The sequence below is a fragment of the Nymphaea colorata genome, chromosome 10, assembly GCF_008831285.2.
Source record: "Nymphaea colorata isolate Beijing-Zhang1983 chromosome 10, ASM883128v2, whole genome shotgun sequence".
Lineage (NCBI taxonomy): Eukaryota > Viridiplantae > Streptophyta > Magnoliopsida > Nymphaeales > Nymphaeaceae > Nymphaea > Nymphaea colorata.
In genome coordinates, this window is record NC_045147.1 from 11,586,111 (window position 1) to 11,657,030 (window position 70,920).

Below are 70,920 nucleotides of genomic sequence, written 5' to 3' on the forward strand. Positions count from 1 at the left end.
AAATAAAGCTGGTGTTGGTGATCACGGAGTCAGCATTGATGGTGTCATTAAAGAAATGTCGGCAAGGCACTGCCCATGAATCGAATGCTCGGGCAAGGATAATAAATTGTTGACATATATTCCGAAGGTAGACGTTGTGGCCAGTCGCCATTAATGAAAAAGAGGGGCCTTTGTGCGGCTAAGCGCTCTCACCAAGACCATTGTCTGAGTTGCAAGTCAATTTGGGGATTGTACCTCTATTAATTTCACGATCCCGTTATGAGCCTCCCGTTCAACAGTTTCATCGTCTGGTTTAGCTGCTGCTGCTTTTTTGCGTTCATTATCTGATTTAGCTGCCACTTTTCTGCTTTTGAGTGAGTCTTCAAATTGGCTGAGATGTTTTCGTAATTAATGAGATAGGTGGGTTGTCTTGGTCATATCGAATCATCCGATATGTGCCTCGATCTCTTTTGTCCAAAAGCCTTTATGGTCTACGGGGATTCGATTATCTTGCTTGCCGTAGAGATGCCGACGTAAGGCATCCTGATTGTCTGCAGGAGACGCGGGGGTCTGAATACTTGAAAGGACTGCTGAATGCTGAAGCAAAACCAGGCCAGCCTTGCTCCTGTAATTTCGCCCATCAAAATATGGGGAGCTTTTCCCCCTTTTTCAGCCTCCGGCTGCAGACCACCACGATTGATCTCTCCAATCTTTGTTAGGATGAGGAAAAGCCCATGCTTTGGTCAACTAAGAAGGAAAGCTGTCCTGCTGGTACCTGTATCCTGGGGCAGTCCACGCATCTTTCTGTACTCTGCGTTACGCTAGTAAAACACTGCAGCTGAACTTGTCTCATAAAACATGCATAAAAATATGAGAAGGGTTGGAAGCCTGGCCCAAGATTTCATCTCTTTTGGCAAAATCTTGTGGGTTCTGCCCAAACCCACCTTGCCTACAGAAGAAGGGGAAAAAGAAAAGTACAATGCAGAAGCGAATGTCATATACTTCTCGTATCATATTTTTGTACAAATTCAACCTTGGCAAACAACAGTTTTTCCAAGCATTTCTTCAATGAAAAAAGATAAAATTGGAGTGCTTACCAGTTTGAAGGAGAGGAAGACTTTCCTGTTGGCAAGAAAAAGAGTTCATGAAGTTTTTTGTCTGAAACAAGGCATGGCAAATCAACATCCAAAAACAAGAATGCCAACCTAAAGCACTGCTTTAATTTTGACGTCTCCCATCTAAGCAAGAGGTCTTGGACTATTCGCTGGCAACTAGCTTGCAAAACAATGGGGGCCATGACAGCAGGGATGGGTGGTCCCTCTCTCTTGATTTGCAGCCTCTTAAGCAGAAGAGGGGAAAGAACTGTGACAAATTAGGGCACACATATACATGGGGTGGTGGTGCTAACGGGCATTTGCTTCCCATGGTTAAAAGAAAAGATCAGAAAACAAAAAAGGTGCAGGCAGGAGGACAAAAGCAAGGCTGTTGCACTCAGTCGAGTCAACAGAGATGCTTAGACCCGAGTGAAGTTAACCAGAGAGACAGAACTCTTGTGCGATTGACCGACTCCCCAGGAGTGCAGAAATCAAGAGCCCGTCTTTGTTTCGCTTTTATGCCAAAAAGAAGGCTGCGTAACCCCAGAAGGGTTCGGGAGCTGAGGTGAGATGTATTTCTTCTTAGATTATTAAATTACTATCTAATCATAGTGTTTAGCAACCGTTTGGACATTGAAGGTCGAGTACTGTTCTTGGCTTGGATGTAAGCACGCTTTACTCCGATTTGTTGATGGTACAAGAATTTAAGGCTGAGGGTTCCTTCTTATTTGGGTCTAAACAAAAATGGTTGTGTGAATCGAGGAGGAGGGGGTTGCTGTGGGGGAAGGAGATTGAAGACCTCAAATATTTAATGAGCGGGGAAGGGAGAGTAAATGGTGGGAGAAGCCAGGTGGGGAGGAGGGAAGGGAGGGGGAGCACGTGCTTCTCACACACTGCCATTAATAAAATTACTTCACTGAAACGGCATTGTCTTCTCCTCTGAGCTCCATCTACTCTCTCTCTCTCTCTCTGTGCATTTCCTGGCTTCTGCAGCACGCTTTGGGATTCTCCGAGGCCCTTTCTCTCTTCTCTCTTCCCCTTTCTCTCTCTTTCTGTTGTCTCTCTGCGCGTAGGACTTACTGTTGAGAAAGAGGTAAGGAGGGAGGCTGGGAGAGAGGGAGAGGGGAAGACGCGTTTTTTCCTTCGTTTTCGTCTGCGCTGGACGGACACTATCTTGATTCCATCGAGGCAAAGAATTGTTGGGTTTTGGGAAGATTCCTGAGATAAGCAGCACAGTGTTTCTGGGGTAAGATCTTGGCGAGAAGAGCTCTTTGCGGGGGATCCCAAGGCGTGATCCTACGTGAACTCGGGCCCCAGGATTTTGTTCCGTTGCTCAGTGAGTGAGTGAGAGAGAGAGTGACAGAGGGAGGTTGGAGATAGCTCAACGGTGAAAAATTAGTTCCTACCGGTGTGATCTCGAGGACAAGAGGAGACGCCATGGTGGTGGAGTAACGTTTCCAACGGAAAAGATTCGAGAGATTCAAGCGAATTTCGTGGTTTGTTTCCTCCTTTTTCTTGCCTCTTGATTTCTTGAGGGGCTGCAAAAGTCGCCGGCTTTGTTTCTTCGTCGTTTGGATTTCCGGCGTCTCCACACGTCCGGATCAAGCGAAGCGAAGCTGCCCAACTCATTGTTTCTACCATTTGCTAAAGGAGAAACGGCGATTAGAGCTCAGAGAGTGTTGCCCACAAGCAGCGTCTTCTCATGGTAAGATATAAAGCTGTGTATTTCTATAAAACGGAGTGCTTCAATGGCGTTCCTAGTTTCTTTTTCTTTTTTGACTTCTGAGAGTGTGTATCCCATTGATCGTAGTGAGAATGCATGCTCTCTACCAGTATGGCATTTAGAGGAAGCATTTAAATGCTAAATTCTTCGAGTTCGAACGAATAGCGGAAGTAAATCAGAGTTCTGCTTTCTCAGAATATCTCAGACACTTTGTTCTACTCGATTTCTGAAACATTTCACGACATGAACGCGTGAGCTCTTTAATCCCTACAGGAAGAGTCGTCCAACTAGTTCGTTACAAGGTGGAAATCTAGTTTTGGAGTCTAACGAGGAACTTGTGATCTCCCTAGCTGTCGGGAGTGGAAGTGAAGGCATTCAACAGAAAAAAGGGCAAATCGAGGTTGACGGTGAAAGGATGGGAAAATCGAGTGGATTAAGTCGAATTCATGGATCATGAGGCTGAAATATGCTGGAAAATGCGGAAATTAAGAGGGATTCTGCTCCTCTTTCTGGTGAGCGGCCTCTTAAAGTTGACTTTTTCTCAAGCGGATTCCCTGTCGGAGAAGGAGATCCTTTTGGAGTTCAAAGGAAACATTTCCGATGATCCTCTGAACTCCTTGATTTCCTGGAATCCATCGGATCCGACCCCCTGCCAAAACTGGACTGGGATCATCTGTTCTGAAGGAACGGTTGAAAAGATCATACTGCAGAATTGTCGTCTCGACGGGGTCTTGTCGGTGAGTCTTATCGGATTGAAGTCGTTGAGAGTTCTAAGCCTCCCTGGCAATGCCTTCCATGGACAAATCCCGCAGGAGTACTCTCAGATGGTATCTCTGTGGAAGCTCAATGTCAGCCAGAATGTTCTCTCAGGGCCAATTCCCGACTTCCTCGGTGACCTTCCCAACATTCGAATGCTGGACCTGTCGAAGAACGCGTTCGGTGGGAGTATTCCCTCCTCCCTCTTCAGGAACTGCTTCAAGACGAGGTACATCTCCCTCTCACACAATAACCTCAATGGCTCGATCCCTGCATCCATTGCCAATTGTTCGAGGCTTGAAGGTTTCGACTTTTCCTATAATGATCTCAGTGGCAAAATACCAGAAGAGATTTGGTGGGGAATTCCGACTCTAAATCATGTTTCTCTGAGAAGCAATGCTTTTGCCGGACAACTTTCACCACTGATTGCTTCCTGCCGTAATTTGGAGTTTCTTGACCTTGGGACCAATCTTTTGTCTGGGTCCATCCCTTCTGGTTTGCTTGGTCTCCCAAACCTTACTCATCTGGCTTTCGGAGACAACTTCTTTACCTCTGTTCTTCTTCCGGATATCCTCGCTTCTCCTTCGCTCAATTATTTTAATGCGACCTTCAATCAGTTACGGGGTGACATCCCTGAGATCAGAAACTGCAGCAACCGGCTAGAGTTTCTCGACCTGTCTGATAATCATTTTACTGGAGATATTGGGACTACCAGCATTCAGAACTGCAGAAGCTTAAGACTTCTCAATATGGGGTCTAACAAGCTCAGTGGAAACATTCCACCTGAGATTGGAAAACTATTCAGGCTCTCTGTGTTGAGATTGGGGAATAATTTTATAAACGGATCGATCCCTTCTGAGGTTGGCAATATCGAGCTTCTTCAAGTATTGGATTTGCGCAACCTTCAGCTGGTTGGTGACATCCCCCTTGCTTTATGCAATTGCAGATTTCTGCTTGACCTGTGAGTTTTACCTCAAAATTATTCCTTTCATCTGTATGAATTTATCAATATCAACAAGAACAAATGTGGTTTTCGCTTGTTTCATGCAGGGATCTATCTGGCAATGGTTTGCAAGGTACAGTTCCTGAAGCCCTTTACAACATGACGTACTTAGAACTTCTAGATTTACACAGGAACAAACTGAATGGAAGCATTCCATCGACACTTGGCCAACTGGTTCAGCTCAAGTTGCTCGATCTGTCTGACAATGCGCTGGGCGGTGAAATACCATCCTCTATTGGGAACCTGACAAAATTGACCTATTTGAATGTGTCCTTCAACAATCTTACTGGGCCCATCCCGTCTAACCCCATCTTCCAGCAGTTTGGAGAGGCACCTTTCATTGGAAACAGGGGCCTTTGTGGCCCTCCTCTTGCTGTTTCTTGCTCAGGCAAGAGTACCGTATCTGGTGCAAAGAAGACCAAGTTGCTGAGTGTTTCTGTGATCATAGTCATTGTTGCTGCTGCGGCAATATTTACAGGAGTTTGCGTTATCACTTTTATGAACATCAGGGTTCTAAGAAGGGTGAGGCCTCCAGAGATTTTGGTCTCTGAAAGCACAGCAGCTTCTACAGAATCGAACATCATCATTGGAAAATTAGTCCTTTTCAGCAAGAGCCTGCCGTCCAGGTATGAAGATTGGGAAGCAGGAACCAAAGCTTTGTTAGATAAAGATTGTTTAATTGGAGGGGGAACGATAGGTACAGTCTACAAGACTACATTTGAAGGTGGAATCTCCATTGCAGTAAAGAAGCTAGAAACGCTTGGGCGGATCAGATCTCAGGAAGAATTTGAGCATGAGATTGGTCGGCTTGGAAACCTTCAACACCCAAATCTTGTCCCAATGCAAGGTTATTATTGGTCGTCCACGATGCAGCTTATCCTCTCCGAATTTGTTCCCAATAGTAATCTCTATCAACTTCTTCATGAATCCAGTCCTGGCACTAACAGGAGTAAACTTTCTTGGGACAGGAGATTCAAGATTGCAGTAGGAACAGCCAGAGCGCTTTCTTACCTTCACCATGACTGTCGTCCACAAGTGCTTCATCTAAACATCAAGTCTACAAACATTCTCTTAGATGAACAATATGAGTCCAAATTATCAGATTATGGACTCGGAAAACTTTTGCCAATGCTGGACAATTATGTCTTAACAAGGTTTCATACTGCAGCTGGATATGTTGCTCCCGAGTTGGCTCACCAAAATTTGAGAACGACTGACAAATGCGACGTTTACAGTTTTGGAGTGGTTCTGTTGGAGCTTGTGACAGGGCGAAAGCCAGTTGAGAGTCCAAGGGCAGCAGAGGTGGTAGTGCTATGTGACCATGTGAGGCGGCTTTTGGAGCATGGCAGAGCTTCTGCCTGCATAGATCCCAGTCTGCACGGGTTTGCAGAGAATGAGGTGACGCAAGTTCTGAAGTTGGGTTTAGTCTGTACGTTGGATAACCCTTCAAGGAGGCCAAGTATGGCTGAGGTTGTTCAGGTATTGGAATCCATAAGACCAAATTCAGATGGTTGAAAAGCTAAGGTACCTTGTATTTGTTATAAAAGGAAACAAAATCCATTCTTTTGTTGGTTTCTCCCCCTTCTTGATGTATTATTTTCACCATTCCCTTGTCATTATTATTGTTAATCCAGATTCATTGAATGAAATGTGATTTTTTCTTTAATTGATTTCGTCTTAGTTAAGAATTTTGCAACTTCCACGTTGCTTCAGCATTAAAATGTTGTTGAAAATCCCACCCTTCTGAAAAGTTTCTTTTGTGGTCGACATTGACCATTCGAGGAGATTTGGATAGAAAAGTTTCCTTGGTAGTCAACCTTGAACTACCAAGATGACAGTGTGGAGAAGGCAGAAATCATTTCAGATTGTTTTGTTAAGATATGCCAACCAACTCTCTTTCTCTCTCTCTCTCTCTCTATATATATATATATATATATATATCTCTGTGGTTTGGTAGTTGGGTGCATGATCAGGCAAGTACAAGTATCTCGACCCCTACTCCATTCCGGAAGGAGAGCAGTTGTTACCAAAACCTTCAGCTCCATATGGACAAAATTTTCCATCTTCTGCCTGATGTCCTCCTGTATATAGTTGACCATTGCTGCCATGGACATGAACATGGTAAGCCAAGGTATCAATGTCAATGAATAGCGAACGATCTAAACGTGGCCGTAGAGACCAAGTTCGTGAACCTGGTTCTATTCCCTTCCTATGGGAAGAGGCGCCGGGGCAGCCCAAGAAGGATTACATCATACAAGCGCTTATTTCTGATCCCTCTCCCTCTCCAGAGCAGCCAGGGCAGCTTGAGAAAGATCACATCATCCAAACGCCTGCAATTGATCGTTCTCCGCCTAAGCTGGTGATATCAGTTCCTTTCCAGTGGGAAGAAGAACCAGGAAAACCGAAGACTTCCTCTCCAGCTAGGCTGAATTCTGTTCTCCTTTTTAGCCCTATCACTTCTATCAGAGAAGATGGCGAAGAAGAAGAAGATGGTTTTGAAGATTGTGACGAGGATGATGATGATGAACTGTTCGAATTGGACTTCGAATCTTTTGCTTTTGATGAAAATGACCTCCCCATCAAGAGATTTTCCAGATCCACTCCCTCCATGCTTGCTAATTGCATGTCAACCTTGTCGGAACTGTCCAACGCAATCCCGATTGAGCACACAATCTCGATTACGGACTACCAATCATCAAGCAGTCTGAAACAAGAGAAAAACAACAGCGAAGATGAAAGTTCCTACATTGAGTTCCATTTCCCCATTGTAACTCCTCACACTGGCTTTCTCCAGAAGGTTTTTGCCGGTGAAAATCACTGCTCTGATGATAGCTCTCGGCAAGGATCGGCAAGGCAAAGCTGTTGCAGGATCAAGTGCATTAAGGTCAGAAGGGCGCCTCCTACTATCGGGGATCTGATCTTCACGAACTGTGCGAGAGGAAAGCCCAAGAAGAATTTGGCTGCCGTTCATAGCAAGAGCCACAATTCCTCGCAGGTAATCTTCTGTTCCTTTTGATTTCTCATCCGAAGGATGTCTTGCATAAATCAAATGGCCCCACTTGAACAATGATCTCACCTTTCTAACTTTGCTTTGCCTCTGTGGGAATAATACTTCAACCGTTGTCCTGTTTTGATGTACAAAGTTATAGAAATGGACGTCTGACTTTGTGGGCAACGCCGTGTTGATGCTCACGTTCAGAAGACGTCAGACATGATTTCAGTAGAAGTGTTGGTGCCATCATGTCTCCTTTTGCTATTCGCGTTGGTTTCGCCAAAGAAACGCATATTGGGCAGATGATTTTGTTTGCCTTTCTGCTGGTCATGATACTATTTGGATCTTGACTTGCTGATTGTCCCTGTGGTCCATATTTTACATCGTCGAACAGAGCCTACCATAATTCTCAAAGGCTGGTTACTCTCCAAATTTTACATGAGATGGGAGAAGTTTTTATGGTTCAAAGTTTCAGAACAAGATATGTTCTTAGTTCTTACCCTTCATTTGTTTCTCTTATTCTTAGGATTTTTAACTCCTGATCTCAGAATCGTTTGGTCTTGTACTCTCTACAAAAGTGACTATTCACCACTTCATGTCGGGTTTGACCGTGTCCCTGTAAAACCTTGGTCAGGCGATCCTTCCGCAGTGAAGGCATTAAACTGAGTAAACCCCATCCTGTCAAAAGAATTGAATAACCATTAAAGCAGTTTCCTCTTTACTACTCATGACAGGAAAATGATTTCCTGACAACCTTGTTGCCCACGCCCTCTGCCAAGCAAAAGCACTAGCAGTCCCTTCTTTCCTCGAACTTTTTTTTTCAAAAGAAAAAAATCAAAAACCTTCAGTAGAAGCTGTTAGCCAACAGTTGTGCCTATGTTTTCTCCATACATGTGAAACTATCTATTTCCTTTCTTCGCTTCTGCGTTTTTCTCTGTTAACCATTGTTCATGTACTTGGTGAAGGATAGAATGGTGTGTTGCGCATTTGGAACCGGATCTGGAAGGCTGCCACCGCTGAAGACTAAGCAGCCTTACGTAGGAGGCAAAAGCAGAGCAGACAGGCTTTCACTCAAAGCTGTATGTACGGGTTATTATCATGGTATACGATTATACCGTATATGACGGAAGAAATTAAAGAGAGTCAGAGAAATGAAGGCCACCACCAATTCTATTCTTGTAATATATTGAATTTAATTCTCTGCATTCTAGCTCCAGTGGTTCAAATTTTACGGGAAAGGGAAAACATGCACATTAACAAAAGAAGGAAAAATAAGAGCATTGATTGGAAGATAAAAATTACCATCTTTCTTTTATCTACGAAATTTACAGCTTTCAGAAACCTTTCGGATCCGTTTCATTACCACAGGCAAATCATCCTCAGTCAACATCGTAAAACAGCAACGAAACCACCCTGGTTCAATACAGTGACAAGCAGACCCAGGCGTGATATTAATCTTTCCTATGCTCAATAGCTTCTCCCATAGCTCGAGCTCCCCCTTTTCACTATAAGACCTCAGCAATCTGCTCATGTCAGCCCAGCAGTAGAAGCCGCCATTGCTCTTGGTGCACTCAATCCCCAACTCTCTCAATCCATTTGCGAATGCAGTATACATCCTTCTAAGCCTTTCACGATTCAGCCTTATGAACTTGTGAACGAAACTATCGTCTGAAAGCATGGCGATGAGCAATCGCTGGGTTGGTGCAGAAACAGAACAGAATCTAGTCAACTTTGTTGCAGCAGCTAGCACAGTTTCATTGTACGAGTAGAGCACCCCTACCCTGAAACCAGGAATACACAGATCTTTGGAAAGCCCGTAAACTATGTGAACCCTGCTCTTGTCAAAATCTCCTGAATCAACTATCTCTGCTACACTTACAAACTCATCTGCTCCATGCACGGATCCAGCAAATACCTCATCAGAAATCAGATGTATGTTTTTCTCCCTAGCAAAATCTAGCAAACTGTGTAGCGTGCTCCTGCTAAGCACATGACCAACTGGATTTGAAGGGTTTGAAATGAGAACTGCACGGACTTTCAAACCACGCTTTTTTGATTGATTGAATGCAAGCTCCAAAGAAGAGATGTTGATATTAAAATTGTCACTGCTTCGGCAGGGAACAGGTACCAATTCTATGCCAGTTCGCCACTTTATGTCCCTATCAAAACTGTCACCATATAATTTTGTCAGTAGCAATGAGAACCAACAGAAGGTAGGTTGGAAGGATTATCTAATAGAAGAATTTGGTGGTTACCCTGGGTAGTATGGGGCTGGCACAAGAAATGCATTCCCTGAATCAGCAAGGCAGAAGCTCAATATCTCAACTGCAGGTGTTGCGCCAGCCGTTAACACCATTTGAGATGGATTGAATGAAACATGGCCCCCCATGACCTTGGTCATAAACCCAGCCACAACCTAAAGGAACCCATGCAGGAAAAAAAAACAAAACAAAACAAAAATACGTCAAACCTGTAAAATAAATGACCTCATGTGCCTCCAAGCACAAGTTATAGAAGTATCAAGATATGCTTAAAGAAGAATAATCCTAATTAATGAAATCACCTTGAAAGCAGATGGGATTGATAAAAGTAGGTCCACAAGAGTAGAAGTTTCGTCATGGAGGCCTTTAAGTTATTGACACATCAAGGACAAGGTGGAATGTTTTTCTTGATAAATTAACAGATGAACAACTAAATACGCCTAGGTACTTCTAGATTCCGGATATCCTGTCTGATGTTCTAGTATTCCCAAGAACTTCATAAGCTCTAAGTTCATATGTAAAGGAAGAAAGAGATACTAAACTGACTGGTTTTATAAGAATTTGTAGAATGTAACTCTGGATTGTCTTCTGCATTGCCATTGCATCCGTTCTACCTCCGGGGTTTCTTAGGACTTGCAGCTTTTGAATGGTGTTCATAATCCTCTCATTGGAAACCTTGAGAGATGGACACACTATTTCTTTCATGAAGATTATCATGTTTCCGGAAGGTTCTTTTCCACATAGATGTTACTAGCCCCTAAAAGAACATTTTATCCACAACATAACCTTCAAAATTATTCTATCATGGATGGGAAACAGATCCATCTATCTGACGAATCGTGATGAATTATGCACTACCTTTGTCCTCACTGTCTTGTTTTCTTTAACAAACACTGCTTTTGAGTTTAAAGTTTAAACTTCAAATAGGCCACCGAAACTCTGACTTAATATTCCCCTGTCATCACAAGAGCTTACTTCACTCCAATATTGACAACCAAAACTCAATAACATGCTGCTCACCAAATGCACATAAGAAAAAACCTAAAAGCAATTGATAACTTTATATTGTTTAAGAACATTATTGCTTTGTTAACAAACAATTGTGTCGCAGGAATTAGAACTCTATTAAGATGGAGGCAGACATTCCAGAATATAATAAAAGTGGAGAGTGGGGACATCTTAGTTTGTAAAGAAATGCAACCAACAAGAACTAGCACAGTTGGTTATGTGGAATCCATGTATCCAGACATGCATGTCGCACTACTAAAGTCATAGATCATATGAATGTCAATCCACTCAAACATAAAAATTATCGATAGAAATCACAACCTCAAGCACACCAGGCATCTATCAGTTAAAAGTTAAAACCTATTATTGTCAAGAGGTGAAGTGCCCCTAGGTAATAGTGTTGTCACTGTCAAGCAGAGATACTAAAATACAAACTCATCAGCAAATAATTTAACTAATTAAAAAGAAACATCAGGTATTAAGTATAACCAATGCATAGAAGAAAACTGAAACATGGAACAACCACACGGATTTAACCAACTGAAAAGCAAGAATGGAATTAGAAGCCTATGTGCTTTTAATAAAAATAAAAAATTGACCTTTTGATTTTGCAAAGCCATAAAATGATAAAAGATTTTTTGGTAATTTTAGGACTTTCTTTTTGTGAAGATATGGTCTATTAAATATGAATTGCAAACATATGCATTCCTATATTTTAGTGGTCCACCATCATCACCAATGGGACAATCAGGAACATGGTGCCCACTTTAGCAGGAAGGTTTTTGATTCAACACTTAGAACCACGTCAGAGGACCAACAAGATACTCAACCCACAAGCATCCTGACACAAGTACATCAACATATAAGTAACGTTAACCACTTCCATTTATGGTGGTGATCATGCTATCTGTAAAAAAAATGTACCAACAACTTCCCAATCAAATAGAAGTCAAGAGATGGAGTCTATCAATCTATGACAAAGCAGGGAGAAGGGTCCATATAAGAACCAAATATGATATGTACGCTACAGAAGGGCAATACCCTCAAGGACAGCAAATGTTACAATTGGACCACATTAAGCATGCCTGCCGACATCAATGTCAAGTAACTATAGGATGCAAGGGAATGCCATCTGGATGAGTTTTGTCTTTTCAAGATAGCCGACACCTAAACCATTTTCTGTAAAGTAAATCATAATTTACTACAGATGGACAACACCACCAGCAAAAGAACAAAAGGAAGACATGGATGAGTAAGTACGTCTGCCTATAACCAGAACTTCAACTCCTGGTACAATTTGTTGGACGTAAATAAGGATTTCCCTTTCACATCAAGAAGGGAATCAGCGTACTGAATTATTTGAAAATAAAACAAGAACAGATGACAGTAAAATATATCAGCCATTAAGTTCAAGATGCCTACCACTATCATAGAAAGCTCAGAGAAACTCGATACATGTAAAACAGAGAGATCACTAAAGTAATTTGGATGAAACAAATGCTGCCTTAAATGGTAAAAACTAATTTAAAAACTGTGTCAATTTCTGTATTCTCACTTCGTATTATACTCGAGAGCATGCAAACATTGAAAGGGAGAAACTACAATTATGAGGAATCTTCCAACATATGAACCTATGACAAGAGAGAGAAAGAAGACCTAACACCAAGAATCAGTAAATGCTACTACAGAAACCAAACTTTTGTAAGGTCATAGACTCATACTGATAAAAAAAATTAATGAACTCTTAGAACCAAGAATTATATAAAATTGGAACAGGGTAAAACATTTCCTACGAAATGAAATAAATAACTTGTTCATACATTTTTCATCTCCTCAATGCCGTCAAACTTCTGGTAGCAGGCAATCCCGCTAATACTCAGCGGTGGCCCTTCGTCTGCACCGATCAGTGAGTTTACATTATCAGCAAGCCAATCTCGCACAAGATCTTGAGACAACTGTTCCACCAATAAATCAGTGAATAACCAAAGGAATGAACGGGTCCAATTTAGAGAGATAGCAAACCTAAAAAAAATCTATGCAATCCTCTCTACCGTATTGTCTGCCAAGCCGAGCTGAATTACACCGTCGGGATTCGTTCGCTGGTCGTACGGATCCATTGAATGTCTGTCGAGCCCAGCATAGTAAGGCGAATCTGCGGATTTATTGACGGCGATAGCCCGATATGAGACGTAGGCTGGGCCGGAGGAGCCGCGGGACGAAAGTCTCGAGGACGAAGCCGAGGTCTTCAGCGCCTCAGGCGGCCGGGGAGGCGGCGACGGAGGGCGGGAGCGGTGACGGCGGAGGTAGAGTTGCAGGAAGTAGAACAGGGCGCAAGGGATGACGGAGCCAAGGAAAAGTCCGCCCCGCCCCTGGACCACGCCCTGCAGCGGCACGATGAGCCTCATGGCCGTTCTTCCGGAGAGCTCTGGAACCTGCCGCTTGCGCTCGTCTCTCCGGAAGCCTTCCTGTGTCATCTAGGGGACCTCATGGGGGCCTATCGCCGGAATCCCTCGACAGTTCCCTCCGGTGGACGCTCGGCTTGTTTCGGAAGCCTCGCCGGCCGATCTTTTTTGTGAGGACGCAGCTCTTGTTCCGCCCGCAGCGAGGGTCCCACCTAGCTCAGGACAAAAATGGCGAACTCCGCCCTTCCGTTCCCTTCCCTCCCTGAATCACCGAGGCCACTTTTTTGGTTGCCGCGAGAAGGTCGTTACTTGTAGACCAAGCCAACCATATTCAAACGCTAATTCTGAGAACGGGAGCCACAGATTTACACGTGTCGAACGGATATCGAAAGGACTTGTTCCTCAAATTTTCTTTTGGTTGCAACTAATATTTATTGGCACCTTCCGATGGCCCTAATTCAAGTTTTTCTTTTGTTAGAATGGCCCCTGTTGTTATGGATTATATTACAAAATAACTCAAACTTTTATGATTTTGCATGTTGATGGTCATGTTGTGTAGATCACACAAATGATGCTTCTTCAAAGTTGGTAAGCTAAGCGGGACTCAGTATAGTTGGTGAGAAAGGAAGACGTATAGAAGGTGTGCCGCCAATTTATTCTAAAAGGTGAAATTGCGACATGCAACTTGAATGGTATATCATACCCCATTCAGGTCTCGACACAACTCAAAACCTTGAAGGTAAAAGGAATGTAGGGGTTTCGAGTCTTTTTCGAGCAGTAGATTGTTAACCTTCTACTCACCCAAAAAATTGGTAACTAACAAGAGTCAACTGCTTATTATCAATGACGTAACACAAAAACCATTGGTACCATAAGGTTATTTGTAAGTACCAACCCCTTCTTGGCACTAGCTCCTTAATTTTTATGGAAATTGTATTAGATTATTTTGCATAAAGTTATACAACAATAAATAATTTACAATATGGTTTGTAAAGTAAGAATATATTAACTTCATTTTTTTAAGAATATATATTAACTTCATTTTTTTCTTCCTTTCAATTTTTTGAATCATGATAAGGAAGGAATATATTTGTTGTTTTAAGGTAGATAAGAAGAAGATGTAAGTGGGGGCCAAAAGAGAGTTTCAGCGGAGATTTCGATCCTTCATAGCCATCCATATCAAACCCTCAAAGCCGTTTTCCTTGAAGGGCAAGTGACCCACTGGTGGCACATGCAATCATGCACCACCAACTTGACTATTGACTTCATTGATCTTGTTTGTTAATAAGACAACTCATGCAAATAGGGATGTCAACTCATTGATTGAATCCAGTGTACCATTATCCACATCTAATTTTTTGGATGTTTAGGCAGCAGCAGGGGAGTTAGAAATTTTTAAAACTAACCAAACACTTATACATAAATAAAGCAAATTTTATGGACTGCTATGAGTAATTTCTCACAGTCGAGCTCACTCGTTAAAGGTTGGATGATGAACGAGTTTGAGCCATCATTTGTTTAACCAGTCACGCTCGAGTTGTTAAGTCGACTCGTTTAAATAATCGAGTTGAGTTCCAACTCGACACGTAACTGCCGACTCAAGTTCGAACCTTAATCGAGTTTGTCGAGCCTTAATCAAGTCGATATATTCAAACAAGTTTACGAGGTTGTCGAACCTTAACTGAGTTGAACTCGAGCTCAACACGTAACGATGAACATCAATTTTATTTAAACGAGTTTGTCAAGCCGAGTCGAGCTCGAACTCAACACGTAACAATGAATATCAATTTTATTCGAACGAGTTTGTCAAGCCTTAATCGAGCCGAGCTCGAGCTACTTCCGTGGAACTATTTTCGACCTCGAGTCGAGTCGATGTGGAGGTTTCATTAGTCGAGCCGAGCTCGAGTTTACTGAAATCGGGCTCGAGTCTCCTCGTGTTCATCCCTAATGGTGGCTCCGCTACGGTTTACACATACAGATTCAAATTCATATTTAAGTACATATCAACAGCAGTTTATATCATATTCAAATTTGCACTCTGAATTTAACATTTGAATTCAACATCCGAATCAAAATGGGACTTCTGAACGCAAACAAATGAATGACAACCACATTATATTATGTTAAAAATCGATTCTTATATGGATACCAGATATAAAATATTTCATTAAAATCAAATATAAGTTCAAGTTTGAGTTGATATAGCCGAATCAAAATTCGACTGGATGTCATTCTTTAAATTTAAATTTGATCTGCTTTCTTAAACTTTCATGAAACAATTCAGTCGGATATCCTATATATAGGTCCAATCCATTGATATCCCTAATCTCCAAAGGTATGTCCAAGAGGCAAGAAGGGTCCAACGATATACATTTAAGACACTCAATCCCACAAGTACAATATTGCAAACAAACATAAGATTACTAAGCTTCTTAGGATGTTTAGTCTCATTTATCTGAAAAATCTGTTTAAATCAGCCAAAGTCTTAAAGCGTGTTCGCAATCTTTGACTTTAGGCCCCTAGTGCATACAAGATAACACAAATACTAAGGATTTGCAATCTCTACATTTTACCATGTACGTGTACTTTGGCTTCAAGTGTACTTACATTCTAAAATCATATATAAAAAGAACAGACTCTAATATCATATATAAAAAGTTGGGGTCCCCCATCTCCCTCTTTTTTTTGTAGTATAATTTCAAAAATAAAAATTTGTATGCCTCAAGAAATGGTGTGTGTTTCAACAATTATATTATTTTGTAGTCTGAAAGTTTAATTCTATTTCAAACGGACAAGTTTTCGATGGTTTGTTTTGGGTGAGTAAGAGAAGTACACGGTGCCACTTCATTTTGACTTGCGCATCGAGTACAAGACAATTAATGTTTTAAGGATTTGAGTTGAAACTGACCACCTACCAGCTCTCATAATTGTGTCAACCCCATCAAAAATAGGTTTTTAATAGTTTATTTTATAGTAACAAATAACGTCTCAAAGTTTTAAACGATGAGGTTTTTTCAAGTATAATATCGTAAGCTTGAAAAAAAATACGGTAAATTTTAAAATTTTTTAAAAAACTAAAAATGAGATAAAAATAAAATAAATAAGACTAATAACACAAACGTCACAAGATAAATAGTTTTCCAATAAATAAAAATGAAAAATAGAAATTGGCATTAAAAAAGCTAAAAAGTAGAAAAAGTGAAAAAAAAGTGAAAACTGCGTTAAAAACATGTTTTTTTCGTTTAAAAAAACATTTTTTTATGTTTTAAACGACTATTTAATTTATCGCGTTTTTTTGCGTTTTTTTTCTAAAAAAAAGCACATTTTCTGTTATTATACTTTATTCATGAGAAAATTGTAATAAGAGGTAGAAGTCTATGTGCTCCAATCTTTGGGATGAAGAAGATTACCTGAAAAGAATGTTACCGGCGGTGCTTGTCAGGTCGCTACTATATTGGCTGTTCGTTTGGCCGGAATTGCAGCTGGCGAGTGGATCCGGCCTTGTCAGATTGCGCGAAAAGAGGTCCGGGGCCCAGCTGCCCTGCCGGCCGGAACCCACTTGGTGCCAAAACACGCTTTTGTCCACAAGTTACGGGCTGCCTGTTGCGCCCACTGGTTTCATACGGACATCATCTCTCTTCCTTCGTCGCCACACGATCTCCGGTAGCTTTGAGGCAGAACCAACCAATAACGTCTTCGTTTTGTATAACTTCACCAACAAGCAGACACGGCATCGCTTTCCCAAAGTCAAGAGAGAAATGCGTGCTTGATGAGGCACATGTGCACTGGCATGTTCGGTTGCCGACGCCAGACTGCAAGAAATGCTTTATACAAACATAGATATTGGTACTTCACTAATCTTTTCCTTATGATTTTGTATGTGGAATGCGACTTAAAATGTAGAATTTATAATGTTAGTGCCCTTTAGTAAGAAATTAAGAATTTTATTGTTGTGATTTTGAATTTGAAATTGGTGCAAATTAATTGAATATTGATGGGCTAAATGCGTAGATAATTGATTTGGCTGTGCTATCAAGAGATGACGTCAAAACTAAATGGTCTTTACATATAATTTTACATATAATTTAGAAGGTTGTTTGATTGGTGTTCTCCCGAACCGAAGTCCCTTTTTGTGCTTTTGAGGTTTTGAGCTACTTTGGGACCTGGTTGAACTTATAGTTGCTCTATTCAATTCAACAAACACTGTTTGCCGTACATAAAAGCAATACCCACTATAACCAAATTGATGGTCGAGCTTTCACCTAATTTGAAACACATGCTCCTTTTGCCCTTCCAATGACAAAACAGAACGCTCTGATGCAAATCAAACACAACCTTTTAATCTTATGAATCCTTTTCCACCTTGAACCAATTTCAGGTGGCCATGCATATACAAGCCTGAGCACTTGCTTTAATGGTCAAATTAACCTAATTTCTCAGGCTGCTTATGAGCGAGTTCGAGCCGAGTTGAGCCAGCTCGAACTCGGCTCACATGTCTTGAAAGAAACTCAAGCTCGCTCCAGCTCGACTCGAGTTCAATATCATTAGCTCGAGTTCGGGTTCTTAAAACTCGAACTCGGCTAGATTAAGCTCGAGCGGAGCCAAACATAAAAAAAATATTTTTTTTTAAAATGAAGAGGCGGTCAGTCACGTGTGTACCCATTCGAGCAATCTACTTTTTTAAATAATTTTATGATATGTATTTTATATATTTTCTCTCTCGAGCTCAACAAGTTCAAGTCAAGTTTATCGAGCAAGTTTGAGTCAAGCTCGAGTTAGCTAGACTCGTCGAACAGCCTTATTAATTCCTCTAAGACATATTTGTTGCATATTCAAGGGGATCTGAAACGAGTGTTCAATGAAATCTACCAATTAAAAAAACATTGGTCTCAGGAGCAAGAGGAGACGTAATGGGAACTAAGATCCATGGAGCTGAGATCATCAATGAATGAATCATCTGTGATCTCATACCACCGAACAAACACAGTCTCATATTTATAGAACTTCATCTAGATTCTTCATTAGAATATTTCCTTTTTCTTGGAAAATAAATATTTTTAATAATAGACCCCACCTTATTGACAATTTTTAGATTTATACTTTTCTTTTTTTAAGTTTTTCAAATCCTGCGAGAACAAATTTGTTCAGGAGGTTATAGATCAACATGTGACCAACAAAACTTCCAGCTTTGGTCATAAAATGTTTCTGCTTTTTAATTGATGGATGATTTTGGACAAAAGTAATGAAGAATTGACACGTATGAGTATTCTTTTTACAAAACCAATTAGTGAACGTAGGATCTGAATATACCATTTGTATACAAGATTAAGGTCCGTGTTTGATAGTCTTGGATATGAGATCTGAAGCTGATTTTAAATCTTTGTTAGGTTAAATTAAGTTCATTTTTCTTTTCCAGAACCTTAAACACCTCTTATTAAGTTTTTGAAATTTGCATGAGTAATTTATTATCTTTTCTCCTCAACAAAATTTAACAATATCATGTATCGAAATTTTGTCACAAGTATAAAATTTTCACATACCAGAAAATTTTCTATAATTCTCTCTCACGACTAAAATTCAAAAAATATCACGGGAGGCTGTCCGTTGCCAGTGTTCGAAGAGGAACATGTCTCTTTAACTGTGTGCAACGATCGGATTTTGTACGAAAAAAAGGAAAAGCACAGTTCGGGTTCTTTGTCAGATTTGACCAGTTATGCTTGCTTGGATAAGTAAGATGGAACCAAATTCAAGTCGAAGTCCAATATGCGGATTTGTATTCCAATGTCAAAATGTTTCATAAAAGTAAGGCTGGACACCGAATCAGGCTATGGCAGCCCCGTATACCCAGCTTGACTTGGGCTTGGACTGGGCACTCTAGCGGGCGAGATGACCCAAACTTGTTGGGCCGAGCCTGGGTGCTAGTGAGCCCGACAAATTTCTTTTGCAATTTAAAAAAAAATTAAAAACAAATTTAAAAAATAAAATATATAAAGCTTTAACTTTTATTTTGGTGCGGGTTATGACCTAGCCCGAGCTCGGATGTAGGGTATCAAGCTGGGTCCGAACTCGATTTTTAGGTGTCAAGCGGGCTCGACAAGCCTAATGAGACGTGTTCCATGATTAATTTTGTGCAAGTTTGTCGTAACGCCAATGAAACTTAGGGCCGAGTCTTTTGTGTTTCTTCACGAATTTTAGTTAACCGTTCACATTCTCTACAAACATTTAAGAGGTCACAATTTTTTTTTGAGAGAAAGAATGGTCTCTAATCTCCAAGCATTGAGGCCTACATTATTAACATCCCTTGTTTATTTAAACAATGGATCTCACATAGCATGGATTTCCGATCAGCGGCAGATCTTAGATCCAAGCTTAGCACGTAGTACCAAGGAGAGATTATAATCCCTTGCCCCTCATTAACCCGTAAGTATTGAATTCTATCAGGGCATCATAATCTTGAAAATTAAAACTAGCGTCCTAAGCTCCATATTGAATTAAGCCAAGCCTATGTGGGCAGCTGCCCACACAAAGTCACACCTTACTTCACCACTGTTTTCCATGCATCCATGTGATATGAGTAAGAAAGAAGCTCCTTCTTTTTCACCCTTGCAACTACACTAGAAATTGACATGTCTATGTGACATGACATGTCTATGTGATACAAATTTCTGACTCCCCCCACTATGCCAATTTGCATTAAACAATGACGCAAGTTCGAAAGAGCAACAAGCCAAAGTTGTTTCATTTATTATGAACTTATATAATTATTTCTAATTTTTTACAACATTTGACAGGTTTTTTCGATATTCCAATTTTAGTTGTGTTAATTTCTAAAACTCGAATTCGCGAGCTTTGGATCCCATGGACCCATTATCTTTGGGAACGAAGCCCAAGAAAAGCTGTTGATCCGCCCCGGTAGGCGCAGGCACGAAGCGTGGGGCCCAAGGATCGATGCGCCTTCGGACAGAGCCCGAAAAGGGCACACGTCGTTTCAAAAATGGGCCTGCAAGGGTGCCGTTGAAAACTTAAGTACCCAGACTGTCCCTGGGCCATCCCATTTATTACCTTCCCGCGATTGCCGCCGGATCAGGCCCAGTGAGCTCGGAATCATCGGATGCCTTCCTCCGAGCACAGTACCGACGTTGGACTCAACATCGCCGCATTTAATTTTTTGGCCGGAAAAGGAAGGGAACTCAATTTCTTCCGTCCCTTTAAATTCACCTTCTCTCCTTCTTGACTGATCGACTCTTTCTCCCCGCCACTAATGTTTTTGAACTTTCAAAAAAAAAAAAAAACAAAAAAGGTCTACCGGGAGGAGCTCTCTCGAAGCCAATGTCTCCAATATCATCGCATCTAATAGGGGTTTTGGGTTTGAGTGCGGCCAAAAGGCTCATAATGAAGTTTTCCGGTAGAGTCCGACGGCAACGAAGTCCCGCTGCTCTCATGGGAGCTAAAATCTCTTTTAAACCCCAAGAAAATAATGTATATGAGAATTCCTAAAGTTAGCTTTCAACTTTATAACAAAATCAAGTCAAGGCAATTTGTTGGTATTTGATGGCCGGCAGAATCGTCCAACTTTTTAAACCGGTTATGTTTGTAAAAGGATTGCAGGTTCTTATTCGAGCGTTCAAAGTTTCAGGGACTTTTTAACCTTTTACGGCCAAATTATGGCGCATTTATTCGGTGATGGCTCATCGCCGGATACATCCAACGCATTGGACGTTTAACTATTTTGCCGCTTTCAAGAAACGAAATGACCGGGGCTTTTATGTCACGAGCTGGGTTTACCAGATTATTTCAGGAAAAGAATTCAACTTTTTGAAAATTTTATGTAACGCCTCTTTTTTGAAAACTTATCGGATGAAAAGTTGCTCAAGTCCTTCCTTTGACGGGATGGGATTGAGCTGCACTGCATGCAACCCTACTGTGCTGTCTGCATGCAACAAAAAGGACAATGAGGGTATTTTGGATTTTTATATAAAGTAAAGGATATTTTTTATATTTTTTTTACAATCCTTTGTTTACTTTTATAAAAAGTTTTTTTTTTGTATTTTAATAAAGACATTTTGATCATTATATAAACAATTATAATCAAAGGTGACGTATATTATATAACTTTGACATTGTGCTCTCAATTTCATTGTCTTAATCTCAAAGCCAACTTTGTATTCGAAATTGAATAGGCTGAATAGCTCATATGGCATTTTCTTATCCCTTGCTTTTTGTTATTTTTTCAGAGTCCGTCTTGAAAAAAAGATGAGCAAGATAGTAGCTAGATCGAGTATCAGTCACAATAAATTCCATGCAAAAATATTTAGAAAACAGCGTTCGTGCGTAATTATTTAAACAGGGAGCTCTTATATGTAAATAAAAGAAAGGTTAGGGCCTCCTCAACCGGGTTTCAAATTCTCAAAAATATCAAGCGTGGTGCGAGGAGGCCAACGGCTACTGTATCGAGGCGCGACTCCGTCCGAGGGACGGAATTTCCGATCTGATCTACGGCCAGAATATTTTCGCATTTTTTATAAAATAAACCTGAGTAAACCATAGCAGTTAAAACCCATCGGATTCCCAAGATCGACGGACGGCGTTAAACCGTAGATAGGGCACTGTCGATCTTCCGTCGCTTACTGGGTAAAACCAGCGAGCCAACGCGCGCCCTCTTGTCGCTTCTCTCATCTTTTATCCAGTCGCGTTCTTCTGATTGCGAATGCGTTCAAGAAGAGCGGGAAGAAGGGGAGGAAGAGGAGGAGGAGGAGTCTGGGTTCTTGGTCGTTGGTTGTTTGAATGGCGGGGTGGATAAAGTTGTTTTAGCCCCTTGTTCTCGGTGGTCTTTGTTCGCGGTTTGGGACTCGAGAATGGAGGACGAGATGGACGAGATGATGGGGGAAGGGGAGGAAGGTCTGTCTTCCCTGCAGATCGACCTAGAGTACGAATACTCAGCTCCACGGTTCTATGATTTCACGGGGATGGAGACGGCCGACGATTCGCGAGAAGCCGAAGCGTGGTTTGATAGCGCCGGCAGCGATCCTGATTCGCGTAAGATTGCATTCTTTTTCCGTTCCTCTTTTACGTTGAGGTCGAATGTTTTTTCTCCTCAGCTTGGTGCATGGGATGCAGCTTAATGTCGACGAATATGCTTCAACAAGTCTTTGAAGAAGTTTACCGATGGCGTTCAAAATTGTTTTTCGCTGCATCTTCGTTGTTTTCGTTCACAATTTTCCCGTTTTTTCTTCCATATAACTATGACATGGCGTTAGAAGTCAATGCTACGTAGCTCGATGGTTGTGTCGTACTTTCCTAAGGCCGCTTCTCGACGGAGCTTGCCCACGTTTTGTCTTTTCATGAGAAACAAAATCATGCAAGTGGTTCAGAAAATTCTCGGTTTGAAACGTATCTATTGATGCGTCAAGCACAAAATGCTTGGGTAGTATGAAATAAGATTAATGGTAGCAATCTTCTTTCCTGTTTCGGTCTGAAATCCTTGTACAGTAATTGAGAGATCCGTATGCATAATTTTTAGTAAATTCCTGTGGAAGCAGCTTCTTTTCATATGTTTTTCATTAACATGCCACATTAGTATTAATAGAGGAGGCCTGTGATACTACTTATTTCCTGTCTTGAAATTTGTGACAGGGGTACTTTGTACTCGAGGAGCTTTTAATCTATGCACAATCCCTGCCCTTGCAACTTCTGCTCTTTGTGATTGTTTTAACCAACTGTTCGTTGTTTTGCGAATATTTGCTTCCTTAATTTATATGCACCCAATTTTTCATTTGCTGAAATTATTTGTTCTTCTTTTCCTAGCCCATTATCCTGTTACCTTTTTCTCCTTTCAGTGCTTATATTGGCTTCCTGTTTCCTTTTTGGACTCCTTTTCTTCTGTTATCAGAATGAAATTATTTCATTGTTCTGTTTGTCAAATTTACTGTTGGAAAATTACACATCAAAAAAATGGAATTTTCTTCCTCTGAAAATTTTGACTGCCCTGGAAAAATCCACATATTCATGTCCGTTTTGCTACTTTTTATCTTTATGATATTGAATTGGTTCTTCAAATTTCCCTGATTATGGTCTATAGCTATTTAGTAAAATGAAAAAACGTTCAATTGACTTTAGCAAGATATAAACTTTGAACCTTTTGGTACCATATGGGGAGACTAATATTTTAAATTTTCCCTCTTTTTCCCTTGGGTTTCAGCTTACTTGGCTAAGCTGTTACATATGAGAGAAGCGATTGTAGATGAAGAAAGTGACCTTCCACAAGCCCATGATGTTGAACATTATGATCCCATTCATCACTTGCCTGCTGATTCAAGACCTAGCATGGGAACTGAGATAAACATGATGGATGAGGACAGAAAAGGTAGTATGCAGGTTAATATGTCTTTAAACTGTGGTTGGGATGCGGCGATCATATTTATGTAGAACCTTTTTGCAATTATACATACCAAGCTATCATCTTGTTTAATTTGGTTTTCGCCAAATTGTTTGGACATATACAAGATTTATTTATTTATTTTTGTTCAATTCCTCATTGCCAGAACACATAATAGTTTTACATTTATTGGTTAAATACTAGAATACGCTCGGGATTCTTTACTTCAGGTGAGGGTTTCATAATGCAACCTGCAATGTCTGCCTGTTGTTTTGATTTTCTTTTTCCCTTTTCAATTTTCATTCAATTGTGATGATATTATTGTTACAGAAAACACGTTTTATTAAAAAAAAACACAAAAAAAAAAAAGTAAAAACAAGTCATCTGAAAAAATGAAAAAAAAAACCACGTTTTTTTGGGAAAAAACGCTAAAATAAAAAAATAAGAAAAACACGTTTCATTTGTGTTTTATTTTTTTTCATTTTTTTCGTTTTTCTGTTTTTATGTGTGTTTTTTTACGTTTTTTTTTTTTTACATTTTTTAGTGAATAGACATTTTTCACATTTTATTTTTAGGTTTTTATTTTTTATTTTAAATCTGTCAAGTTTTTCTTGAGACAATCAACTTTGCCGTATTATACCCAAGAAAAATCTTGCTGTTTTCTAACCAAAAATGATATTTTGTATCAATTTATGATGTTGATAGTCCCTCTTATGAGCAATTTTTTGTAAGAAATGTGGATGAAATTTAGAGAGCAAATTGTCATTCTGATAATGTGAAATTAAATTCAAATTTGTTATTCATTTTACAGTGTATTCAGGAAATCTTATGATTTTCAGATAGCTACTGCATTATTTGAATTGGGATCTTTCTATGATTCATGAAAATTCATTTTTGGATTTGTGCACTTGGTAAAAAAATTTATGAACATTTTAATGTCTCTATAGTCTATATTCTGTAACGTTTTGTTTATCTGTTCGTAGTGCTTTCTTAGCAGACTATTAACAGCATGTTTGTGCTAATTCCTTTTTCTTCTTCCATGCACAAGTAGAATCAGAAGGCAGACATAGAATGTGGTCTGGCGTATTAAATCTTGTTTTAGGCTTTTAGCCTATTATGGATTGTAGTTGCAATTCCAATATATTTCTGATATATATATATATATGTATATATATATGTACTTTTTCAGTGAACATGCAAGGAGCATTTCTCATGGAACAACCTGCTGATTTCCACATCATGGAAAAATCTGCTGATGCCCCAGTGGGCTATATCCAGAATTTATCACAACATACTAGTCTGGATCGCCTTGTTATGGACTGCATTGTTGCTGATTCACTTAAGGAAACTGAATCCTCTAAAGGTCAGATGATTTAGTTATAATGCAAAGTTTTTTTTTTAATGATTTCTGGCTCCTACTTGAACTGCAATTTCATATATTCAATAATCTTTAGCTTATTTACCGCTTATATCGTTAAGATTTAGGTTTCAGCATGTTTAACTTCATATGCCAAAGGATATAGTTTGCATTTTCTTAGCCTAATTTGCAAATACATGTCAATGGCATGGTCCCACTTTGTTAGTCATGCAGAAGACACCTCTTTTTAGTTTTTGCTGCTTCATCTAAAATCAAGTCTCAGTTCTTTTTGTGTTTCTTCTCTTATCTTAATCTCTTCTTATTCTTTCATTGTGCAGGAATAGTTTCTAAGAGCCATAATGGACAGCATGCTCCCCAAGGCAAAGACAAGAGTTTCTTGACTGCCCGTTTTTCCAGAAGTTCTACTTTGATGAAGCCCACTGCAAGCCAATTAGCCAAGCAAAAAAAATCAGTCCTAAATTTCCCAAGAGAAGTGGAAGTTTCTAGAAGAATTGTAGGAAGGTGTGTCCTGTCTTGCAAATCCACTGAACTATCGTTTGAAAAGATTGAAATAGATACAGATGAAACTAAGGGATTTATTATAGTTAAATGCGTTCATGACATTGAAATAGCCTTATTAAGGCAGGGTGTAGTTATTTTTTCTGCAGATTTGTGCTGTAAAAATAGATAGAGGAGCAATCTTATATGGTTGCTTCTCATGAATATTATCATGAATTATACTTTAAACTTAAACTGAATTATTTATGATGATTTTTATCATTATTAAAATTTAAAATATTTTTTATCACTTTATCTACTTATTTTTTATGTCTTCTTATTAGTTTCTCATTTTTTTTTTACCTGATTTTGATTTTTTTCATTTTAAAAAAGTTGCCAACATTTTCCATAAAACAACTTGGCCAAAAGAATATCTGAGAAAAACCTTGCAATTAAAATCCCGAGATCGATGTCGCTATGTTTGAATGATGGCAGCATTTTTTGTGAATGACCAATTTTACAAAATCTAAAAAAATCTGCTTTGTTTTTTGCTTATCATTAGGAGAAGACTGTCTTACCCATAAAGCTAACTATGTAATTTTAAGACTCTCATTGCTTGCTGGAACAATGTCTGGATGTTTCACTTGAATGCCGGTAACTAGACCTGTTAAAATTCAGATTGAACCTTGTAATATCAATTTTTTTTACCTCTGACATTTTTTTATCTAATCAGATGTTGATTGGTTAGGAACTAGCAGTCAGTTGGATTGTTTTCCTCACCTTAAAAATTTCTGATAGATTTGTTGTCGGAATGATGTTGATAAAGTTTATGGCATGGGTATGACAATTGGGCCTTAGGTGAACACCAGTCAGTAACTAAAGCATCTAAATGCTGGATTTGACTGCTTTGCCTTTATGATACTGTTTAATAGGCTTTGTTTAAGCTTTGCTCTTTTTGAATCATACTTTTGGACTGTTTTTCTGAGGTTGGCTGTCTACACCTTGGATTGGCTACTTGACATTGATGATACTAATTAATATGCTTCCTTTTGACCTTATTATTGTTGAATCATGCTCTTGGACTGTTTTATTCAGGCCTACCCTTTCTGCTATTGCTAAGAACAAAAAAGATGCAGAGAAAGCATCTTTCAGTGAGTGCCATGCTTCAAAAAGGCAAAAGCTGGAAGGTGGCCAGTTGCGAAAGGTGCGAACGAGCTCACATTTTCCGGCCTTTTGCATTGTGTAACTGCAAGTTGATGTTTTCTTAACATATAGCTCGTAGCATGTGGTTGGTTTTATGCTTTCCCTCTCTGCGAGCATAGCTGACACAATACTTTCCTTATCTAATTTTATATTATGATAATTTTTCACAGTTGTAAATTACTTGTTCATTTGCATCACACAGACACTTGCAGACACAAACATGCTTCGAGATGGTGCATGATTGTTTGAATTTTAATGCATGTGCTAGTATTCTAAATGTACACATACATAAATCTTTGTTTCTTATTCCATTGATTTTCTGCATCTTTAACCATTTGTGTGATACTTTCTTTTTCCTAATTAAAAGCAGGTTTTCATTGGTTATTTTCCTTTTCCTTTCTTGTCCTTTTGTTTTTTATCTGTTTGCTACCTTTTAATATAGCAGATGCAGCAGTTGCACGATATGAAGGAACGGATGCCTTTGCTTCATAAGGCCCCCAAACAAGTCCAAGGCCAAAGCAGTGCCAGCTGCATGGGAATGCATGCTGCAGGCCTTAGTAATAGGTGTTCTTCACTTGTGAAGGTTTTATATACCTCATTTTTTTACTCATTTTTTTATTGCACATTTTCATTATTTTTTCTTTTCACCAGATTATCTTTATGCTCAAACTGTTAAACTTCATTACAATTCTCATCTTGTTACTGTTATTTCTTTCCTTAAGGAAATTTATCGAGCCTTTTGATGTTCATGCAGGATAGACATATTGATGGAATTCGTGAACAAACTAAATTGAGATTGACTGTGCCAAGAGAGCCTGAACTCAAAACTGCACAAAGGGCTAGGAGAATTAGGTCCTGTTTTTTGCAATCTTAAATGAAATTTCCTTCTCTATGAAGCCGCTCCATGGTTAGTAGAGGTTTTGTTTTGTGAGAGGCTGATTCTCTTGGATAATTTTAATTTCAGGGCCAATATGGCTTCAAATCTGGATGAATGTGAGCTTACAAAAGCTTCTCTGTCTAAAGCACAGCCCTTGAACAGGAAGGTCAGTATTCCTTTAAATGTTCTGTAATAATTGCTTGTTGATATATGATTTTCTTACTTTTTTTTGTTTTACATCATACTCTATAGGTTCTTGAGGCCCCTTCTTTACCTCTGCCACAAAGAAGTGCACGGAGAATGCCTGTTTTTCATGTACATTTTCTGTTCCTGATCTCTTTATCTTTTAGTTTTTCCAGTTATTCCATTGGGAAGAGTATTCTGAATTGCAAGTGACACTAAATTCATGGTTCTAGCAAAAATCAGACTTGTGACCCATGAATTTGGTCCACCCATTCTTATTTCCAAATCCATGGATCTTTAGTTGGGAAAAAGAGAAAAGAGGCAGGGGGGGTGGGGTTCTGATTTGAGATCCATATGCAAGGATTACAAAACCATGTTCTGAGCTATGCATCTTTGAAACAAGGATTTAAGATCCTTGTTAAGGATCATGGGTCTGAGATATTGGGATCTTCCATGATCCAAGGTAATCAAACATCCTCTAAGGTTATTGCTTGCTTCCAATATGACAGGAATTTCATTTGAAGACATCAGAGAGAGCTTTGCAGCATTCGTTGGCTGTTCCATCAACAGTGTCTTGTGGCAACCCAGGCAATGTAGGTTATTGCTTTTCAGCTGTTAGTTTGGTTCATGACATGAAACATTGTGTCCCACTTTATTTTGCCGAACAGAAAAATTCCAAATTCATGATGTGATTAACGTACAAGTTTCAATCACTAAATAATATGTATTATGTTCATAGATATTGCTTTCTTTACTGGCTTTCTAACAACATTTTTTTTTTGTCATCAAGGTCCGGAATGTGCCTACTGCTGCTGGCAGAAGTGATCCTGCTGACACTAAGCCACCCCACCTCGACAAAATTGTCTCTTATCCAAGGTTAGCTGAATCCAGTAGAAAATGTGATATTGCATACTTGAATGATAGTCCAATTTATATTATACTCTTATCCTCATTTTTCCTCGAAAATGCTGTGTCTCATCAAATTCAGGGCATGTGGACGTATGCACATATAAAACTACATAATTCAGTCCACCTTGCAGTGTCCACTGGTCAACTTCATGCTTCTACAAATTGATTCATTCATTGGCAACAGTCTCTGAAATCTAAATAGCTTACCTGCTGCATCTGGTTCCCTTCACAAATCTAGCCACCAGTCAGAGGTTCTGGTTTTCCCTGCCTATTAATCAGTTTGCAAATAATTCCATACAGTAGCAAGTTCCTATTTCTCCCTTTTATGGTCTCTCCTCAAGAGCGGCCTCAATAGAGCGCCTGTCTTGCTGATGCCTGCTACCACAATGCAAACATCACCATATAATTTTAGATTTTTGATGCATAAATCACCATTTCATTTTCAACTTGGTAGGATATAAATGCACAGCCGTTCATCATGCTAGCTTCTTCCAGCAGTTTTCTTTCTTATATTTGCATGTTCTATTCCTTTCTAAAACATCAAAAAAAGCTAATTAGTTGACAGGCTTCATCCTGTTGAGCAATTAGCATGTGCCAGTTGGACCCATGCAGTTACCCGGTTGGACCTGCTAAGGCATATGTTTGTAGGACGTGCCTAATGTGAAGTTCAGATCTATCATTTGGTCTTGGCCTTCAGTTATAAACCTCCAAACTATACTTGCATCCACATACCATTTGGATAGTGGGACATCCAATTTCTATCGGATGGTCGAGCAAGACGTGACCTGTTTTTCCCAGCCTCAGCTGGCGAAAGTTTCAATGTCTAACTATAGATTACTGAGACTGATTTGCCCTGTTTCCATGTGAACCTGCAAACAGTATTAATGTTGCTCCATAAACATTTTACTTTTGCTAAAGTGTGTCACATACATCTACATAACTCACATACACACATATATATTATTGTTACATGTATTAGTATGTGAAAAGAGGACAATGGTTATTTTTCTTAGGTCGAGAGTCACTGACAGCACAAAGCCAGGCATCAATGACAAAGGCCATATATTTAAAGCAAGACCGCTTGATAGGAAGGTCAGCTTGTGTTACCACTAACCAGTTTTCATTCTTCTGAGATAAGTCTTCCAGACTTTATTCATTATTTCTGACTGCAGATCTTTTCAAGCAAGGGAGATATTGGTATTTACCGAAATTTCAAACGAGAAACAACAAAACCTGTGGTATGCCCAATTTGAGTTTTTTCCTCCTTAAATTGAGATCAAGGTGTTACTTCAAAGTTTATAGATGACTAACATATAATTTTTTTACTGGTTTTTAATGGACAACTTTTAGGGTTTTAATTTTCCAACAGACAAAAGGTTTCCTCAGCCCAATCCGCCTATTGACTTATTCAACAAGGTATATGAATTTGATTTTCATTCCATACAATCAGTTTATTTTTGTTTTTAAATTCTTTCATTTTTTTGTCTGCTTTCATTCTTATATTTTTTCTATACTGTGATTGGTGCAAAGCTGTCCCTCAAATCTGAAGTTTGTCATCATAATGCATCTCAGACAACTTTGCCTCATACCAGTCATTCCCCTCTCAAGGTTTCTTTAGCTTCTCAAAATGAAGAAAAATATTATCCTTTTTATTCACTTGACATATGCTTTCAAGGTTGTTATTGAATCTAGTTGGTTTTTGTTTAGCAGATCTATGAAGGAGAAAAGGAAAACGTGAATAACTTGTCGCAACATGAACATAATATGGTACGTTTCCATGCCAATAGAGGAAAATTGGGTTTCACTTCCCAACCTGTTAGAAGTTTGTTCTTGTATTCTGCTCTTTTATGTCCATAGAACTGTGCTGGACTTCTTATTGAGGAGAATTTCCTGATTATGTTGTTTTGTGGAATATCATGCTTCCTCGCCAGAAATACTAATATTTTAGTTTCTTATACTTCAAAATATCATTTTCATTGTAGGTCGTGTGCACAGGTGAAGAGAAAGAACATATGTCTCAAATGCCACTGAATCAAACTAAGGAAGGAGGGGGAATGACTGGAATAAGGTCTTTGGCGTCATACTTTTGTTACTCATCATTTCCATGTCCTTTATATGGCTATTCACATCTCGTATAGCCACTGTTTCACTGTAAAATCACCAAGTCCTTTTTTCCTTTTCTTCCTGATCTTTCCTTTCCCAATTGCTCTCTTACCTAAGGATTTTAGATTTTCATTTGTATATGTTTTCTCCTTTCCTGTGTCATCCTATTAGCCTAACATTTCCTGTCTGACACTGGAGCGATCATGAACTTAGGTTTCCTCTTAATTTTTCCTTTCCTGTCAGAGTATGTGATTACTAAAATGTCTAACCCTACACATGTTATTTACCAAGTTATGGAAATCAGATTTTCATATTGGGACTGAGCAAAAAATTGCAGTTGTAGTTGTTGTGCCTAGGCCAGTCAAAAGACATAAGCAGTTTGGGTGCACTGCTTTTTTATCCTGCCCACTAGTTAACTTGAGAATTAAAACTCAGGCTTCTTTGTTATTTTTACTTTCTCTTGAGTTATTTCAATTTGGTTTCTAGAATTGCCAGTTTACCAATAAAAGAAGTGGACATCCCACAATGCCCTCAGAAAATTGATGTGAAGGTCTTGAAGGATCGCATATCCATTTGTGAAATAAAATATATCCTTATTTGTGATTAAATTGGAAAAAAGTCCCCATATATGGAAAATCAAGGTTTTACTGGTTATTGGCTCATACTTTTTGAGGCCGAATTCCAAATAAGGATACATAAACGGTAGTCCCTCATGGTTGCTTGTTGCATTCATGTTTATCTGGTCATTTTCTCACATTTTACATCTGACCATTTCCTTACGTGCCCTCTCACATTTGCCACTAGCTGTGTGCTGTATAATGACTTTAATTCTTAACATTGTAAACTGCCAATCTTACAGCAACAATGATCAACTGCTTGGTAGGTCTCCATTCATAGAGATGCTGGAAGTAAACGTCTTATCCTGTCATCCGTCCAGCAATGGAAGCTTGCTTGTGGCACAGGTACTTGCATGTTTTGCTAGAGCATCATTTGCATTTCCTTTCAGCAATGTTTTTTTTTTTGTCCCACCATCCCCTTCTTTACTAAGCACATTCAAAATTTAGCACGTAAAAAGCAAAGTTCCGGCTTGGACCAAAATTGCTTGCACTTTATGCTTTTAGAGCTGATTGGTGTTATGTTTAATGCTGTTCTCAAAATCGTCATTAGTCTGGTTGTATTTTTCTAGTTCTTGTATATGTGAAATGAATTGGTTACTCTGCCTGGGCAAGTAAGTTTTCTTTGTTTCAGTCAGCTTTTCAGGTAGTCTAACTATCTGGTAGATTGGTTTCAGTCCCTTCCTTTTTTGCAACAAGCTTTTTGGGTAATTTGACCATCTGGTAGATTGGAAGCCCATTCCTTTTCTTCTTTCTATTGGTCATCCATGTTTCATGCTCTTTAAAGAACACAGGCTGATGTCTGGTCTTGCTGTCCCACAGAGTTCTTAGTCATAGATGATGTAGCCAATGCAAGGACGGTTGCATCATGCCCCCATCCGATGTCATAAACACTCGCCATTTACGGTTTTGATGGCATTGGATCACACTGTGACGATTGATATTAACAGCATCACGAAGAAGGAACAGACATGACAGATGGATGGTATGTAACATAGCGGGAATTCTCAATGCTGAAACCACGAGGCTTATGTCAACAAACATTTAGGTTCTTGCTGTGCATACTCCATGGTGGTCAGGGACGCTTTGGACATAGTGCACAGATAGGACCGTGAAGGAAAATTTGCCGAGGAAGAATGCAGTGTACTTTTTAGACTGAAACTTTGGCATGTTCCGGTGAAGGGTAACCATTCTTTGGTCTTTAATTTTTTGAACATTTCAAATTTGATTGTAGATTGCCCATTGTAAAGTGAATTTAAGTTCAGTAAAATGATCCTTTTTCACATTGTCATTCATTTCTTTGTATTGCTACGATTCGTTGCTGGTTACGGTCGGCAAGAATCTGTGCCCTACAAGTGAAGCTGTGTACTCTGTACGCTAAAAATTCCTATTTACAGACGGGCAGCAGTCCACATATTCGCTCAAATGATAGAGACTCGACAAATCTCCTTCCAAGTTCTGAAGGACAGGCATGCATCGATGAAACTTTTACATTATCATCTATAAGCATGCATGTTGGATGTAACACAGTCTTACCCTGTGTTGCCACCGCTTGCTCGCTTAGGAAGTATCTAGATGGGCATGGGAGAAGGAAATTAGCTTTCAGGAAGTACTTCTAAAATCCCAGGTGGTGGCACATTCAACATAAATCTTGCATGTTTCATATTGGGGACTGCTAAAATGTGGAGCTGTCTCCGAGAGAGAGAGAAGAGAGAGCTCCGATAAAATGAGAATATATAACAAAAGAGAGAGAGAGAGAGAGAGAGAGAGAAGTGGATAGACAGAGCGGTGTAGTCATCCAGCCGCAGACGGAAGACGACATTGTAGCCGAATAGCAAAATGGACATCCTCCTGTACAAGTCAAGCCATAGAATTCGGCGATGAGAAGGTGCCTCTGAAGATTTTGTTGTTGCGCTCCTTCCAAATGCGCCACCAAGAGGAAATGAGCCATAACTTGCAGACGCCTTCAAGCAACAGATAGGTGGAGGAAAAGAAGACGAATGGAGGGTGAGTTTGGAAGGCTGCTAACAAGGGAATGCCATGAAAAAGTAAGAACACTAAAGAACAAAAGACAATAAGTAAAAAGGTGGACTCGAGACTCAGTCGCGGTGAGACAGAGGGAACACTGGTTAGCTAAACCAAGGCGTGACGTAAAGAAAGAACCAAAAGACGTCAGGTTGCAAGAAGAAGAAGTGAATACTCGTAAAGGTGAAAGAGGCCAATATGGGGGTGCGAACGAAGGCAAAGTCAACAAGACATAAGAAAAAGTGGAAGAGAGAGGTGTGAGATGAAACTATTCCAAACACTAGGGAAAGACGTGTCAAATTTGAAACAAATGAATAGAGTGATTGAGATAATGCTTAGTTGCCAGACGTCACCACTAAGTACATAAAGAGGACTCACATGCCCGATTAAGGTTGGTAACCCCAGCACCCCTAAGAAGACGTGGAAGGACAACCATATCCTAATGCCCAAGGCAATCCGAAGGCCGATCACCTTTCCAGATAAAATTACAAATGATCTTATCAAACCTACTCAGAACAGCTACAAGAGGTCGAAAGACCGCCGGAGCATGGATGGGGATAGATGAAAGCAAAAGTAATACGACCAAGGGAGAAAACAGTTTTCCCTGCCAACATTGAAGGCGATTCACAAGAAAAGGCCCCATTCACAACTGCTGTATCATTTACGTTTGAGAAAACTCTAGGCAGGATTTAGGATTCTGCTGATAAACATCGGAGTAAGAAACTGCGCCAACAAGCGTTTTACCCACCTAGTGAGGATTGCACTTGGATCGAGTTTGAAAGTCAGGACAGCTGTTCGTATGCATATTTTTATGGAACCCAAAACAAACCCAATATCATTTTATAATCCAAGATAAAAAAGCCTAAACCAATTCAAATAGGAGGCAATCCTCAAAGCCACTGTTCATATCTTCTCATGCCTCTGATCATTTTCTGGTGGGCACATTTGTTCCACCATGATCTACATAACTGTGTTCCTGGACTTACAAAAAAAAAAAAAAATTCAAGTTTATCATAGGCAAAGGTCTTGAGTAGCTACGCTTTATTGATATGCATTCAGTCACAATCGGAACTCCGAGTCGTTGGGCTCCACGAGAAAATGTCCAGAAGGACCGGCAGGAGGAAAAACACATCTCTGCCCCTTCAGAGATAGCCTATAGAGTGCATCATATTCACACCAGTCATAAAAAACACATCTTTTTTTGAAAAAAACACGTTGAAAAGGTGGAAGATAAACTGAAGAAAACCAAAAAAAACTCTGTTTTCTAGAAAAACGCCAACACAGACAAACACGTATTTTTTTTTGGCGTTTTTGCCTTTTTTTTTTTCATTTTGAACGTGTTTTTTACGTTTTTAATATCAAACTACTTGTTTCCATTTTTAAATTTTTTATTTGTTGTTTATCTACTTATTTTCTCATTTAATTTGTTTTTCCTTGATTTTTAAGGTTTTTGTTTTAAATTTTACAAATCTACAGTATTTTCCTTCCCTTTTTTTTCAAGTTAGATGTACCCGAGAAAAATTTGCTGTCTAAAATGTAAAAACGTTGTTTACTATGGTTCAGACAAGCTATGCTCTTCAATTCTGAAGCCAAAAGCCTTCAAAGAGGCCTTGAAAAGGGAGTAAGGAGGCAGCATCTGAGGTCACTTCTCTCCATAGCCTTGTTCAGGTCCTCCAGGAACAGTTTCATATCCTCCTTGATCTTCTTCTCAGTAAAAATTTCCGTCTCTGGTACTTACTTCCTCGACTCTTCATCCCTTACGTACTGATGAAAGAATCAGATTATGTCAATGCAGCCTTCAACCATGGAAGGCAGGCAATGAAAATAACTAAGATCATACGGTACCAAGAATCCCTATGAATTCACACTTGTCCCCTGGGCTTTGTCCAAAAGTGGTGTACGAATTGACATTGAAGTGTGAATCTTTTCTTCTATGGGGATGGAATATGCGTAAATGATTCATATTGAATCACTTGTGGACGAATTGTAGTTTTTTATGTTTAATTATTCAAGGAAACATGTGAGCTCATTTCATGTCTCAAATAATTCTGTTACTAACGCTTCTCTTTCTGTTACTGCAATATAAAGCTTAGAGGCGTTGAGACACACAGCGCAATCCTGCAATAGAAGAAACGATGACAATTCTGGGCTTGTAGATTGAAGACCTGATAAGAGGCATTAAGGCCTTGGCTAGCCATGCACCATTTGCTGATTCATAACCTTCTCATGCCCCACCTGCATGTGCTTTACACACAGAGAGAGAGAGAGAGAGAGAGAGAGAGAGAGAGAGAGAGGGAGGGAGATAAGGCCAAAACCCTGTCACATTAGCTTCCAGCCAGCAAACTCTCTACCCATGTCAACATTCTTCACTACTATCCGGATAGCGCCCACCCAACTCGACTTATTGCACTACCCATCATTTGGTCAGAGAGAGAGAGAGAGAAAGAGAGAGAGAGAGAGAACCAGCATGAACTCCAACTTATCTTGACCTTAACAAGCATGGAGTGCTTACCAAAAGTAGTGGAGTGCTGTATGTAAGCAAGTTGAGTGGTGCAGTGTAGGTGGTGGGTAGTGATTCTTTCGCTAACCCGAAAGTCGGAATGTTAATATATTTGATTTGAATTAGATATTTGACTGAACCGTTTCAAAAAAACCGGATATAAAAGAAAGATTTAATATTCAATTGAGAAATCAGATCGGATTCAGAGTTAAGAAATGACATCTGATTGGATTTGGATTCAGATATACATAAATATCCGACCGCATTCAAATACAAATTTGCATCGAACCCGTTTCTAATGCTCTAACATTTTGAAAATAGGCAAATTTCGGTTCAAAATTCAAATTCGGGTTCAGACATGAATATAAAAATCAGATTCAAAATTTTCAATCAGATTGCAGATTCAGACTTGGAGATGACTTTCCTTTATCGGTACTCGAATCTAATTTGTTGACATCCATATGTTAAAGAGTGAGAGAAAAAGAAGGAAGGAGAAACTAAGTATCATTCTCATTTTTTCCCCTAAAATTTGATTGCAATTCTGTGTCTTAAAAATAGAATAGGATTGGCAACTCCATGCGTTTAGAAAAATAAATAAATCTTAAAATCACAATTAGAAAGTTCTTACCTTACGAAAGACTTAATATATATATAGGTAAGCGGTGGAATGAGGTCCAAGGATCTCACACTCTTTCTTAATTATGTAACTTTCTTGGAATTAAGGAGACACTGTTTTGGAAAAAAAATTTGGTGAACCTAACTGTTTGCTGCAAAATTGTAATGTGTTTATTGAAAACAACAACTCCATCTGTTTCGAAATCCCATCCTTTTTGCATTTTTCATATTGCTATCAAACCCAATTGATTGCGTCCTTTCTTTCAAATAAATAGATGACGTTGCTTAACGTAATATCATCATTTAAAAATATTGACTTGGCATAAGTTGATAGACAACAACTTTTAAGTTTGCTACAACGGCTAGCATAGTAGTTTTTTTTTTTTTTTTTTTAAGAAACCTTATCTTAAGATCTATTCCAGGTTTTTTGGAAGTAGTCATTTGTAACTAGTCAAGGACTGTGTCCTGTTACTAAGCACTTTTTAATGAATTTTGTCCCATAAATTCATTTGAGCTCAATAATATCTATTTTTTGTTAGTTTTACAAAAATATTCGAAAATGATTTAGATATTTTTTACATTTTTTAAAAATATCATCTAGAACAACTTGTTGAAGAGTTTGTGGCCCATAATAAAAGGATACACCAAACAATTTTTCGATAACTGTAAGAGCATCATCTTATTTATTATTGTAATTTTCTCTGCTTATAGCGATTTAATTTCACTTTCTTGAAATTCATCATATTGATGATCAATGCAAGGTACTGCGATTAATGCAATTCGCTTGACTTACCAAAGACTGTGACCCCAATATATAAATACAGAGGACTTGAAATTTACGTTGCAGTATACGTGGTCAAATGGATTTTTTTTTTTTTTAAATTCCATTGCTCAAAAACGTGGAATTGGCATTTCTTGAACTTCTTGATAGGAATTCTTGAACAACTTCTTCTGGATTCTATGGCGCATGATAAAACAATAGAGCAAACAATTTTTTTGATAATTTTTTAGAGGTTCATCTTTCTTTTTATTGTGAATAGTGATTCCATTTTGCTTTCTTGAAATTCATTGTGGTGATGATCAACGCTATGTAACACCATTCACTTGTTTTATGTTGACCTTAAATGATAAAATGAAAATACATAACAAAATTAAAAAATATGACCTTAAATAATAAAATGAAAATGCATAACAAAATTTAGAAATAAAAAGTTTTCTAGATACAAGAAGAAACCACAGAAACAAAATAGAAGAATGAAATATACAAGATGACAACATAATAAAATAGAATAAGAAGAGTGAAGAGAGAGTGGATAGACAAAACGACAGAGTTACTCAACAACAAACGAAAGATAGTGCCATAGCCGAATAGTAAAATGGACATCCCCTTGAATAAAGTATGCCACATAATCTGACAATGAGAAGGTGTCCCTAAATATCATGTTGTTGCACTCTTCTCAAATGTATAGAGGATATGAAACACAACCTCCAAACACAACCCTAAAAAAAAGAGGTGGATGGGGAAGGATAAAAAAGAAGAAGAAGCTACAGACTACAACCCAAAGCTTAGCTGTTGGGGGCCTTCAATCGGCCCACGTTCTGATCATTTCGTTTTCATCATCAACTGAAAAAGTAAAAAAACAAAAAAGTTTGTTCGCATCCGGACATGAAGGAATGGATCAGGGGAGGGAGGCGTCAAGGTCATCGCCTCCCACCACCACCGCTGGCGTCTCCTCTCGCATGCGGGCCTTCCGCAGGTAAGAGGAGAGCACTGTCCACCAGCGATGGGAAGGCACAGGGGCCGTTGTTGGCGCACTCTGTCTTTTTTTAAGTTCAACACAATGCCTTCTCCGGCCGCCCGTGAGGGCAGGGCGACGGGAGGTCGCCGGCTGGGGGAGGCAACTGTTAACAGAAACCAAGGACACACTTAGAGAAAAGCAATCTTCGTCAATCAAAGTGAATTACTTGGGAGATGAAAAGTCATGTCTTTTAAGAGATGAAAAGACATGTCTTTTGGCAATTATGGACCCTCATGTATCTCATCTATATAAAAACAGATCTCTACGAAAGAAAAACAAGTCGAAATAAAGAGAGTAGTGGACGTAGACCTATTGGCTGAACTATTTTAAAAACTTCATGTTTCTTTCAATTATTTCTCATTTTTGATTTTGAACATGGTATCAGAGCGGGTTGATCATTGTTAGTGTTGCTGCTAGATTCATATAGAGTTGCTGGTCCTTGTTAGTGATGCTTGGTAGATCCAAAGATTACATCTTGTGTCATTCTTTTGGCAAATAAAGAATCATCATCATCAAATACAGGAGTCAACTCTAATACAAGTTTACAATAAGCAAACCAACTATATAGGTCGTGGTAGAAACAACTACCAATCTAGAGGAGGAAGACGAAAAAATAAACAATACAAAGTTTCTTCTAACACTTTGAATCAAGACACTGGAGATGACAATTAGTATTCTAACTCCAGTGTGACTCATCACATCACCAACATTATCAACAACTTATCCATTCATGCTAAATACAAAGGTGGAGATGCAGTAAAAATTGGAAATGGATCAGTAGGAAACATGAAAAATTCTTCATAAAAAAACTAACAGTGATGGACTATACAAGATGGACACAAAAGACTTGGTCACCTTTCATTTTTCATTGTTAAGAAGCTCCAGTAGAAAGTGCGAATGGTTTCAAGTACTATGTAATTTTTATAGATGTTTTTTCAAGATTGGGGAGGAGAATTTTAAAGCATATCTTGTCGATAATGAGATTGGATATAGAATATCATGTCTTCATAACCTTGAACAAAATGGAGCAGCTGAAAGGAGAAAAACATATCGTTGAAACATGTTTATCTTTAATGGCAGAAGTAATGTAGATTAGGCAAGATGTCTTGATGATAGACAGTCTACAAATGGATATGCAATATTTATTAAATCCAATCTAGTTTCATGAAGTGCTAAAAAGCTGCCTATGGTTTTAGAACTGAGGCTGAGTATCGATCTATTGTTAATACTACTGTTGAAATCATGTGGTTACAAATTTTATTAAAAGAACTTCGTGTTGCTCAATCACAACCTCCATATTATGGTGCGACAACATCGGCACAACCTATCTTGCAGCTCATCCTGTGTATCATAGCCGCAACAAATACATAGAAATTGACCTTCATTTTGTTTGAGAAAAACTGGTTAAAGGAGATATGAAAATTCAATACATCTCTTCCAAAGATTAGGTTGCTGATATTTTAACTAAGCCACTTAGTGAACAACACCATTATCAAATAATTAACAAGTTCAATTTCATTACTAGAGCATTGAGTTTGCAGGGGATGTTAACAGAAATACCAAGGAGGCTCTTAGAGAAAAGTAATCTTCGTCAATCAAAGTTAATTACTTGAGAGATGAGATGAAAAGTCACGTCTTTTGAAAGATGAAAAGTTATGTCTCAGGGAATTAGGGACCCCTCAAGTATCTTCTCTATATAAAGGTAGATCTTTATGAAAGAAAAATATGTCAAAATAAAGAGAGTAGTAAACGTAGGCCTATTGGCTGAACCACTTCAATAGCCTCCCCTACCTAAAGTTTTTTTTTTTCAATTGTAAACGGAAGAAGATCCGACGCTGGCTTCCCATAGCCGGCAGACGATCTGCAGGCGAGGGGAGGTCGGCAGCGGCAATGGGGGAGGCGACGCCCTTTTGCTTTTAAGAGAGGCAGACACCAGACGCTCGACTTGCTTTTTTATTGAAACAAAATGAGGGCCGACCATGGACCGGGCAAACCAGCCGAGCAAAAAAATGCTCAGTTGTATCTGAGTGGAAGGAAATACGTTTTCTCTTTATATATATATATATATATATATATATATATATATATATATATATATTTATTATAGATATATTGTCAGTGAAGGATAAATTTTGTTCATTTGGAATAATCAATTATTTAATTAATTAAGATTGTTATGATTGAGAGAAAAACAATAAAAAATAAAAAAATAACTTAACAATGAAAATGTCTATTTTTTTTTTCATTTTTCTCTACGAGCCTCCTTAATTGAATACATTGAGTGAACAAGGCCACTGGCAGCAAGCCAAGACGTTTTTCTTGACAAACGATTAAATTAAATAAGCCGGCGTAACTAGGCATGCGGTGTTTTCAACGTTATGATAGTAGTGACAAAACTTTCATAATCACTTTGGGGGCCATTAACATGTGCACATTCATCTTATTTAATGAATTTCCCAACGGTTGCCAAAGAATATGAAAGAATATTTAACATGATTCATGTACTGAGTAACTTGCTAAGCCACTAAAAAGAGGTTCCGAGTCGGTAGATTAATCCAGTTTATAGTATGCTAATCAACCCTCCTCCATGTATGAAAAGCCAGGTTTCTCGTATCACAGCCTTTAGCCAGGAACTTGTCAGGGGCAAGAGTTGAAGCATCATTGCATTTGATAAGGTCCTTACTATATATGGCAGGTTGAATTTGTGATGTTGATAGAAGATAGTTGTCGCGATTGAGTTTTACAGGATGCAAAGATATTCATCTAACAACAGCTGATTGAACAGATACCATGTTAGAAGATATTCATCTAATAACAGCCGACTGAACAAAAAGAAACTCTGATAAGATGTTGGAATTTGTAGTTACCATAATGAGAGGAGATACGAAGCAACAAGGATTACACACACAAATGGGAAAGCATGGATTGGTGACATAACCACGATATATCAACCTTCTTCAACGTTTCTTCATGAGAGTTGATAATTCATTACGTGTTTTTACAAGGTTGCACGTTTTATATTTATACACACAAACCTGGCATCATAGTCGTAGACACACACAACCAGTACGTCCAGGAAAGCAATAAAAAGGGAGATGAATGACTAGAAAATTGAAGAAGCTAGCTAAACCTTAAATTTCTCATAAACAATCTCAAGAATTGAACCACATATCTACATATAACTCCAGAACCATCCCATGTACGACGTGTATATCCATGCCATCCGACATATCTAGGCAACATTTTTTCTTCTTAATACTACCGATTAAACAACAGAGAACACTGTGTCAGCAAAAGCTTGATCAGCCACTTGGGGTTGCACTGGTTGAGTGCACACTTTTGATTTCGATGGAACCATTATTGATTGAACTCAGTGTCCAATTACAATCCAATACATCCAAACAAAAAAACGGTATAGACGAAGGACTGCTCCTGTAACCAAGCAAAGTTTCATATCCTGATTATCATGGAGCACTATTACTACATAATTATAATCTAGATAACAGTATTTCGACGTTATTTACATAATCAAACTACTAGTGTAGGCAGAGTTCGGATTGATCTATCCTTGGTGGCCATCAGAACTCAGAGTCCACGCATTCCATGAAATTGTGTCCAGAAGGACCATCAACGGGGAAGAGAGCAACTCGCACTACGTTTTCAGCTCCTTCAATGGGTGAGAGGTTGCCTGTACAATCCGTCATATAAGTTTTCACGGCCCCAGGGTGCACACTGTTCACATAAGCTACGCCATTCAACTGAAGGGCTAAAAGCCTCGAGTATGCGTTCAAGGAAGCCTTCGAAATGGAGTAAGCAGGCAACTTGAGTGGCCACTTCTCCATGGCCTTCTCAGACTTGAGGTCCTCCAAGAACAGGTTCAGTACCCCATCGATCTTCTGCTCTGTCAAGCCCTCTGTCTCCAACAGTTGCTTCCTCAGCCCTTCATCCCTAATATACTGATGAAACAAGTTGACAACCCGATTATGTTTGAAGCAGGGAAAGGACACCTTAAACTACCAACACATCAAGAGAAATTTAATGGAGCACTGCTTAATGAAATAGAAGAATTTAGTAGAACAGAAACTACTTATGCTATCAAGTTTGATGCTACCGCTGCTATTGTAAATAGTATGGCAGTGGTAGAACTCACACATAGCTGTCCTGCAATGGAAGACACCATGACAATCCTGGCCTTGTGAGGGGAAAGGCGGAGGAAAGGGAGTAAGGCCTTGGTCAGCCTCACGGTTCCATAGTAGTTGGTGTCTATGCACTCCTTTGCTGATTCATAACACTCCCTTGTCCCACCCGCGGAGTCAAAGTTCGCCTGCAACACCAATATCAGTGCAAGGTAAGCTACCTCCAGAAATACGAACTTCAAGCAAGATAATGTTTTGATGGGGATGAAACCCGAAGGCATGAAGTAGGAATGGTTGGTTTGGTATCACTAATCAATCCTTCAAAAACTACTATACAGATAAAGTATCATGTGTTTTTCTTGTTTCTGAAAATTCATCAGCTGGGTTACACACACACATAGAGAGAAGAAGTTGGAGGTGGTGTGAAGTGGGGAGAAGGAGGAAGAAGACAATAGCCGGTCCACTGAGAGAACTATTCTTAATCATAAGATTAACACACCTCAATACCATCACGATAAAACTCTTGAAGACTGAAATGAAGAATGTGGTCATTGCAAGCCACCCAACCTTTTATATATATATATATATATATATATATAAGAAAGAGAGAAAAAAAAAAGAAAAAGAGCCGATAAAATAAGAATTCATAGCAAATTTTTGGAAACAAGAAGTCTTCTATATACAAAAAAAAACCACAAAAACAAAAATAAGACAAATATGCAAGAGAGAGAAAGAAAGAGTACCAGAAATGTATTGGGGTCCACATTGTTGTGTTCCATCAACTTCCAGTTTACCTTTGCCTTTAGAATAGCAGCATTGTTTACCTACATCAACAAAATATGTTTTTATTAAAGCAATGAAGATTATAGGTACATTTAAAAAAAAAAAGGTAAGAAGAACCGAAAATCCTGTAAAATTCAAGGAAAAAATTGTGGGTGAATTTCCTTTAAAGTGCTTTTACATGGTGCTTTCCACTATATGCTGGTTGGAAATCGAATCAAAACCCTTTTTTATCAAGAATTTCATTTTTTTTTCTGGGATTATATTTTTCCAACCGGGCAGATCCTCAAAGTAACTTCTCAACATAAGAAAACTTCTACAATTATCGATCGTTCTTTTGAGAAAAAATTTGGAAAACAATCTTCCTCTTTGGAACAAAAATAAAACCAAGTTGTATCACAATAACAAAATTGGTTATAATATATATATATATATATATATATATATATATATATATATATATATATATATATAGTAAAGTTTTTCTTCAAATTTCAAGCAGATCTTTTTTAAGAACAAATTGCACGTACGGCTTGCTGCAGCTTAATGTTTGAGACATTTACGAGATGAAGATGAACGCATACCGTCGACCTACGAGATTTCATTTCTGCTTACCAGAATGTCGACGAACCCAACACGTAATTTCAACCAGTCGACGAATTCCAGCACACTTTGCTGTTGAGTGATATCCAGAGTGTGGAAGATGACATTCTTCCTCTCTGCTTCAGCTGCTTCTTGCAGGAACTGTTGAGCAGGGACTGAGAGTTGCTCATGTGGCTGACGAGCAGTCATGATGACGGTGATCCCCTTGTGTGCGAGCTGCCGGCAAACCTCCAGCCCGATCCCTCTGTTCCCTCCCGTCACCACCGCCACCGTCTCCCCACTCCACCACTCTGATTCCTTTGCTTCCTGCAACAACACAAAAAAGAATCATATCTTTCTCATCGAAGACCAAGAGGTCAGAGCCTTGTTCCCTACGTGGCATAAAGTAAATTCCCAAGTTCGCACGAGGGCCATTCCATGAAGAGAAGCTCACCATTTTCCTGGAAAGTACTGGTCCTGCAATTAGCGCAACTATGCGACAATCTACCGCAGGCTTATTGTGAAAATGGTAGGATTAATCGGAATCGGACTAGGAAGGAGGTTCAGTCGAAGCAGGAAATATCTCTAAGCATGAGCACGCCAACATAAAGAGTCACCTCGCGCATTTATATAAGTTGTAGATCTTACGTTGCGTGCACAACAGCTTAGACATCTTCCTGTTGAACTGATCGAGTTTGAAAGTTAGGACAGCTGTTGGCATGCATATTTTGATGGAACCCAAAACAAACCCAATATCATTTTATAATCCAAGATAAAAAAGCCTAAACAAATTCAAATAGGAGGCAATCCTCAAAGCCACTGTTCATATGCCTCTGCATCATTTTCTGGTGGGCACATTTGTTCCACCATGATCTACATAACTGTGTTCCTGGACTTGACACAAAAAAAAAATTCAAGTTTAACATAGGCAAAGGACTTGAGTAGCTACGCTTTATTGATGTGCATTTAGTCGCAATCGGAACTCCGAGTCGTTGGGCTCCACGAAAAAACGTCCAGGAGGACCGGCAGGAAGGAAAGAGCAACACGCGCTACATTCTCTGCCCCTTCAGAGATTGCCTATTGAGTGTATCATATTCACACCATAGTCATCAGAAAAAACACGTTGAGCAAAAAATAAGTCAACTAAAGAAAACGAAAAAAAAAACTCTCTTTTTTGGAAAAATGCTAACACAGACAGACACGTTTTTTTTGGTGTTTTTGCCCCTTCTTTATTCATTTTGTACGTGTTTTTCACGTTTTTAATCTCAAACAACTTGTTTCCATTTTTTAATTTTTATTTGTTGTTTATCTACTTATTTACTCATTTATTTTATTGTTCCTTGGTTTTTAAGTTTTTTGTTTTAAATTTTACAACTCTACAGTATTTTCCTCCTTTTTTTTCAAGTTTGTTGTACTCGAGAAAAACTCACTGTCTACAATGCAAAAATATTATTTATGACTATGGTTCATACAAGCTATGCTCTTCAATTCAGGAGCCAAAAGCCTCAAAGAGGCCTTGAAAAGGGAGTAAGGAGGCATCATCTGAGGCCACTTCCCTCCATTGCCTTGTCTGGCTTCAGGTCCTCCAGGAACAGGTTCACAACCTCCTTGATCTTTCTTCTCTGTAAAAATCTGTCTCTGGTACTTACTTCCTCGACTCTTCATCCCTTACGTACTGATGAAACAATCAGATTATGTCAATGCAGCCTTCAACCATGGAAGGCAGGCAACGAAAATAACTAAGATCATATGGTACCAAGAATGCGTATGAATTCACACTTTGTCCCTTGGACCCTTGGGCATTGTCCAAAAAGTGGTGTACGATTTGAAATTGATGTGTGAATCTTTTCTTCTACGGGGATGTAACATGCCCAAATGGTTCATTTTGAATCACCTGCGGATGAATGGTACGTTTTTATATTTAATTATTATAGGAATCATGTGAGCCCATTTCATGTCTCATATAATTCTATTACTAACGCTGCTCTTTCTGTTACTGCAATATAAGCTTGGAGGCGTTGAGACACACAGCCCAGTTCTGCAAGAGAAGAAACGATGACAATTCTAGGCTTGTAGACCGGAGACCGGATAAGAGGCATTCCATGCTTCATTTGCTGATTCATAACCTTCTGATGCCCCACTTGCATGTGCTTTACACACACACACACACACACACACACAGAGAGAGAGAGAGAGAGAGAGAGAGAGAGAGAGAGAGAGAGAGAGAGAGAGAGAGAGGAAAATAACATAAGTTTAACAAAAAGTTGAACCTGAAAAGAGATTACATCTTAAAATCAGCTCTTAATTCTTATAAAAAGTTGAAGGTACACCATTTTCCCATAGGTTATGGGAAATTAACTAGACATTATACAACATGTGCTGAACTGAGACATCCTCATTTCAATAAATAATATGGTCTTGAAATTTCAAATGATTCATCAAAACGTGAACAGTCATATTCTCCAAATGGTACCCAATTTCTTTTTGTTTCTCACTCTAATTGGTTCATTGATCTGGTTTCGAATTGTAGATATGTTTGTGACTTCAATGGAAGGCATAAATCATGTAAATGCATAAAGATCTTGACACACTCGACCAAACCATATCAGGTGAGTGGCAGTTTCCTCGGCACAACAACATAAAGGACACCTGCTCGCAAGGTGAAACCAAACCTTTTGAGGTTATTTTGAATTTGAATGTGGTCCAACAGAATAAGCCATGCAAGAGTTTTGGATCGTCGAGTAGAACCCTCGGCCCAAAGGAGATTATGAGGAAACCAGTTTACACTAGGAGGTTGAAGCCAACTATATGCACAATGTATAGAGAAGTAGCCTTCGCCATCTCGTGCCCATGAAAAAAAATGCTCTATGAAATCTGTCTTCGAATTGCACTTAATAAAGATAGATATCCATATTCTCACCAAATAAGATACTCTTCGTCTATTCGGAAGAGAAAAGAGACTATGCAAATTGTATTTGTATCGCAAGGTCATCGCACAAATTAAAATGGAGCCTTAGATAAATGCCCACCACTTTAAAATGAGAGAAATATTTCTCTTGTTGATATCTGGGATTCCTAAACCTCCACGGGTAGAAGGCTGAGTAACATATTCTCAAGCCACATGATGTTTTTTCTTCTCAAGTTTGTCCCACACCACAAAACTCTGCAACATTAGCTTTTAGCCAGCAGAACCCTCTACCCATGTCAACATTCTAACACCATCAGGATAGCACATTTTAAGAAATTGAATGGAGGACGGGGTTTTACACACCACCAAACTCGGACTTGTTGTACTACCCATCATTTGTTTAGAGAGAGAGAGAGAGAGAGAGAGAGAGAGAGAGAGAGAGAGAGAGAGAGAATGAAGTGCTTGCCAAAAAAAACTAGTGGAGTGTTGTATGTAAGTTGAGAGGTGCACTGTGGGTGGTGGGTAGTGGTCATTTCGTTTACCCAAAAGTAAGAATGTCAACACATCTAATTGAATAAGATATTTGACTGAACCATTCCAAAAAAATCAGATATGAAAAAAAAATCCAAGGGCTTTGCTCGTCAAGCTGGGGGCTTTGCTTATGAAGTGAAGTGACGTAATGGATATTCCCAAATTGTGTCTGGGCTTTGCGAGTGCTTTAAATCGGATTGGATTCACATTTAAGAAATGACATGATCAGATTTGGATTTGGATATGCATAAATATCTAATTGCATTCATATACGAATTTGCATCGAGCGTGTTTCTAATGCTTTAACATTTTGAAAATAGGCAAAATTCAGTTCAAAATACAGATTCGGGTTCAGATATAAATATAAAAATTAGATTCAAATTGTAAAATCAGATTTCTGATTTGGATTTGGATGTGACTTTTCTTTATTCGTATTCGAATCCAATTGGTTGACATCCCTATATAAAGAGTGAGAGAAAGAGAAGGGATTTTTTTTTCTAAAATTTGATTGCAATTCTTAAAAAAATAGGATTGGCAACTCCATGCGTTTAGAAAAATAAATAAATCTTAAAATCACAACTAGAAAGTTCATAACTTACGAAGGACGTATATTGGCAAGACGTGGAATGAAGTCCAAGGATCTCACACTCTTTTTATGTAACTTTCTTGGAATTGAAGAAACACTATTTTGGAAAAAAATTTGGTGAATCTAACTATTTTCTGTTCTAATATGTTTATTGAAAACAACAACTACCTAACCCAATGGATTGCATCCTTTCTTTCAAACAGATGACGTTGCTTAACGTAATATCATCATTTAAAAGTATTGACTTTGGCATAATAGTTTCTTTTAGAAATCTTTTCTTAAGATCTATTCCAGGTTTTTAGGAAGCAGTCATTTGTAACTAGTCAAGGATTGTGTCCTCTTACTAAGCATTGCTTAATGAGTTTTGTCCTATAAATTTATTTTAGCTCAGTAATATCTATTTTTTGTGAGTTTTACAATTTTTTTTTTAAATATCATCTGGAACGGCTTGTTGAAGAGTTTGTGGCCCATGATAAAAGGATACACCAAACAATTTTTGATAACTGTAAGAGCATCATCATATTTACTATTGTAATTTTCTCTGCTTATAGCGATTTAATTTTGCTTTCTTGAAATTCATCATAGTGATGATCAATGAAGGTACTTGCGCTTAACGCAATTCGCTTGATTTAGCAAAGATAGTGACCCTCAATATATAGATATAGAGGAATTGAAATTTAATGGTTGCAGTTTATGTGGCCAAATGGATTTTTTTAAAAAAATTCCATTGCTAAAAACACACAAATCTGGCATTCGTAGTCGTAGACACACACAACCAGTACGTCAAGGAAAGCAAGGAAAAGTGAGAGAAATGGCTAGTAAATTGAAGAAGCTAGCTAAGACATAAAATTTCTCATAAACAATCTCAAGAATTGAACCACATATCTACATGTAACTGCAGAACATCTCATCTATGTACGTGTATATCCATGCCATCCGACATATCTAGGCAACAATTTTTCTTCTTAATACTACCAATTAAACAACAGAGAAAACTGTGCTAGCGAGAGCTTGATCAGCCACTTAGAGGTCGTTTGATGGCTACAGGACAGGCAGAACAGGACACGCGTGTCCTGTTTAGTGAGTTTTTTCATCAAACGTTGGACACATGTCAGACTGGACTGGACGAACGACTAAGCGAAGGTCGTTTTGTTCCGAGCTAACCCTCGAAACAGACAGGACAGAAATTCATCTCCCACCCACGACGACCCCGACCCCAACCCCAACCCCGAGCCCTCGACGTCTGCCCCCATCTCCTTCTCCTCCACCTCCACCCCCATCTCCTCTGCCTTTCTCCTCTTCTCCGCCCCCGACCTTACTTTCTCCTCATCTCCGCCCTCGTCTACACCCCCGAGCTGCCCTATTCCTGTTTCTCTCCTTCTCCTCCGCCGATCGAGCTGCCCTAGCCCTCACCCTGTAGCCCCTTCTTGTCTTCCTTGCCCCTCACGCTTAACGTCTCGCCTCGTTCAAACGTGCAGTGGATTGAAGCTGCCCCTTGCCCTTCCAATCAAGCAATCTGCAACCTCTCAGCCCAGCAGCTCGTCAGCTTCCTCTTCTCCTCTCCTCAGCAGGAACGACAGCTCTCCGCAGCAGCGACTCTTCCGCATCTCTGTCGAGGTTAGGCCCAGAATGCTTCTCTCTTTCTTTCTCTCTGTTGTTTTCCTTTTTCATGACCGCAGGCTTACTCCTTTTTCTTGCCCTTTTTCCATTGCCGGTTATCATTTGCAGGCCACCAGCAGACCAGCCGTAGCTTCCGTTGCAGCCCAGCAGTAGCTTCTCGTCAAGGTAAGGGCGTCCTCTTTTTTACAACAAAAATAAATCTATAACAGACAGGGTTTCATGACTATTGATTTTTTTGTTCGGTTGGTTCACATTGATATACTTCTATTGTTAAATTTGTTAGTTGAAACTTGTTTGCCTTCAATGAAATGATATAAATTGACCTACTGATATGAATTGATATGGTGTTGTGCTGTACTTCTTATAAATATATTTCATTCTTTGTCTGTCTTGCTTGAATTGGTTATTGTACATAGCAATAGCAATTATTTGCTTGAACAGGTTAGGGGCTAATAACTGTTTGAGGCTGGCGAAGGATGACATTTCATTCTCCTAATCCTTTTGAAAAGCCTGGTAAAGGAGACATGTAACAAGCTGTTCCTTTGGATGTGGCTAATCTACATGAGTAAGGCCAAAAGAAAACTCTCATTGAAGCGAAGAGGGCAGAACAACGAGCAGAAAAAAAACCATAACAGCTTCTATATGAATTTTCTAGATTGCCCTTGGCAGTGAACAAATCATTATTGTTATTTACGACAAAACAAAAATATTTATATGGTCCTTTCTAGGCATAGTAAGAACTGCTTAAGAAGATCACTTTAAGTAAAAAATAAACCAATTTAAACAGTTCTTAATTAAGTTTATGGATTAAAGCACTGAGGGATTTTCTTCATATTAACTATCAAGAAAGAATTGAAACAGGGAATGGCAAATCTGTACCTTTAAATAGGGATGTCAACGGCTTGGATACACTCTTTACTGAATTGGATTTGATCAGACCTTATTTAATCAGATTTTGATTCAGACTGTTTTTTCACACAAATGGTCCGTTTTTTGTGTTCAACTGTAAGCCTCACGAAGTTCATTATACACTAAAATCTACTACTGGTTGGAAGTTTTAAACAATGGATTCCACAGGAGTTCGGAAATCAGATCACCAGCTTGGTTCTAAGATATGATGCTCCTCTCAAGTTCTATTGTGCATATAATTAGGTCCTCTCCTTGTAAAAAATGTAAGTGAATTTTCTGAACTTTTTTCCTGACTACGCCACCATTTTTTAATAAGGTCCATTAATCTTTGCCAATATTTTGTTTATATTGATAAAAGGTAAGGTCCTATGAATAGTGTTTATCACACAACGTTTTCCATGATTTGTGCTGGACATTCAGCCCTGTGTTTGCAAATTTCATCAACAATAATATTTTGGTTTCCTGAGTTTCTGTTTAATCCATGTTCGTGTCTTTGTTACCTTTCTCATTGAGTCCTAAAGGGAAGGCAAAATCCACGTAGGAGGTGAGTTGTTATTTGGTCCTGATGAGGCAATATCACAATTTATCGGGCAGTGGAGAAACATGGGAAAATTGTCTTAATAGAAATGAAGGACTCATTGAACAATGGAAATGAAAATGTGAAAGTGAAGCACTCAAATAGTTATATGAGTTAGATGGTCACTATAATAAACTTTTTTGTCATTTAAGATGATACACGTTTTTTTTTTATTTTATTCTTTTTGTCTGTAAATTTGCATACCGTTGGATGGTGTGTATGTGTACATGTGCATGCATGATAGTGTGAAACAGTTTAGCAGAAAATTAAAAATCACCATTCCTTTCATATTTTCACTTTTTAATAAACCTTACCGTTATAATCTACATGATTTGCTTAATAGAAAGTGAATTTTGAATAATGTGATTACAACAAAGGACCATACACTGTCATAGTTGCAATGCTTTGTGAAGAGGTGAATCAAAGGACATCTCTGTTATCACTCTTATCATTCGCCTCAGCCACAGTTTTGCACCTGATATTCAACTTCAATCACGAGAAGAAATATTGCAAGATCTCAAAGCACATCCTGTTTCTGTTTGTTTAGCATGCGGCAGTTGTCAAGATGCAGGGAAAAATTATCTTGCTGCTTAGATGAGTAGGTGTTGTGTGAGGTTCCATGTGAATCTTGTGTGGCTCTGACTGATCATAAAGGAAGTGTCAAATTTTAGTAATATATGTTAACTTATCTCGAGCCGATTGCAGAGAAAATTAGTACATTTGATTAAGGAAAGACACCGTTGATAATGTGAAATTCAGTGACCTGAACATTGGGTAGCACAATGTCATTTGTCAACTAATATTGATGGTTGGCAATTACTTTCCATCAACATTTGGAGGTTTTAGTTCTAGATGCTGCTAGCATGTAAAGTCTCGTGACCTTGAGAGTGGCTTGTAACCATTACACTCCTTTTGTCTAACTGCACAAAGCTACACATGTGCACATGAAATAGGAGATAAATAGACGACTAAAATATCCAAAAATATAACTGTAATGTGTCTCCGTTTCATGTGCACCATTTATATGATCACAGAAAATATGTCCCGAAGGTCTTTATGTTTAGCAGTGAACAGGTGTAAAGAGAGTTGTAATGTTGCAAGAGAAGCGCCCATCCATTGTCTTATCACCTTCACATGTTTTCTATGGACTTCATAGATTACAGCTGACTCAGTTTAGATCGGAGCAAGTGTCAGGAACAAAATATCACCGATATTTTGGGGAAAAGAAATCTTTGTTGTCCAAATGCCGTCTACTTAACTTGCCATTGGAGATGTCAATGAACCAGATTTGAATTAGATGTACTCTTTAATATGTTTTTTCAGATATTCATACTGTTCGGATTGAAATTTCTATCTCAATAAAACAAAAAAAAAATTAATACCATTATCTTCGGATTGAAAAGAAATATTGTTTTAATTATACTTGATTATTTTAATACTTTATGATGATAACCTAATTATTTGTATGTCTTTTTAATTTCTGAAATGCAGGAACCAGACGGTGATGCATCTTCTTAAGTATTGCATGACTTCGATGCGAAGAGTAGTCTGCAGGACATAAGACTAGTTATCTAGCAAGTTGTCATAGTTGTTTTTGTTTTATGACTTACAACAATTGAATATTTTAAACAATTTGTATGGGACCATGGTGTTTTAGTTCATCGGTGGTGGTGAAGGTGTTGCCTCGGCATGATTTTGTCCTCACATAATCCTTTGGATGGTGGCTAGTGGTGGTGAAGGTGTTGCCTCGGCATGATTTTGTCCTCACATACCTCTCTGTTAATACTTGTTAACATTGATAGGGAAAATTGTGAAAATCCTATGTATTTGATTAAATATATGCTTTTTCTCTTTACTAAAAAAGTTCATTTGAAATACTTTTAGAACCGATGTGAAGAGCGCACACTTTTACATTATTTGAATATGTTCCTTCCAATGTGATGTGAATGCTTCCTCCTTTGTTCATTGGTGTTTTGTATTGCTTTTTGATAAAAGGCTTTCAAGTTTATTTATTTATTTATTTATTGCTGATGAAGTTGTACAAGAGATATTGAAACTGAAGGTTTCTTTCACTACAAAGGTCAGACACAGAACGGATAGATCAGACAAGACAAAGACAAACATCAGACAAGACGGACAGAACAAACAAACACGAAACAAACGCCGGACAAGAAAATCATCAAACGGGTGGACAAGGAACACCATTGTCCATGAGGACAGGACAGTGGTGTAATGGACAGGACGTCCTGTCTGTTCTGTCCCAGTGGACAACAATCAAACGACCTCTTAGGGTTGTATTAGTTGAGTGCACACTTTTGATTTCGATAGGACCATTAATGATTGAACCGAGTATCTAATTACAATCCAAGAAATAAAAAAAAAAAGAACAGTATATGCGAAGGACTACTCCTATAATCAAGCAAAGTTTCATATCCTGATAATTATCATGGAGCACTTTTACTACAAAATTATAACCTAGATAACAGTATTTCGACGTTATTTACATAATCAAACTACTAGTGTGGGCAGAGTTCGGATTGATCTATCCTTGGTGGCCATTAGAACTCAGAGTCCTCGCATTCCATGAAATTGTGTCCCGAAGGACCATCAACGGGGAGGAGAGCAACTCGCACTACGTTCTCAGCTCCTTCAATGGGTGAGAGCTCGCCTGTACAATCCGTCAAATTAGTTTTCACGGTCCCAGGGTGCACAGTGTTCACATGAGCTACGCCATTCAACTGAAGAGCTAAAAGCCTCGAGTATGCGTTCAAGGAAGCCTTGGAAATGGAGTAAGCAGGCATCTTGAGTGGCCACTTCTCCATGGCCTTCTCAGACTTGAGGTCCTCCAAGAACAGGTTCAGTACCCCATCGATCTTCTGCTCTGTCAAGCCCTCTGTCTCCGACAGTTGCTTCCTCAACCCTTCATCCCTAACATACTGATGAAACAACCCGATTATGTTTGAAGCAGGGAAAGGACACCTTAAACTACCAACACATCAAGAGAAATTTAATGGAGCACAGCTGAATGAAATAGTAGAATTTAGTAGAGCAGAAACTACTTATGCTATCAAGTTTGATGCTACTGCTGCTATCGTAAATAGTACGGCAGTGTTAGAACTCACACATAGCAGTCCTGCAATGGAAGACACCATGACAATCCTGGCCTTGTGAGGGGAGAGGCGGAGGAAAGGGAGTAAGGCCTTGGTGAGCTTCACGGTTCCATAGTAGTTGGTGTCTATGCACTCCTTTGCTGATTCATAACTCTCCCTTGTCCCACCCCCGCAGTCGAAGTTCGACTGCAACACCAATATCAATGCTAGGTAACAATGTGAACTTTAAACAAGATAATGTTCTGATGGGGACAGATCCAGAAGCCATGAAGTAGCAATGGTTGGTTTGTATCACTAATCAATCCTTCAAAAACTACTCTACAGATAAAGTATTTGTGTTTTTCTTGTTTCTGAAAATTCATCTGTTGGTAACACACGCACATACAAACACACATAGAGAGAAGAAGTTGGGGGTGGTGTGAAGTCGGGAGAAGGAGGAAGAGGACAATAGCCGGTCCACTAGAGAGAACTATGCCTAATCATAAGATTAACGCACCTCAATACCATCTTGATAAACACTCTTGAAGACTCAAATGAAGAATGTGGTCATTACGGTTGGGCCGGTTGTGCTACCCAGCAGTATATATATATATATATATATATATATATATATATATATATAGAGAGAGAGAGAGAGAGAGAGAGAGAGAGAGAGATAGAGAGAGAGAGAGAACCAGAAAGGTATTGGGGTCCACGTTGTTGTGTTCCATGAACTTCCAGTTTACCTCTGCCTTTTGAATAGCAGCGTTGTTTACCTACATCAATAAAATATGTTCGTATTAAAGCAGTGAAGTTTATAGGTACATTTAAAAAAAAAAGGTAAGAAGAGCAGAAAATTCTTCAAAATTCAAGGGCAAAAATTTTGTTGGTGAATTCCCTTTGAAGTGCGTTTACATGGTGCTTTCCACTGTATGCTGGTTGGAAAATTCAACCGAATCCAATTATTGTTGTCTGGATAAACTGTTGGTCCTTTCTGTATAGAACTATTTCATTTGTACAAACCATAGTTATTTATGGTAGGTTATAGTACAGCTGCTAGCTAGAAAACAAAGTTAGGTATGGTAGGTTGTGCTCCAGTGAGAAGTTGTATTAAATTGGGGCAACAAAATGTCCCGCCCAAATTATGGCATTCCCAGTGTAAAGAAAAAAAAAAAAAGAATATTTCTTCATCATAATGGCTTCTTAGGGCACCTGATTAGCCAGAGGAGAGTTTCATATTCTACTGAATTCGTGAAAGTTGAACCTTTGGTGACGATCGAGTGATATCTTTTGTCCATAGTAGTTTATCTACAGAATGCCCTTCACCCCATTTGTTTATAGGGTTTTCAAAGTTTCAATTTGTAGAAAAACCGCTCACCCCTTAGTTTTGTGCTTGCACGAGAAGGTTTCTTGAAAAATTTTGTTGCCCAACGTTTTAGTTTTTTGGGAAAATACTAAATTCGCAAAAAACATTTTTTTATCAAGAATTTTATTGTTTTTTCTGGGCATATATTTTGTCTAACCGGGCAAATTCTCAAAGTATCATCTAAACATAAGAAAACATCTGCAATTATCGATCGTTCTTTTGAGAAAAAAATTGAAAAATCATCTACAATCTTCCTCTTTGGAACAAAAATAAAACCAAGTTGTATCACAATAACAAAATTGGTTATAATATATATATATATATATATATATAGTAAAGTTTTTCTTCAAATTTCAAGCAGATCTTTTTTAAGAACAAATTGCACGTACGGCTTGCTGCAGCTTAATGTTTGAGACATTTAGGAGATGAAGATGAACGCATACCGTCGACCTACGAGATTTCATTTCTGCTTACCAGAATGTCGACGAACCCAACACGTAATTTCAACCAGTCGACGAATTCCAGCACACTTTGCTGTTGAGTGATATCCAGAGTGTGGAAGATGACATTCTTCCTCTCTGCTTCTGCTGCTTCTTGCAGGAACTGTTGAGCAGGGACTGAGAGTTGCTCATGTGGCTGACGAGCAGTCATGATGACGGTGATCCCCTTGTGTGCGAGCTGCCGGCAAACCTCCAGCCCGATCCCTCTGTTCCCTCCCGTCACCACCGCCACCGTCTCCCCACTCCACCACTCTGATTCCTTTGCTTCCTGCAACAACACAAAAAAGAATCATATCTTTCTCATCGAAGACCAAGAGGTCAGAGCCTTGTTCCCTACGTGGCATAAAGTAAATTCCCAAGTTCGCACGAGGGCCATTCCATGAAGAGAAGCTCACCATTTTCCTGGAAAGTACTGGTCCTGCAATTAGCGCAACTATGCGACAATCTACCGCAGGCTTATTGTGAAAATGGTAGGATTAATCGGAATCGGACTAGGAAGGAGGTTCAGTCGAAGCAGGAAATATCTCTAAGCATGAGCACGCCAACATGAAGAGTCACCTCGCGCATTTATATAAGTTGTAGAACCCTCGTTAATTGACTTGTCGACAGTTGCGTTGCGTGCACACAACAAATATGTCGAAACAAGTTATATTCACTACCACCTTTTCAAGATAAAAATAGAAATCCATAAAAAGTAAAAAAATACCCTGGTTAATTGACTTGTCGATCGTTACGTTCCGTGCACGCAAAAAATATGTCAAAATTAGTTATATGCAACGCTTAATGACTAAAATAACTTTTAAAGGTGGAAATAGCAAGAAAAAAAGTAAAACACTTTATAAAAAATATTTTATCAAAATTACAAAAATATCCCTTGCTCCTTTACTAATGAAACAACCGAGAAAACTGTGTATACATAATTATAATCTAGATAACAGTATTTCGACGTTACTTACATAATCAAACTACTAGTCCAGGGGTAGTTCGGATTGATCTATCCTTGGTGGCCATCAGAACTGAGAGTCCTCACATTCCATGAAATTGTGTCCGGAAGGACCATCAACGGGGAAGAGAGCAACTCGCACTACGTTCTCAGCTCCTTCAATGGGTGAGAGGTTGCCTGCACAATCCGTCAAATTAGTTTTCACGGCCCCACTGTGCACACAGTTCACATAAGCTACGCCATTCAACTGAAGGGTTAAAAGCCTCCCGTAAGCAGGCAACCTGAGTGGCCACTTCTCCATGGCCTTCTCAGACTTGAGGTCCTCTAAGAATAGGTTCAGTACCCCATCAATCTTCTGCTCTGTCAAGCCCTCTGTCTCCGACAGTTGCTTCCTCAACCCTTCATTCCTAATATATTGACGAAACAACCCGATTATGTTTGAAGAAGGGAAAGGACACCTTAAACTACCAACGCCTCTTGCTAGTCATTTCAAATTGTCCAAGGATTTGTCACCCAAGACAGATGAAGAGCATGAAGAAATGTCAAATATTCCATATGCTTCAGCAGTGGGCAGCTTGATGTATGCTATGGTATGCACTAGACCAGACATAGCACAAGCAGTGGGAGAAGTGAGCAGATACATGGCTGAACCTGGAAAGAAACATTGAGAGGCTGTGAAGTGGATATTACGATATTTGAAAGGAACTTCAGGTATGAGCATTTGTTTTAAGAAAAATGAATTACTTTTGCACGGCTTTGTGAATGCAGATTTGGGTGGTGATCTTGACAACATGAGAAACACCACTGAGTATATTTACACCATAGGAGGAACCTGTGTCAGTTGGGTCTCACAGCTTCAAAAGGTTGTTGCGTTGTCTACTACTGAAGCTGAATATATTGCAGTTACAGAAGCCAATAAAGAGATGATTTGGCTAAAGACTATTCTAAAAGAATTGCGTGTAAAGGAAAAGAAGAGTGTTCTCTCTTGTGACAGTCAAAGTGCAATTCAATTAGCCAAGAATCCAGTGTTCCATGCTAGAACAAAGCATATTGAATTGAACTATCATTTCATTAGAGATTTGTTGGAAGAGAAGATACTATCTCTTGAAAAGATTCGTGGAACAGAGAATCTAGCAAACATGTTGACAAAGCCTGTGACTGCTGAGAAACTGAGGTTATGTTTGACCTCAGTTGGTTTCCAAGGTTGATTGATGAGGTGGCGTCGCACAGGTTGAGTATGTGATGTACATGCACTTGGATGGATCAAATCCAAGTGGGAGATTGTTGGTGTATGGAACTTGATCCATACTGGACATTCATCTGCACTTGGATGTACACTCTTATGTAAGGGCATTTATGTCATTTTGTACAAATACGGGTTTGCCCTAATCCTTATGTTGTGAGGGGGGCCGCAATTTTTTTTTGGTCTTCTCTCTAAGAGTGCCTGTGTTCATCTGAGAGTGAATAGTGAAAGATCTGTGCGACCGTGGATGTAGGAGATTATTACTCCGAACCACGTAAATGTTTGTCTTCTTCCTTGTTGCTTCTATTCCCCTCTTGAGAGTGAGAGAAAAGAGTTGTGTGTGTTGTTCCTAACACTTGGTGTCTATGCATTCTTTTGCTGATTCATAACTCTCCCTTGTCCCACCCCCGTAGTCGAAGTTCGACTGCAACACCAATATCAGTGCTAGGTAAAAATGTGAACTTTAAACAAGATAATGTTTTGATGGGGACAGATCCCAAAGGCATTAAGTAGGAATGGTTGGTTTGGTATCACTAACCAATCCTTCAAAACCTACTATACAGATAAAATATCATGTGTTCTTGTTTTTGAAAATTCACTAGTTGGGTTACACGCACACATACACACATACAAACACACATAAAGAGCAGAAGTTGGGGGTGGTGTGAAGTGGGGAGAGCGGTCCACTCGACAGAACTATGCCTAATGATAAGATTAACACACCTCAATACCATCACGATAAACACTCTTGAAGACTGAAATGGAGAATGTGGTTATTACATGTCACCCAACCCTGCGGGTTGTACTACCCAGCATTATATATATATATATATATATATATATATATATATATAAATATATATATATATATATAGAGAGAGAGAGAGAGAGAGAGAAAACCAGAAATGTATTGGGGTCCACATTGTTGTGTTCCATGAACTTCCAGTTTACCTCTGCCTTTTGAATAGCAGCATTGTTTACCTACATAAACAAAATATGTTGTTATTAAAGCAGTGAAGATTATAGGGGCAATTAAAAAAAAATGGTAAGAACAGCAGAAAATTCTTAAAAATTCAAGGGCAAAAAGTTTGTTGGTGAATTTCCTTTACAGTGCTTTTACATGGTGCTTTCCACTATGTGCTGGTTGGAAAATTCAATCGAATCCAATTATTGTTGTTTGGATAAACTCGTGGTCATTTCTGTATAAAACTATTTCATTTGTACAAACCATAGTTATTTATGGTAGGTTACAGTACCGCAGCTAGCTAGAAACCAAAGTTCGGTATGGTAGGTTCGACTCCATTGAGTAAGTTTTATTAAATAGGTGCAACAAAATGTCCCACCCAAATTATGGCATTCTCAATGTACGGAAAAATGAAGGAATATTTCTTCATCATAATAGCTTCTTAGGGCGCCTGATTAGCCAGAAGAGAGTTTCATATTCCACTTAATTCGTGGAACTTCAACCTTTCGTGACGATCGAGTGATATCTTTTTCCCATACTAGTTTATCTACAGAATGCTCTCCACCTCATTTGTTTATAGCGTTTTCAAAGTTTCAATTTTTAGAAAAACCGCTCACCCCTTAGTTTTGTGCTTGTACGAAAAGGTTTCTTGAAAAATTTTGTTTCCCAACTATTTAGTTTGCTGCGAAAATAATTAGTTCGCAAAAACCATTTTTTATCAAGAATTTCATTTTTTTTTTCTGGGCATACATTTTGTTTAGCCGGGCAGATCCTCCAAGTAACATCTAAACATAAAAAAACATCTACAATTATCGATCGTTCTTCCGAGAAAAATTTTGAAAAATCATCTACATCTTCCTCTTTGGGACAATAATAAAATCAAGTTGTATCACAATAACAAAACTGGTTATAATATATATAGTAACGTTTTCATCAAATTTCAAGCACATCATTTTTAAGAACAAATTGCACGTACGGCTAGCTGCTGCTGAATGCTTGAGACATTTAGGAGATGAAGATGATCGCATACTGTAGACCTACGAGATTTCATTTCTGCTTACCAGAACGTCGACGAACCCAACACGTAATTTCAACCAGTCGACGAAATCCAGCATACTTTGCTGTTGAGTGATATCCAGAGTGTGGAAGATGACATTCTTCCTCTCTGCTTCTGCTGCTTCTTGCGGGAACTGTTGAGCAGGGACTGAGAGTTGCTCCTGTGGCTGACGAGCTGTCATGATGACGGTGAGCCCCTTGCCTGCGAGCTGCCGGCACACCTCCAGCCCGATCCCTCTGTTCCCTCCCGTCACCACCGCCACCGTCTCCCCACTCCACCACTCTGATCCCTTTGCTTCCTGCAACAATACAAAAAGAATCATATCTTTCTCATCGAAGCCCAAGAGATCAGAGCCTTCTTCCCTATGTGACGTAAAGTAAATGCCCAAGTTCGCATGAGGGCCATTTCATGAAGAGAAGCTCACCATTTTCCTGGAAAGTACTGGTACTGCAATTAGCCCAACTATGCGACAAACTACCACAGGCTTATTGTGAAAATAGGAGGATTAATCAGCAACGGAGTAGGAAGGACGTTCAATCGAAGCAGGAAATAACTCTAAGCATGAGCACGCCTACATGAATAGTCAGCTCGCGCACTTATGTAATTTGTAGAACCCTCGTTAATTGACTTGTCGATCTTACGTTGCATGCAAACAACAAATATGTCAAAATTGGTTATATTCAGCAGCGTGCATTTAGTCGCAATCGGAACTCCGAGTCGTTGGGCTCCACGAAAAAATGTCCAGAAGTACCGGCGGGAAGAAAAGAGCAACACGCGTTAGATTCTCTACCGGTTCAGAGATTGCCTATAGAGTAGAGTATATCATATTCACACCATACTCTTTTATAGTCATTCGAAGCTGTCACAAAAAATATGTAGAGGAAAAAAATATGGGTATAATACCATAAAGTTTTATATGTCAATAATAAAACGAAAAAAGTTCGGCAAATTTAAAAAAAACATTTAAAATAACTTAAAAATTATAAAAAATAAAAATTTAATAAAAAACGCAAAAAACACAAAAAAGTGGAAAAAACAGGAAAAAAACCGTATAATATGAGTATTATACACGTTTTTTGTTTTTTGACTTTTTTTTAAAAAAATGCATTTTATTCCCATTTTATATGACAGAGGTGTTTTTGGTGTATAATACTTGTTTTTTAAAAGGTGTTTTTGGCGTATAATATGCGTTTTTCTTATAAAAACAGCGTTTTTTGTGACAAGAAACACGTTGAGAGAAAAATAAGTCAACTAAAGAAACGAAAAAAAAATCTATTTTTTTTTTGGAAAAACACCAACACATACAGACACGTTTTTTCTTGGCGTTTTTGCGCCCTTTTTTTCATCTTGGATGTGTTTTTCACGTTTTTAATCTCAAACAACTTGTTTCCATTTTTTAATTTTTTATTTGTTGTTTATCTACTTATTTTCTCTTTATTTCATTTTTCCTTATTTTTAAATTTTTGTTTTAAATTTTGCAACTCTACAATATTTTCCTCCTTTTTTTCAAGTTTGATGTAGAAGAAAAAAACTCCCTGTCTAAAATGCAAAAGCATTGTTTATGAATATGGTTCATACAAGCTATGTTCTTCAATTCAGGAGCCAAAAGCATTCAAAGAGGCCTTGAAAAGGGAGTAAGGAGGTAGCATCTGAGGCCACATCCCTCCATAGCCTTGCCTGGCTTCAGGTCCTCCAGGAACTCGTTTACATCTTTCTTCTCTGTAAAACTCTGTCTCTGGTACTTTCTTCCACAACTCGTCATCCCTTACGTACTGATGAAACAATCAAATTATGTCAATGCAGCCTTCAAACATGGAAGGCAGGAAATGAAAATAACTAAGACCATATGGAACAAAGAATGCGTATTGTCCCTTGGGCTTTGTCCAAAAGTGGTGTACGATTTGACATTGATGTGTGAATCTTTTCTTCTATGGGGTTGTAATATGCGCAAATGGTTCATATTGAATCGTTGTAGATGAATGGTACGTTTTTATATTTAAATTATTCTAGCAATCATGTGAGCCCATTTCATCTCTCAAATAGTTGTATTACTAACGCTGCTCTTTCTGTTACAGCAATATAAGCTTGGAGGCGTTGAGACACACAGTGCAGTCCTGCAATAGAAGAAACGATGACAATTCTGGGCTTGTAGATCGAAGACAGGATAAGAGACATTAAGGCCTTGGCTAGCCATGCTTCATTTGCTGATTCATAACCTTCTGATGCCCCACTTCCATGTGCTTTACATACAAAGAGAGAGAGAGAGAGAGAGAGAGAGAAGGCCAAAACCTGCAACATTAGCTTCCAACCAACAAAAGCTTCTTCCCATGTCAACATTCTTCAATACCATCAGGATAACCTTTTAAGAAATTAAATCGAGGAAGGGGTGAAATTAGATCTTCAATATCATTCAAGAGTAGGAATGTCAATATATCTGATCTCAATCAGATATTTTGACTGAACGGTTCCAAAAAAATCAAACCTGAAAAAAAGAATATTAATATCCTATTAAGGGCTTTGCGAGTGCTTTAAATCGAATTGGATTTGCATTTAAGAAATGATATCTAATCAGATTTGAATTTAGATATACATAAATATCTGATTGCATTCATATACTAATTTGCATTGAGCCTGTTTCTAATGCTCTAGCATTTTAAAAATAGGCAAAATTCGGTTCAAATTTCAGATTCAGATTCAAATATGAATATAAAAATCAGATTCAAATTGTAAAATCAGATTTCTGATTTGGATTTAGATGTGACTTTTCTTTATTCATATTTGAATATGTTTCCGTTGACATCCCTATCTGTGAGAAAAAGAGAAGGGAGAAGAAACTAAGTATCACTTTAAAACAATCTCTCTTTTTTATTTTCTCTAAAATTTGATTGCAATTCTAAAAAAATTAGGATTGGCAACTCCATGCGTTTAGAAAATAAATAAATCTTAAAATCACAACTAGAAAGTTCATACCTTACGAAAGACATATACAGGCAAGAGGTGGAACGAAGTCCTAGGATCTCGCAATAACAACTTGCTAAGGGATGCGGCCCACCTTTATTAAACAAAATGAACTAAACAAAAAAGGAATGGATAGCAACAGAAAAACTGCTATCCTTCATATACAGTATAACCAAAGGCTGACTCAGCTCTTCAAGAGTACACTTGTCATAACTTAAAATAGAAGAGAAGAGTAAAAATCAGTGTAAGTTAGCCTGCACACAAAAAAACGTCCCTCCACTCCTTGATGTGAGAAGTAATGAAGGAGCCAAAATCATTTGTAAGATAATCCATTTCAACGTTAACATTGTAAGGAAAGTCTTTGACAAGCCTGTGGAACTCTAACCATATTCTATTACCGTCATAATATCGCCGCATCCTCCGAATGAGGGCTTCTATCCTGGAGCAAATGGTAACACAACCACCATACTCCTTATGATACATGAACAACTTTTTCAGCACCTCCAACTCACCTGCGAGTACCTTGCCCCTTGGACTCAACAATATAGCCATACCGTTCGCTCCATCACTAAAATAAGAGTTTCCAGCAACCCTCCACTTCCCAACGATTTGGACTTGTGTGACCTCAAAGAAAAACATATTCAGAGGTTTGCTACAGGTTCGCTATGCCTGGCAGAGGTTAGAAATGGCCCAAGTGCGTATTGTGCCTTCTATTTCCTTGGTCCGTTTGATGCGCAAGAAGGTGTCCACACATGTAGACCATATATCTTCTTTAATATTAATGGCTGCACTTGATTTGTCTTCATGAGTCAGCCTATTACGATGCCACCAGATTCGCCAGCAAACAATAGGGAATGTGATTCTCCAACACATGCTCAACAATCTATCATGCACCTTCTTATGCATCCACCGTTTGATTTTAAACTGAAAGTTGCGAGTGGGTGAATAGATGACACCAAACTTGGCTGAGATCCATTCCCATATTTCTCTGGTTGCCTTGCAATGGAGGATAACATGATCATTAGTTTCTTCAGGAAAAACTTTCCTGCAAAAAAGACAACAGTTAGCAAGTTGAAAGCCTAGCTTCTTGATTCTGTCTAAAGTGAGTAAGCCTACCCTCGCTCTCAAGGAAGCTAAACCAGCAAGCACTAGATGGAGCTTTTCCGTGCCAAATATATTTCCTCCAGCTCTCTCTCTCACTCGCTCCCATAGTATGATTGAGAATGTCATCAACTCCAGTACAAGCTTGATGGTTGTCTCTCCAAACAACCTGGTTAACTTCGTTAGAGAGAGGAATAGAGTCTAACATGCCAATGAGGCCCAAACACACTTCCCCTAGCTCAAGAGCACCTTATCTTTAATCGAGATATTGAGTTCCCTCGCAATGTGAACATAATTGTCTCCATTAATCCTCTGGATAAGTGCGCTGCCTGCCAAGGATTGAGCAAAAAATGACAGTGGCTGCCATCCCCAAGCTTCCACTCTGTCTTATTTTGTATAAGTCTCCAACCCCAAACAAAGACCCTTCCAACCCCAGCTACCTCTAATAGTCTCATTAAGTACAAAGACTGTTCTTTTGGAGATATTTATCCTTGCACACCTTGGCCCAGATGCCATCATCCATCAAGAGTCTGCTACACCTACTAGCCAACAATGTGCGATTCAAGTCATCCACTCTATGTAATCCAATGTCCCTAAGATCATAAGGATTACACACTCTAGCCTAGTTGATATGGTGTATATGACGAGTAGACTCACCATCATTCCAAAGAAATCTCATGCAAATGTTTTCAAGTTTTTTACTTATTCTACGAGGGAGCCGGAACACTATCATCCAGTATTGGGGAAGGGTAGACAACACATATTTAATAAGAAGGTACACCCTTCAAAAGAGAGGATGAGAACTTTACAGCCCGCTAACTTACTTTCCATTTTGGTTAGCAGTGGATAACACATGTCCTCAGTGAGTCTACCATAAAAAAAAGGAACTCCAATATAGTCAGCTGGAAGAGAGCCCATCGGCCAATGAAGGATGTTTCTGATATCCTCTACCCTACAGTCTAGAGTTTTGTCCAAGAAAACAACAATTTTTTTTTGTTTACTTTCATATCAGCGAACTTCTCAAATTGCTCTAGTATCTCTTTAATGGCACGAAAAGAACTAATAGAGGCCCTAGATACCATGAGAACATCATCTACATACATAACCGCATAACCGCACCTGTCTCCTGAGATACATTCCGGACCTGGGAATTTGGATGTTCTTATTGCGAACCTCCACTTGAATACGACGATTGAAGATTTCCATAACTAGAATAAAAAGGTATGGGGACATCGAGTTCCCATGTTTGAGTCCTTTAGAAGCAGTGAACCTGTCTCCCAAACTACCATTAACCACAAGCTCATACGACACTGAAGAAACACATTTCATCATTAACTCTATCTATCTGGAGTGAAATCCCAGCACATATTCTAAGAAACTCTATCATACGCCTTTGACAGATCCAATTTAAGAAAGCAACTCACTTTCAACCAGAAATCTTTAGAGTTTGCGGTCTCATTCGCCCATAAAAATGTTGTATTGAATTTGCCCCCTTTAGAGAAAGCAACTTGATTCCTTTGAACTAGTCTCATGATTACATCCCTTATCCTAATTACTAGGATTTTGGCAATAACCTTTTAAATGGTGTTGCATAAAGATATAGGCCTGTAATCCTCAACCATGATGGCATTCGGTCGTTTTGCTATCAAGCAAATCATGGTGTGGTTAACACTACCAACAAGTTTAGCTTTTAAGAAGAAATCCTGAACAACTGCTTCCACATCATCTCCGATGATGCTCCAACAATCCATGTAAAAATAATTTGGGAAACCCTTTAGGCCAGCAACAATATCTTTGTTAAGGCTCTTTACTACCATAACTATCTCCTCTCTTATGATAGGTCAGAGCATCCATTGGTTCTCTTCTTCACTAACTATGTCGCCATCAACTATACCTGCAAGCAACTCTCCAAAAGCTACATTAGATCACAAAAACTGCTAGAAATGAGATGTACAAGCCTGCAAGATATTAGCCTCCATTGTATGAGTACCCATATCTACTTCAATGACCCTGATATACTGCTTAGCCTTACGATAATTGACCATAATATGAAAGAAAGAAGTGTTTTTGTCCCCCTCTGCGAGCCATCTAACCTGAGACTTTTGCTTCCACATCACTTCTTCCATACGAAGGGCCTCATTAAGCAATCCTCTAACCTCGTATTCCTGTTTGGTGGCCCTCGTATTCCTCGTATTCTCAACAAGAAGCCAGCTCTGGTCGAGGCGAAGATGAAGGTTTTCAATTCGGCGCTCTAACCGACCAAACTTCTCTACAATCTATCGCAACAAGGCAGATTTAAGCCCTAGCTTCTTAAGAAGTCTAATCAAGGGGCATCCAGTGACATTGGAGCCCCATTCCTTCTTGACTATATCCAACCCATTCAAATCCATGATCCAAGGCTTGAAGATCCTAAAAGGAGGATGGTGCTTGTTCAGTCTACCTTTCATGATCGTCTGATATACTAAGAAGCTGTGATCAAAAGTGGAGAAAGTGAAGACTTTGAGCACTCCTATACAATCAAACTCAAAAATCCACTTATCGTTCACAAAACACTAGTCAAGCTTACACAAGACAGTATGTGGCCCCAATCTATGATTAGACCACATAAATTTCTTGGAGGGATCTTCTACTTCAACAACAGGAAGGAGACAATGAAATGATTAAAGACCAACGAAGATCTAGCAAGAGGAAAAGCTCCCGTTTTGTTCCAGCTAACTATCATCGCATTGAAGTCTCCTCTAACCATACAAAGACCATTGATCCTAGAGACCACGGCCTCAAGCCGAATAAGGCTCTCTAGCCTATCCATCAGCCTCGTAGGCAAGTAAATACAAAAAATTATAGTTTCTCTGCCATCGCGAAGATCCTTCAAACACATTCCAACCCAATAAGTGTCCAGAATAGAACTGAGAACTTGCACAACATTCTTCCTCCAAAAAGACATAATTCTACCCCTACCATTAAGCACAATATCGTTAGACAATAAATCATACCCAGCAAACTTGTTCATAGTAGCATGCAACTTATGTGAATCAAGCATAAAATCAGAGACGAATCCAAGCTCAAGCTTCGCTTGAAAAACAAAGACCCTCAACTCCTTTTGAGGCTTCATCCTTGCAAGGCCCCCGATATTTCTGTACAGTACCTTCATGGGAGAGAATTTGAGTTATTTTCATGAGGCTCACATGCCTCCATAACATCCCGATGGGATCCCTCCCCTTCAACGGAGGTGGCATCTGCGATGTTCTCCAATTGAGCAACCTCCCCTTCTGGCCTGACCACCATCTTCCTCTGCTTGGAACTAGGGGTGGGCATCGGGCCGGCCTGACCAGGTAAGATCCAGCCCGTCGGGCCCGAAGCCCGGGCCCGGCCCCGGCCCCGGCCCGATAACCCGGGTCCCGGCCTGGGCCCGACCCGGCCACCACACGGCCCGACACGTTTGATAATAAAAAATTATTTTTTATTTAAAATATATTTTTAATTAATATAAAATATATTTCAATTATGAAATACACATTATTAAGTTTAAAAAATAATAAAAAAAATATTTTTTCTAAATTATTAACGGGCTGGATCGGGTCGGGCCAGGTCGGGCCGACCCGAGCCGCACAACCGGGCCCGAGACCGGCCCGATAGCCCATTTTCTTGGCCCAGGCTCGGGCCTGACGTCCACTTTTACTTGGAACGAGGTGAGTGAGCCACAAGGAGCTCGATCAGGCTAATAGGCTTCAAGGGGGGTCTCCCCTTCTTCCCCCAACCCATATATCTGATGCCCTTTTTTGGCCCCTGCCTGCTATTGATATACTTCTCTTTGCATAATGAATCCGACTCCTTGGAAACACTCGGAAAATTTGAGCACCGGAGTCTCCTCTCCTCTGGCGACTAGTCGGGGCTAGCATCTTTATTTCCATACAGGTTCAATGAGAATTCGGGAGGCCCATCCTTCCTAAAATTATAGTTGGAGCTAATATGCATTAAATTGGCAAAACGGGTTTGGGTTAGTTGCGTTACCTCCTGCCTATCGATTAGAGGCTGCACTGGTATCGATTAGAGGCTGCACTGGTAGAAGCACGACTGCTGTTATGGGCCTTGAATTTGCCTTTTCATTTAGTGGCTTCAGGATCACCGGCCTTGTTCTATCTCCTCCCTTGTGCTCCCTTGAAGGATCGGTTGCTAGCTGCTTCATATTCAGCCCTATCATGTAGCTGGGAAGGTCGAGCGTCCTGCTGCTTATCCCAATGAGGACTAAGAACCAATTGACATCTGTCCCAACCAGGTTAGGGGGTTTCTGCTGATTCCCCGTCTAGCTTCTGGTTAAAATCTTGACATTGCTCCACTCGTCCTTGTTCTCTTCCTCCTCACTCCTTGCGGCTTAAAGTTTACACTGGTTAGAGAAGTGGGAAGTTGTCCCACACCTGTGACAACACGATTCTCATACCAAACTTCCTAAGTGTGTTTACAGACCCCATCCACAATGATGGAGATATTTGGGATCGGTCGGAAGCTAAGACGCACTTCGATACAAATGCATGCATATCCCAACCTCTCCATCTGGAGAGTGCAACTATCAGCCCTCACAAAAGACCCACCCAAGGCCTGTGAGATGAACCTGTAACTGTAATCTACCCAAAAAACCGAAGGAAGTGGGGACAAATGAATCCAAATGGGCACGGACTCCTCCTCGTTGATTTTCATAGTCATTCCTGGCTTGCACCCGCTAGCAATAAAAAATTGACCCCCTATCGACCATGTTCGGCGTCTCAGAACCATCGCCAGTTCTTCCTCTGAGGAAACCCTCACCAAGAATTGGCCATTGCCGATGATGGAGAATCTCGGGTTAGCAACCGACACTGACATCCTTCTCAGCTCTTCAAAGTTGTGCTTGAAGTCGAGACCAACATTTTGGCGCCCCTAGTACAGACTTGCAATTGCTGAGAAACTGAACCTCTGTTCCATTTTCTGATAGACTTCGCTCGGAAAATTAATGTTAACCTCATTTGCAGACCTTACCACTGAGGCCGCAGGCCAATCCTCCTCCTCCTCTGCCCTGCCCCGTGAACCACATTGGCCCAGCTTTTACCTCGAATGATATCTCCTCCACTAGCTCCATTGTGCTGCCCAACACTGCCCTGCCCCGTGAACCACATTGGCCCAGCTTTTACCTCGAATGATATCTCCTCCACTAGCTCCATTGTGCTGCCCAACAGAGCCAGGAAGCCCTTCCATAGCAGCTGTAGAGTCGCCCTGAGGTTCAGGCCCCTCTTCCCCCACATCGCCCCATGGCATTTCTCCCCCTGCTTTTGGCTGGACAAGGAAACGTGCTTCCCTGGCTGCAGAACCTGCTTCACCTGTTGGGCTCCAAGATGAGGAAAAGCAGAGACGTCATCCAGATCATCTCTGCTGCTCATCCCCCCATGGAAGAAAATGAAACCCTAACCTTCCCCTCTTCCCCGCTCGCTCTCTCACAACCTCCAAGGATCTCACACTCTTTTTTTAAAGTATGTAACTTTCTTGGAATTAAAGAAACACTATTTTGAGAAAAAATTTTGGTGAACCTAACTAATTTCTGCAAAATTCTAATATGTTTATTGAAAACAACGACTCCATCTGTTTTGAAATCCCATCCTTTTTGGATTTTTCATATGGCCACCAAACCCAATTGTGATTGCGTCCTTTCTTTCAAATAGACGACTTGCTTAACGTAATATCATCATTTAAAAGTATTGGCTTGGCATAATAGTTTTTTTAGAAACCTTTTCTTAAGATCTATTCCAGGTTTTTGGGAAGTAGTCATTTGTAACTAGTCGAGGAATGTGACCTGTTAAGCATTTCTTAATGAATTTGGTCCTATAAATTTATTTTATCTCAATAATATCTATTTTTTGTTCGTTTTACAAACTGTTTTTAAACTATCATCTAGGACAAATTGTTGAAGAGTTTGTGGCCCATAATAAAAGGATACACCAAACAATTTTTTGATAACTGTAAGAGCACCATCTTATTTATTATTGTAATTTTCTTTGCGTATAGCGATTTAATTTTGCTTTCTTGTTGCAGTATATGTGGCCAAATGGATTTATTTTTTTTAAAATTCCATTGCTAAAAAACCGTGGAATTGGCAATTCTTCAAATTCTTCTTTATATGAATTCTGAACAAATTCTTGTGGATCCTGTGGCGCATGATAAAACAATACCGCATACAAATTTTTGATATTTTTTTGGAGGTTCATCTTTCTTTTTAGTGTGAATAGTGCTCGCAGAGCCATAAAAATTAGCTGTAGGGGCACTTGTTTAAACAAACTCAAATCTGGCAAGACACTTATATATATATATATATATATATAAAAGAATAATTAACTAAGATTTCAATTTAAAAATAGAAAACTTTTAAGAGGCTGGTGTGAGCAACCGTCCGCACCAGTCACAATGTGGCTATGCGGCTAGTAAATAGTGATTTTGTTTTGCTTTCTTGAAATTCATCATGGTGATGAACAACGTAACCGGTGCTTGTATGCAACTCCATTCACTTATTTTATCTCAGATCTTAAATGGTGAAATGAAAATGGATAACAAAATTTAAGAATAAGAAGTCTTTAGATACAAGAACAAACTGCAAAAAAGAAAGAACGAAATATAGAGAAAACAATACGATAAAACAAAATAAAAGGGGTTGAGAGAGAATAGATAGATGGAGCGACAGAGTCATTCAACAGCAAAGGAAAGATGGTGCCGTAGTCAAATAATAAAGTGGACATTCCTCTGCAGAGACGTGCCACAGAATCCGACAATGAAAA

General features: G+C 39.1%; 6 protein-coding genes across 8 annotated transcripts; 3 read left to right on the forward strand and 3 right to left on the reverse strand.

The window, feature by feature from the left end:
• Positions 1 to 1,654: 1,654 nt before the first annotated feature.
• Positions 1,655 to 6,221, forward strand: LOC116262975 (probable LRR receptor-like serine/threonine-protein kinase At1g12460). Of its 2 annotated transcripts, none has more exons than XM_031642528.2 (3): positions 1,655 to 2,778; positions 2,884 to 4,513; positions 4,603 to 6,221. In XM_031642528.2, exons 2-3 carry the CDS (start codon positions 3,243 to 3,245, stop codon positions 6,068 to 6,070), a joined length of 2,739 nt encoding a protein of 912 aa, XP_031498388.1. In that variant the 5' UTR covers positions 1,655 to 2,778; positions 2,884 to 3,242; the 3' UTR covers positions 6,071 to 6,221. The 2 variants fall into 2 exon arrangements, with proteins under 2 accessions (XP_031498388.1, XP_031498389.1); XM_031642529.2 differs by having other exon boundaries at positions 3,070 to 4,513.
• Positions 6,222 to 6,502: 281 nt separating this feature from the next.
• Positions 6,503 to 8,811, forward strand: LOC116262977 (uncharacterized). 2 transcript variants are annotated; one of them, XM_050080016.1, is made up of 2 exons: positions 6,503 to 7,550; positions 8,513 to 8,811. In XM_050080016.1, exons 1-2 carry the CDS (start codon positions 6,693 to 6,695, stop codon positions 8,669 to 8,671), a joined length of 1,017 nt encoding a protein of 338 aa, XP_049935973.1. In that variant the 5' UTR covers positions 6,503 to 6,692; the 3' UTR covers positions 8,672 to 8,811. The 2 variants fall into 2 exon arrangements, with proteins under 2 accessions (XP_049935973.1, XP_031498392.1); XM_031642532.2 differs by having other exon boundaries at positions 8,518 to 8,703.
• A 16-nt stretch (positions 8,812 to 8,827) lies between these two features.
• On the reverse strand, positions 8,828 to 13,483 carry LOC116262976 (probable aminotransferase ACS12). Its single transcript, XM_031642530.2, has 4 exons — positions 12,868 to 13,483; positions 12,637 to 12,771; positions 9,803 to 9,963; positions 8,828 to 9,715 (listed from the first exon to the last, which is right to left on the reverse strand). The coding sequence occupies exons 1-4, from the start codon at positions 13,288 to 13,290 to the stop codon at positions 8,860 to 8,862; spliced, it is 1,575 nt and encodes a 524-aa protein (XP_031498390.1). The 5' UTR covers positions 13,291 to 13,483; the 3' UTR covers positions 8,828 to 8,859.
• Positions 13,484 to 21,819: 8,336 nt separating this feature from the next.
• On the forward strand, positions 21,820 to 32,620 carry LOC116261860 (protein TPX2-like). The gene is made up of 19 exons (XM_031640768.2): positions 21,820 to 22,254; positions 23,417 to 23,581; positions 24,783 to 24,956; positions 25,289 to 25,472; positions 26,544 to 26,652; positions 27,094 to 27,234; positions 27,406 to 27,503; positions 27,616 to 27,694; positions 27,781 to 27,843; positions 28,221 to 28,304; positions 28,502 to 28,587; positions 29,634 to 29,712; positions 29,793 to 29,858; positions 29,971 to 30,036; positions 30,151 to 30,228; positions 30,331 to 30,387; positions 30,603 to 30,688; positions 31,583 to 31,685; positions 32,160 to 32,620. Exons 1-19 carry the CDS (start codon positions 22,074 to 22,076, stop codon positions 32,166 to 32,168), a joined length of 1,908 nt encoding a protein of 635 aa, XP_031496628.1. The 5' UTR covers positions 21,820 to 22,073; the 3' UTR covers positions 32,169 to 32,620.
• An 11,142-nt stretch (positions 32,621 to 43,762) lies between these two features.
• On the reverse strand, positions 43,763 to 44,373 carry LOC116262608 (short-chain dehydrogenase/reductase 2b-like). Its single transcript, XM_031642097.2, has 2 exons — positions 44,229 to 44,373; positions 43,763 to 44,101 (listed from the first exon to the last, which is right to left on the reverse strand). The coding sequence occupies exons 1-2, from the start codon at positions 44,229 to 44,231 to the stop codon at positions 43,784 to 43,786; spliced, it is 321 nt and encodes a 106-aa protein (XP_031497957.2). The 5' UTR covers positions 44,232 to 44,373; the 3' UTR covers positions 43,763 to 43,783.
• Positions 44,374 to 53,317: 8,944 nt separating this feature from the next.
• LOC116261850 (short-chain dehydrogenase/reductase 2b-like) lies at positions 53,318 to 60,509 on the reverse strand. The gene is made up of 5 exons (XM_050080017.1): positions 60,492 to 60,509; positions 55,835 to 56,128; positions 54,690 to 54,770; positions 54,028 to 54,201; positions 53,318 to 53,841 (listed from the first exon to the last, which is right to left on the reverse strand). The coding sequence occupies exons 1-5, from the start codon at positions 60,492 to 60,494 to the stop codon at positions 53,464 to 53,466; spliced, it is 930 nt and encodes a 309-aa protein (XP_049935974.1). The 5' UTR covers positions 60,495 to 60,509; the 3' UTR covers positions 53,318 to 53,463.
• Positions 60,510 to 70,920: the final 10,411 nt, after the last annotated feature.

Coding starts and splice junctions, on each gene's coding strand:
- LOC116262976 (XM_031642530.2), bottom strand. CDS start 13,290: ATGACACAGGAAGGCTTCCGGAGAGACGAGCGCAAGCGGCAGGTTCCA. Junction 12,772..12,867: donor TCGGCTTGGCAGACAATACG/GTAGAGAGGATT, acceptor TTGGTGGAACAG/TTGTCTCAAGATCTTGTGCG. Junction 9,716..9,802: donor CCAGCCCCATACTACCCAGG/GTAACCACCAAA, acceptor ATATGGTGACAG/TTTTGATAGGGACATAAAGT.
- LOC116262975 (XM_031642528.2), top strand. CDS start 3,243: ATGGATCATGAGGCTGAAATATGCTGGAAAATGCGGAAATTAAGAGGG. Junction 4,514..4,602: donor TGCAGATTTCTGCTTGACCT/GTGAGTTTTACC, acceptor TGTTTCATGCAG/GGATCTATCTGGCAATGGTT.
- LOC116261860 (XM_031640768.2), top strand. CDS start 22,074: ATGGAGGACGAGATGGACGAGATGATGGGGGAAGGGGAGGAAGGTCTG. Junction 26,653..27,093: donor AAGGTGGCCAGTTGCGAAAG/GTGCGAACGAGC, acceptor CTTTTAATATAG/CAGATGCAGCAGTTGCACGA. Junction 28,305..28,501: donor CTTGTGGCAACCCAGGCAAT/GTAGGTTATTGC, acceptor TTTGTCATCAAG/GTCCGGAATGTGCCTACTGC.
- LOC116262977 (XM_050080016.1), top strand. CDS start 6,693: ATGTCAATGAATAGCGAACGATCTAAACGTGGCCGTAGAGACCAAGTT. Junction 7,551..8,512: donor AGAGCCACAATTCCTCGCAG/GTAATCTTCTGT, acceptor TACTTGGTGAAG/GATAGAATGGTGTGTTGCGC.
- LOC116261850 (XM_050080017.1), bottom strand. Junction 54,771..55,834: donor TTGGGTTCGTCGACATTCTG/GTAAGCAGAAAT, acceptor TTATTGATGTAG/GTAAACAACGCTGCTATTCA. Junction 53,842..54,027: donor CCATTGCAGGACTGCTATGT/GTGAGTTCTAAC, acceptor TTGTTTCATCAG/TATGTTAGGGATGAAGGGTT.